The sequence below is a fragment of the Sceloporus occidentalis genome, unplaced genomic scaffold (genome assembly GCF_023333645.1).
Source record: "Sceloporus occidentalis isolate IW3139 unplaced genomic scaffold, rSceOcc1.0.p SCAF_57, whole genome shotgun sequence".
NCBI lineage: Eukaryota > Metazoa > Chordata > Lepidosauria > Squamata > Phrynosomatidae > Sceloporus > Sceloporus occidentalis.
Window position 1 is genome coordinate 615122 of NW_028317037.1, and position 71672 is coordinate 686793.

The 71672-nt window shown below is 42.6% G+C and overlaps 2 protein-coding genes and 1 long non-coding RNA gene across 4 annotated transcripts; 1 reads left to right on the forward strand and 2 right to left on the reverse strand.

Annotated features, from left to right (window-relative positions):
• Positions 1–22592: 22592 nt before the first annotated feature.
• Positions 22593–33661, reverse strand: LOC149287654 (uncharacterized). Of its 2 annotated transcripts, XM_089492494.1 has the most exons (5): positions 33469–33661; positions 32828–32989; positions 30688–30863; positions 29553–29673; positions 22593–24168 (listed from the first exon to the last, which is right to left on the reverse strand). In XM_089492494.1, the coding sequence occupies exons 1-5, from the start codon at positions 33656–33658 to the stop codon at positions 23099–23101; spliced, it is 1719 nt and encodes a 572-aa protein (XP_089348620.1). In that variant the 5' UTR covers positions 33659–33661; the 3' UTR covers positions 22593–23098. The 2 variants fall into 2 exon arrangements, with proteins under 2 accessions (XP_089348620.1, XP_089348621.1); XM_089492495.1 differs by lacking the exon at positions 32828–32989.
• A 493-nt stretch (positions 33662–34154) lies between these two features.
• LOC149287655 (uncharacterized) lies at positions 34155–52763 on the reverse strand. Its single transcript, XM_089492535.1, has 3 exons — positions 52665–52763; positions 44571–45772; positions 34155–34183 (listed from the first exon to the last, which is right to left on the reverse strand). The coding sequence occupies exons 2-3, from the start codon at positions 45637–45639 to the stop codon at positions 34155–34157; spliced, it is 1098 nt and encodes a 365-aa protein (XP_089348661.1). The 5' UTR covers positions 45640–45772; positions 52665–52763.
• Positions 52764–63971: 11208 nt separating this feature from the next.
• Positions 63972–66969, forward strand: LOC149287656 (uncharacterized). The gene is made up of 3 exons (XR_016277444.1): positions 63972–64288; positions 66205–66268; positions 66884–66969. It is a non-coding gene; the product is annotated as an uncharacterized LOC149287656 (long non-coding RNA).
• Positions 66970–71672: the final 4703 nt, after the last annotated feature.

The following is a 71672-nucleotide window of genomic DNA, read 5'->3' on the forward strand; positions in this document are numbered from 1 at the left end:
AACTGGAAAAGGAGATTCAACAGAGGGAAAAAGACCAAAGATTGTGATGAACTATCTAGAGAACGGGATGATTTTGATAAGGGACACTTTACGGTCTACAGAAGAAGATGTAAAGATTGCTCAGCGCACTCAAGGAATGTGGTCCAGTGAAACAGGAGGAAGCAAAGACTTTTTACTAGATGAGGTGTTAAGTCCACAGCCGGTAAAAAGAAACACGCGGTCAGTTACAAGGAGTGATCCAGAGAAGACTCCTAAAAAGGACAAGGATATAATTGAGTTGATAGACTGGAAAACAAATATATTGTAGTTTGCCATTAGTATAATGGAAGATGAAGTGTTTTCAAAACCATACTGGGAACGGGGCAAAGTAGTTGGAGATGATGCTCCATCAATAAGAAAAAAGGGTTAAAAGATTAAATATGTTTGATAACAACATTTAAATGGAACATATAAAGCTGTAAAGTTGGGGAAAAGGTTATTTAAGTGTTATTAAAATATCAAAACCCAACAAGTGATAAGGGATATGGTTATAATATGCTAAACTTACAAGAAAATGATGGTAAGTTGTTATAACAGGTAGAACTGATATTAGACATATGTTTAAAAGGGGAACATACAGGAAAATACCAAAGATATTTAAGTTGGAAATGGTTATTGATAAAACAAGTATATGAAATATATCACAAGTGTAACCTGATGTGTGTATAATGTTATATATGATGGGTAAGTATAATTGATAGCTGGGAGTTCCTTGGACCATAGAACCGTTTGGTTCTGTGTCTCAATGAACCTATTAAAGGGGGGAGGCGTGTGACGGACTGACTTACAAACCAGCCAATCAGAAGCCAGAGACTCTAAGCCAATCAGGTGCTGGCTGAGGAGTTTGAAGATTCCGCTTGGCAGTTGGGTGGCGTCAGTTAGGGTTTGCAATCCTGAGGGATGAAGCGGGAGTTCAGTGGGAGATAGTGATAGAGAGGATGGGAACAGCAGAGTCCAAGAGAGGACTGGGTTCCCATAGTTCCTGAGGGATGGTTACTTAAGGAACTGCTTTGTCCAGAGAGGGACAGGATTAGTTCTGGAGAGTCTGGAGAAGAGAGACTCAGTGGAACCAGAATCAGGAACAGGGCTTTGGCTTACATCATTTCTTGAGTGACAGTATAGCCTGCGTGGCGGAGTTGTTGTTGTTGTTATTATTATTATTATTATTATTATTATTATTATTATTATTATTGAGTTAAAACCAGACCTATATATATGTAAGAAAAGAAGACATAGTAACAACTCCATCTCAAAGATACCTTTGCCTATTCTGTTTTAAAAATAAACTTATATTCTTGTTTAATCAGCCGCTTGGTCTGTGTTTTAAAATCCATTCACACGACTGTCCTTCAAACACCCAAAGAAGCGTCGGGTCAAAATAGAAGAGAGGATTGTGAATCGTTACATCATCTATTAGAGATTTAAATCTGCTTCTAGGTCTTTTCCTGCCCAGATGGATTTTTGCAGGTCCTTCTGCCGTTCTAAAAATGGTTTGTCATTAAGAAGGATAGGTATAGTCTGAAATGAAAATAGTAATTTAGGCAGTACGTTTGTTTTAACTGCCGTGATCCTTCCCAAGAGGGACAGGTTGAGTTCAGTCCATCTATTGAGATCTTGGTTGATATCACCTCATATTTTCTTGTGGTTGTCTTTAAAGAGCTCTCGGTTTTTAGAGGTGAACTCAACACCTAGATATTTGACCCTTTTTCCTACTTTAAAGCCAGCCACCTCTTGTAGATTTTCCTGATCGTTCTTTTGTTAAATTCATTGGTAAAATGTTTGTCTTATCCATTTTAATCTGGAAACCTGAATGCTGTCCCTATTCCTTTCATTTATAAAGCAGGGGATTAACACTTTCTATTGGGTCAGATAAGTATATCACCACGTCGTTTGCGTACAGTTTAAGTTTGTACTCTTCCTGCTTCATTTCCAGGCCTCTGGTCTTCTTATCTTCTTTAATGCTAGGACTCAGTGTCTCTAAAGTGGCCATAAATAACAAAGGTGAGAGAGGTATCTCTCATTACAGGTAACGCCTTCGCTTTCCCCCCATTAATAATAAGTCTTGCTGTTTGTTTTCTATACATTGCATCTATCCAGCTGATAAAGTTATCTCCTAGAACCATTTTTCTTAAGGTTTCCAGCATGAAGGTCCAATTAACTTCATCGAACGCCTTTTCGGCCTCAAGAAAAATCAAAGCTGCTTTTTTATCTATTTTCTTCTCATAGAAGTCTATAATATCTAGTAAATTCCTCGTGTTGTTTCTAAGGTGCTTTTTTGGGAGGAAGCCCCTTTGGTCTCCGTTTATGATATTTTGTGGGGTTTTAAAAAAACCTTTCTGCTAAGACCATTGCAAAGATTTTATAATCGTTGTTAAGGAGAGAAATCGGTCTGAAATGTTTCACCTCCAGCAGCTCCTTACTTTCTTTAGGAATCAGTACAATATCATCTATCTTCCAAGAGTCAGGCGTTCTTATTTGTGAGAGTCTATTCATGATTTCTACTAGGGGTTTAATTAGCTCTTTCTGTAAGCTCTTGTAATAGATTGCTCTTAGGCCATCTGTCCCTGGCGCTTTGGATGTCTTGGTTTTACTGATTGATTCTAGCACCTCAGGAGCCGTTATTGGTTTATTAAGTTCGATTCTCTGTTCTTCATCAATCTTTACTACGTCTTTTCTGTCCAAAGATTCTTGTATCCTCTCATGGGAAATATATTCTTCTTTGTATAGATTTGTGAAATATTTATATAAACATTCTTTCATATGTTTTTGGTTGGAATGAATCTTGTTCCCTTCTTTAACACTTGAAAAGATCCGTTTCTCCTTTTCCTTTTTTCAGTTTCCATGCTAACCATTTGCAAGGTTTATTGTCATTCTCAAAGTGTTTCTGTTTGATGTGTCTTAATTTTTTCTCCTGGTCTTCTATTAGTCATGTGGATATTTCCTTTTGAATCTTCTTAATCTGTTGTTGAATCATTTTGTTTTGGGGGTTTTCTTGAAGTAATTGTTCCTTATCCTTTAATTTTTCCTATAGTTCTTTCCAATTCTTTTCTCTATTTGTTTTCCTTTCGTAAGATGGTTTCAAAGAGAAACCCCTCATTACCGCTTTGCTTGTGTCCCAGACGATCTCTGGGCTGACTTCTCCATTCAGATTTTATTCAAAGAAGGATTTAAGTGGGTTTGTTTTTTCTTTATCTAGACTTTTTCCATCTTTTAACAAAGTCTCATCTAGTCTCCATATCAGTTCCTTAGGTTTATTCTTCAAAGACAATAAAATAGGATTGTGACCCAATAGGATTTTTGGTAGGGTTTCTCCTACTTCCACCATTGTGCTAATAGTCAGGGAAGTCAAGAACATATCTATTCTCAGCCAGGATTGATGAGTGTTTGAAAAGAACGTAAATCCTTAGACAGACCATACTTGATTCTCCAGTATCTTCTAATGCAAAGGCTTCTTTTAATTCAAAGAAAGATTTCAGTAATTTCCCTTGCTTTAAGTATATTTAGTTGTCTGCCTTTCTATCTATCTGGGGGTCTATCACCCCATTTCAATCTCCCATTGTTAAGGTCCTATCGCACATATGGTCTGGCATTTGTTTTTTTCAATTTTCCAAAAAACAGGCCATTATTTCCTAAGGGTACATAAACTCCCACCATTAGGATCTTTTGGTCTTGTAAAGTAACTTCTACACCAACCAAGTATCCATTGGGGTCTGAGAATACCTCTTTCGATTCTCATTTATCCTTTACATAAATCACTACACCTTTTCCCCTCTTTTTTGAGGCTGCTATGTATTCTTTCCCCAATTTGGCGTTTTTTAACAATCTTATATCCTCTTTCTTTATATGGGTTTCCTGAAGGCAAATTACATCAAGTCTCTGTTTCCCTTAATAATGGAAAAGTTTACCTCATTTTTGGGGTCTGTTAATTCCTTTAACATTCGATGACAGGATGTCTGCCTTTTCCCGTTTCATCCTCATATTCTCCATCTATATCTTCCTCTCTTGTGTTTGGATCTGGTTTCCTAAGCAATTCTCCTTCTTCTGTTTCTTCTTCTAAGCTCTCTTCCTCTCTTCTTTCTGACTGTCCCCTTTATTAAGTTCTTTTTCATTCTCATGTAGAAAATGTCTTGCTTTTTGTACGGAGTTGATTTGGTATCTTTTTGGCTTGAATTAAAATATAGGCCCTGAGTTAGTTCCCATTTGTAGTAGAGTCCATTGCTGCGCAAAACCTTAGTCAGTGGTCCATATTCCTTCCTCTTCTTTAACAGTTTCCCAGAGATATCTTTAAACAATAAAATTTCATTTTCTTCAATTCTGAATCTTGTATGAAAGTGTTGTTGGAGAATTGCTTCTTTCATTTGAGTCCTAACAAAATAAATGACGATATCTCTGGGCAGTCTCTTCTGTTTTGCGACCCAGGAGCTTACTCTAAACATCTTGTCCACCTCAAGGAGAAAGGTTTCATTATCTAGGTCCATAAATTCAGCCAAGGCCGGTATTATCTTTTTATATAGATCTTCTTCTATTTGGGAAGACCTCTTATTCTAAGACATCTCTCCCTAAATCTTTGCTCTAATTTAATTCTTTCTGCTGTATCTTCAGTATGTTCTTCTGTTAATCTCTCTATCTCTTTTCCCAATTTTTAATATTCTTCCTCCAGGAATGTCACTCTTTCCCTGGTTTGTGTTAATTCTGATGTTATCTTTTCCAGAGAGTATTTATGTTAAGCAACGGGGTGGACATTAAACCAACAGAATCCCAGACTTTCCCTAGTCTTTAAGCTGAGGCAAATACATTCGATGTGGTCCATCTTATGGATAGGTATCCTGGCCAAAGCAAGATTGTCTTCATGGACCAAAGGGACGTCCCCTTACCTGCTCACTGACGGAGAACCAGACTGGTAAGGCCTGAGCCCAGGAGGCTGAGCTATCATCACCCAGCCAGGTCTCTGTGAAACAAGACAGGTCAGCCTCTTCGTCCAGTAGGCGATCTTGGACTATTTGCATTGTATTTTTGACTGACATGGCATTACACAAGAGCAGGGAAAGGGTCTGTGGCTGGTTTGGTATGCTCTCCAGCCCTTTTGGGACAGCAGGGTGAATGGAAGGGGAGAGAGATATCTGTCAGGGTCCTAATTGCAGCCCCTCTTGCAACACAAAAGGCAGTACTTTGAAAAAGGAACAGCTTGTAATGAAGAAGATACATGCAACAGAAGTGACTTTTATGTCAGGAATGAAAGAGAGTATAAACTTATCACTTTTATATCCATATCAATTAACTCCACTCCATTAACCAATAAAGCTGATTAATTGGATAGCCCTTTCGCGCACAGCGTTCTCCCACCATTTTCTGCTCAGTGTCCTCCCATCTGGGATTCTGGCAGCTTTTCTAAAAACAATTAAGCTCTCATGTGCCTTATCTCAACCACTGCATCTGTGGCCTTGGACCACAGAACTCAGCCACACAACAGTTTTAATTAACATTATGGCTTAACGATGTGTGTGTGTGTGTGTGTGTGTGTATAATGGAATCTCATCCATCCCAATCTAATATGATACCATATGAAAATATAATAAGCATAAATCCATAACAACATAATACAATATAAAAATACCAATAATTCTCTATGTTCCCCCTCCTTTTACAGAGACCAGTCTTTTAAACTCAAGCCTCTGTTGGGATGATTCCCACACATTCCAATCCTAGCAAACAATCACATTCTTTAGTCATGATCTCCTTACCTCTTTCTAGTATCTTTTATTAAAGCACATATTAAGTCAGATTATTTTAACCCACCATAAATCCTATCTATCTTGACTCTAATTTAAACCTAAACCTATAACACTTATGGCATGAATCCCTAAATGCATGAATGAAGGGATTCATGACATATTGTGACTTCAGGCTGGTGCTCCATACCTGAATGGGACTGGCCCATTGTGATCTCAGACCAATGCTCCTTGTCTGCTGCCATGAGATGGAACCATTGTGAATTTAGGCTAATGCTGATTACCTGAAGGATTGAGATGTGACCATTTTGACTTCAGTCTGATGCTCCTTGGATGAAGGATTGAGACAGTACTATTGTGACTTCAGGGTGGTGCTGTATACCTGAAGGATTGAGACTGGCCCTTTGCAACCTCAGGCTCATGCTTCTTGCCTGAAAGATTGAGATGGGAGAATTGTCACTTCAGACTGGTGCTGTATACCTGAAGGATTGGGACTGGCCCATTGCATGTCAGAAACAGGGTATAAGGGTTCTGTCATAAAGAGTAAAAATATTAGGGTTTGGCTATTAGAGTTAAAGTAGGAGTTATAGTTGTAGTTCATAGTAGGTAACGTAGAGTGATGGGTCATAGAAAGCATGTAGTGGGAAATGTTACAAAGACAGATGGAGTGGCTTTTAGATGAAGGAGGGCGTTTGGAGAGGGGCTGGGGCTGCAGTTGGAGAATGGTTATCAAGGAGGAGTGAAGCTGGCTTGGGAACACTGCTCTTCAAGGTAAGGCTGTCTGGGAGAAGGGAAGGGAAGTAAGACAACCTTGGTATCTATGTAACCTCCCCTTGTGTTGCTTTAGCTTGGGAACTGGGGGCTGGCTTAGGGAAGGGTTGAGCAAGTTTCTTTGGACCCCAGACTTGTCTTGGGAACACTGCTCTTCAAGGTGAGGCTGTCTGGGAGAAGGAAGGAATCTCAGGAAGAGTTAAAAGTTGAAGGAATTGGTTTCAATTGTTTTGAATATTGACAAATTTAAGAGAGAACATGATGTGATTTAAAAGAATGGGGACGGATTAAAAAAATCTGAATGAGAAGAAATATTAGAAATTAGAGAAAACAAAAAGGTATGATGGGCAAAATTTATAAAGTATTATTATTGTGGGACACGAGGCAAGAAACAGTGAAAGAAGTAATGCTCAGTTGGGCAAAGGACACAGGAGACGCGATTGATTACGATAAATGGGAAAGCATATGGAAGAAAGATATCAAATTTACATTGGCACAAAGCTTGAGAGAAAACTGGTTGAAAATGTACTTGAGATGGAATCTAACCCCAATAAAATAGCCAAAATGTATAAGAAAAGGAAGAATTTATGTTGGAAATGTGAAAAAACATCAGGCTCCTATTTTCATTGTTGGTGGAAATGCGGAAAAGTGAAAGAATACTGGAGGCAGAGAATAGACGCATTAAATACGATACTAGAAATTACACCAGAAGAAACCCCAGGATGAATGTTATTAAGGATGTTGGAGGAGAATACAGATAAGAAGCATGGGAGGATATGGATGTCTATGTGAGCTAGCGCCAGGGTTTATACGTGAGGAAATGGGAGACAAAAGGAATACCAGAAACAGAAGGATGGATTAACTATCTCTATGATTTATTGCAGATGGACAAACTATCACTCATATTGAGAGAAAATTCGGGAGAAAGTATATCAGAAGAGTGGGGGAAAGTATTAGGTTTCATTAGGAAGAAATGGGGAAATGATTTGATTATCTATTGACGATCCTTCTTGTTGCACTTTAATTTACTAACTATGTTATTCTACTGTGTATTTTTAATTTCATGATATAGGAAAATAATGTGTATTTTTGTTAGAGGGAGAAAGAGATAAACTAAGGAAGCAGTATAGAAACAAACAATCAAATAACAAAAAAGCGATATAGCTTATTATAGAATCTCGACGATGACTAATATAGCGAAAGAAAAAGAAGACTGGAAAACCTAGTGGTTATTATCTGTGTCAAAGATATCCGTATCAGATACAATATAGTAGTTGGAACATTTGGAAAGTATAGTATTGTTAAGACATTGAAGGAGGAGGGTATAAGCGATTTCAAGTCACAAATAAAGTAAAATATTTAGGAGTCTGGTTATCCAATAACAACATGAATCTTTTTGATAATAATTATAAAACAATGTGGAATAAGATATGTAAAGAATTGTATAGATGGTCAAACCTAAATTTATCTTTCCTTGGCAGAATAAATGCAATAGAAATGGCCACACTCCCTAAGTTTCTATTCCTTTTTATGAATTTACCAATTAGTATAACCCCAAGAATCATAGATCAATGGAATAAAGAACTTAAACAAATTATTTGGAAAGGGGGTAAAGCAAGAATTAAGTGGAACAATTTAAAAGAGAAGAAAGAGGATGTGCCATGCCAGATATAAACATCTATAGATGGGCATGTAAGATGATATGGCTACAGGAGTGGATTACATTAAATGATAAAACAACATTAAATGTGGAAGGACCAGACATACGATTTGGGTGGCACGCGTTCCTATGGTAAAATAAAGCTTTGGTGAATAAAGACTTCAATAACAACCCAATTCGAAGAGCACTGTTGGAAACATGGAAATTGGTAAAAGCAAAATTTTATTACAAAATACCGGGTTGGGGATCAACACCGGAGGCTTTCGCTATTAGATGGGACTCAAAAAAAGATCGGTTAAGATATAATGATATAATAAAAATAAATGAAAAACAAGAAATTTGTATGAAATCTAGGGAGGAATTGATTCTGGGGAAAAAGAAATAAATTGGTATAGTTACTATCAAATGAAATATAGATTTAATGAGGACATGAAGACGGTGGGAATTGAGATACAACAGAATTTGATGAATTAATAATAAAAGAAGAAGATAAAAAATAGCTAAATATTATAAATTATTCAGAGATAGAGAGTGAGAAAAAGAAGCAATAAAGCAATACATGATAGACTGGGCAAAGGATATTGGACATGAAATCCCATTAGAAGCATGGGAGAAAGCTTGGGGGAAAACAAACTCTTTCACCAAATGTCAGGATTTAAGGGAAACATTTTAATAATCAGCAATAGGTGGTATTATACTTCAGGTAGAATGAAAAAGACGTTTAAAATAGAAACAGATAGGTGCTGGAACTGCCAAAAAAGAAAAAGGAATGATTATCCACATCTGGTGGAAATGTGAAAAGGTAAAAGGGTTTTGGGATGATAGACACAGAATAATAAAGCAAATTTATGGTATAAAATACAAGAAAAGACCGGAATTGTACCTTCTGAATATGACACATTTCATGAAGGGAGAGGATGAGAACAAGCGATGGCGAATTATACTATACATGATAACACTGGCCAGGATATTGATAGCAAAATACTGGAAATCAAAGGAGAAGTTACAGGTAGATGAGTGGCTGTTAAAACTTAATGAGATTAGAGAGTTGGATAGACTTTCATGTACTCTGGAGGATAAGAAGAGAGACAGAATAGAAAAGGATTAGATGCAGATAGTGAGGTATTGGGAGAAAAGATGGGCTGAGGATAAAAGCCTGATCTGATATTATGCATAAATATGAGCAAAATTAAATATGTGAAGAGAACCGGAGAATAAATATTTTTCAAGGAAATCAAAATTATAGGGATTATTAGATAAAATTAGGAGAATACGTTTGGATATACAACCCATTGTATATTAAAAAAAAAAAGGAAATGTGATAATTCAGTGAGAGGATTGTATAACTTCATTGCAAGAAACAAAAAGAAGTGTGATAGGCAACACAGATAAGCTCTTTTAAAGCAGGAAGTGAAGAAAAAGAAGAGAAAAAATGTCTTGTGTGTTATTGAAGTTTGCATTTATGTGACTTGCATTGATGAAGATATTATTGAAAAAATTAATAAAGATATAATGTCAAAAAAACAACAAAACCCAGCCCTTTCTGAAAGGAAGTTCCTCCTAATGTTGAGCTGGAATCTCTTTTCCTGGAGCTTGCATCCATTGGTCCGGGTTCAAGTCTCTGGAGAAGAAGAAAACAAACTTGCTCCCTCCTTAATATGACACCCCTCAAAGTATTTAAACAGGGCTATCATATCACCTCTTAATCTTCTCTTCTCCAGGCTAAACATCCCTAGTTCCATAAGTCTTACCTCATAGCACATGGTTTGAAGACCCTTCACTATTTTAGTCGCCCTCCTTTGGACACACTCCAGTTTCTCCACATCCTTTTTTAATTATGGTGCCCAGAACTGGACACAGTATTCCAGGTGAGGCCTGACCAAAGCAGAATAGAGTGGCACTATTACTTCCCTTGATCTAGACACCATACTTCTATTAATGCAGCCTAAAATCGCATTGACCTTTTTAGCTGCCGCATCACACTGTTGAGCCATGTTCAATTTGTGGTCTACTTGGACTCCTAAATCCCTTTCACATGTAGTTTCATTCAGCCAGGTGTCCCCCATAATCCTATACACAGGTTGTCATCTCGTCTCTTCTGCCAGTTGAAGGGCATGGTCCAGGAAGGGAGAGGAAAATAGCAGATGTGAACAACTGGCTTCGCAGATGGTGCCGCCGAGAAGGATTTGGATTCTTCGATCATGGGCTGCGGTTCCATGAGGAGGGACTTCTTGCAACAGACGGGTTACATCTCACGCCAGTTGGAAGAAATGTTTTTGCCAACAGTTTCAAGAACTTGATCAGAAGAGCTTTAAACTGAGTTCCGAGGGGAAGGGAGACAATATTAAGGAAGGCGAAAGGGATGGCGAAAATAGTCAAAGTGACACAGAGGAAACAAGGCAAACAGTGCAAGGACCCAACAGTGGGAGGCAAAAAAACTTGCACAGGCAGCAAGTAAAAGGGAACCATGGTCTGCGATGTCTCTACACTAATGCACAGAGCATGGGAAATAAGCAAGATGAACTCGAACTCCTAGTACAACAAAGCAAATATGATATAATAGGCATCACTGAAACCTGGTGGGATGAGTCTCATGATTGGAATGTGGAAATAGAGGGGTATAACCTTTTTAAGAGAAATAGGCCAAACAGGAAAGGAGGAGGAATAGCACTATATGTCAGAGATATTTACACCAGTGAAGAGATCCTGGACATCAATCATGGAAGCCAGGTGGAGAGCATCTGGAGAAGAATCAATGGGGAGGGAAACAACAAGGATGTTACAGTGGGAGTCTACTACAGACCCCCAAGTCAGACTGAGGAATTGGATGATGCCTTTCTAAAACAGATGACCACACACTCAGAAAGGAGAGATGTAGTAGTGATGGGCGACTTCAACTACCCTGATATTTGCTGGAAGTCAAACTCAGCAAAATCCTCAAGGTCTAGCAAATTCCTCACTTGCCTGGAAGACAATTTCATGGTCCAAAAGGTGGAAGAGGCAACAAGGGGGTCAGCTATTTTAGATCTGATCCTAACCAACAAGGATGACTTGGTTAATGGGGTGCAAGTGGTGGGATCCTTAGGTGGAAGCGACCATGTTCTCCTGGAGTTTGTTATACAATGGAGAGGAGAAGCCAGGCAGAGTCAGACACGCATCCTAGACTTTAGGAGAGCGGATTTCAGTAAACTTAGAGAAGTATTGAGGGCGATTCCATGGTCAGAAATACTAAAAGATAAAGGAGTTCAGGATGGATGGGAGTTTCTCAAAAGAGAGATACTGAAGGCACAATTTCAAACAGTTCCAGTGAGAAAGAAAAACGGGAGGTGTCTCAAGAAACCAGGATGGATGACTAAGGAACTTTCAACTGAGCTAAGTTTGAAACGGAACATGTATAAGAAATGGAAAAAGGGGGAAATCACAAAAAAGGAATTCAAAGAAATAGCAGGCATGTGTAGGGATAAAGTCAGAAAAGCTAAAGCGCAGAATGAACTCAGGCTTGCTAGAGAGGTTAAGAACAATAAAAAGGGCTTTTTTGGATATGTCCGCAGCAAGAGGAAGAAGAAGGAAACGGTAGGGCCACTGCGTGGAGAAGATGGCAAAATGCTAACAGGAGATAGAGAAAAGGCAGAATTACTCAACACCTTCTTTGCCTCAGTCTTCTCAGAAAAGGCAAAGGGTGCTCAACCTGAGGATAATGGAGCAGAGGACAGAATAGGGGAATTTCAGCACAGAATAAGTAAAGAGATAGTAGAGGAACACCTTGTTAATCTAAATGAATTTAAGTCTCCGGGACCAGAAGAACTCCATCCAAGGGTATTAAAAGAACTGGCAAATGTAATATCGGAGCCATTGGCAATAATAGTCTTTGAGGACTTCTGGAGAACAGGAGAAGTCCCAGCAGACTGGAGGAGGGCAAACGTTGTCCCCATCTTCAAAAAGGGGAAAAAAGAGGATCCCAACAATTATCGTCCAGTTAGTCTGACATCAGTTCTAGGAAAGATTCTGGAGCAGATCATTAAAGAGAGTCTGTGAACATCTAGAAGGCAATGCCATAATCACAAAAAGTCAACATGGGTTTCAGAGAAACAAGTCATGCCAGACAAACCTAATCTCTTTCTTTGATAAAATTACCAGCTTGGTAGATGAAGGGAATGCTGTGGATATAGTATATCTTGATTTCAGTAAGGCCTTTGACAAGGTTTCCCATGACATTCTTGCAAACAAGCTTGTAAAATGTGGGCTAGACAAAGTAACTGTTAAATGGATTTGTAACTGGTTGACCGGCCGAACCCAAAGGGTGCTCAACAATGGCTCCTTTTCATCCTGGAGAGAAGTGACCAGTGGGGTCCCACAGGGCTCTGTCCTGGGCCCAGTGCTATTCAACATCTTTATCAATGACCTGGATGACAGAATTGGGAGCATACTTATCAAATTTGCAGATGACACCAAATTAGGGGGAATAGCTAATACCCCAGAGGACAGGATCAAGATTCAAAATGACCTGAATAGACTAGAAAGCTGGGCCAAAGCTAACAAAATGAAATTCAACACAGAGAAATGTAAGGTATTGCACTTAGGGCGGAAAAATAAAATGCACAGATATAGGATGGGTGACACCTGGCTGAATGAAACTACGTGTGAAAGGGATCTAGGAGTCCAAGTAGACCACAAATTGAACATGAGTGAACAGTGTGATGCGGCAGCTAAAAAGGCCAATGCTATTTTAGGCTGCATCAATAGAAGTATAGTGTCTAGATCAAGAGAAGTAATAGTGCCACTGTATTCTGCTTTGGTCAGGCCCCACCTAGAATATTGTGTCCAGTTCTGGGCGCCACAATTCAGAAAGGACATTGAGAAACTGGAGCGTGTCCAAAGGAGGGCGACAAAAATGGTGAAGGGTCTGGAAACCATGCCCTATGAGGAACGACTTAGGGAGCTGGGGATGTTTAGCCTGGAGAAAAGAAGGCTAAGAGGTAATATGATAGCCCTGTTTAAATATTTGAAAGGATGTCATATTGAGGAGGGAGCAAGCTTGTTTTCTGCTGCTCCAGAGAACAGGACCCGGAACAATGGATGCAAGCTACAGGAAAAGAGATTCCACCTGAACATTAGGAGGAACTTCCTGACAGTAAGGGCTGTTCGACAGTGGAATGCACTTCCTCGGAGTGTAGTGGAGTCTCCTTCCTTGGAGGTCTTTAAACAGAGGCTGGATGGCCATCTGTCAGGGATGCTTTGATTTGGATTTCCTGCATGGCAGAATGGGGTTGGACTGGATGGCCCTAGTGGTCTCTTCCAACTCTACAATTCTATGATTCTATGATTCTATGAAAAGGTCTGATGGGTAAAATATAAAAGTTGTTGCTAAGCTGGGACTCAGAGCAAGAAATAATCAAGGAATCAAGGATAAAATGGGCCAAAGACTGTGGTCACACTATCAATTTAAATCAATGGGGAAAAGCATGGAATCAAAGCATTAAATTGAGAGCGGCCCAAAACCTTAGGGAACATTGGTACAAGATGTATTTCAGATGGCATCTAGCACCAGAAAAATTGGCTAAAATACATAAAAATACAAATAATACATGCTGGAAATGTAACAAAGCTATAGGTTCCTACTTCCATTAACCCCTGAAGCTATGTTATTAGGAATGTTTGAAGGTAATCTGGATAGGAAACATGAGAAAACCTTAATGTATATGGTTTCTATCGCCAGGATCCTGTATGCAAAGAAATGGAGATCGAAAGAGCTGCCCAGTCTTGAAGGATAACTATTTCCACCAAATGCAGAATTATAGTAAAGGGTAAACCGTTCCAACAACAAAGTAAACCAATAGATTTCTTCCAGCATGCTTTCAGAGAGAGAAAAGTAATGATCTCTTTAACCTCTAATATAGTATCTCAAGATCGAGCTGATAATGGCATATAATTATATCACCCCATTTCTTCTTAATGTGTTCTAAGACTTTGCACCAGTCCTTAGAAACAGTCTCCCAGGAGTCTTCTTTAATCTTAAAGGAGACTTTATCCATTTGCATCATTTCATATAAGTAAACAGACCATCTTCTAGAACTTATACTTCAAATGGACAACTGAACCAACAGAAGAGAAGTGGATTGCAAGAGAGGACTAAGCTTTATAAATCAATGGTGGCAGAAGTCTTTTAGTGTGGAAGATGAGAACATTAGAAGTAGTTGATAGATTAACAAGGTGTGTAGAAGATGTATATTCAGAGGCAGATTCGTAAAGAGAAGAGATAAGATTAAGTAAGTGAAGAAGGTTAGAGTATGTATGAACGAGGAGGAAGAGACACGGGAAAGTGGGATTAGTTGGATGAATGAGGTAAGAAAGATAAAAGGAGTAGGGAGCTGATCTGAAGAAGGTATGAGATGGGAGAAGCCAAAGAACTGACTGTTGAACCTCTGAGGATAAAAGGCTACATACAAATATTGATACCTCATATACCTTGTCAATGTAACTGTCGGTGGTTTTTTAGAAAGATGTATGTATGTATGTTTTATTTTAAACTCAATAAACTTTATTTAAAAAGAAGAAGAAAGGAATCGCCTGTGATAACACAAAACGTTGTCGCCTGAATTCGCATTGTTGGACCCACAGTTGCTACAGATCTGAGCTGCAAAGAGCTGCAAAAACCTCCGTGTGATAAATACAGTCTTTGAGATTTCACAAGGCTCTGTGGTTTTGGGAACAAGAAACTAATCATCATAATTGTTCTTAATAATAATAATAATAATAATAATAATAATAATAATCCCATTCATAAAGGGACACAACTGAAATTACAAGTTTAAAAAAACAAACTCTCTTTCCCTGGAGTTTGCACCCATTGCTCCGTCTCCCGGTCTCCTCCGCTGGGAGGAGGGAGAGCGTGGAATTCTGGGAAAGGCTGGAGGTTGGCTTGGATTGAGCCTGAATAGGGTTCTAGAAGGCTGGTGGCTTTGACCGTTGGCTGCTTAGGAAGAAGAAGGGCTCCTGGGTTTCGTTGGCAGGAAAGGGAAGGTGGGGGCCTCGAGATGGCGATGGGGGACCCCCAAATTTGGTTCCTCTGTGAGAAGGATGGCTGGGAGGGAAGAGCCCCCAATTTGGAGCCAAGGATGGGGGTCTGGAGGGTCTTCTGTAGGGAGGCAGCTTTGGGGGCCGGAAGCAAGCAAGCCCCCCTCCTCCCCCCCTCTTCTCCGGCTGCCAGGCCTCCTCTCCTCTCTTGGGAGTCTCTGTGGGGCCATGAGATTTTGGAGAGGGATCCAAGAAAATCAAAGGGAGGCTGGGACCAAGGAACCTCAGAATATGATCAAGATTGCAAGGTTCTTTCTGAGGAAGGAGAGGCAAACTAGGAGAGGCTGCAGCTGTTTGCTTTTGCCTGAGCCTCTGGGAAGGGCCCCTCTTCTCCTTTCTCCTTGGCTGTCTTCATGGAGGGCAGACTCCTTTTGCCCTTTGGACTCAGTTTGCAGCAATGGCAGTGAGCTCAAGAGAAGGGGAGAAATGGCAGCAGGAGGAGGAAACTGTGGCCTTTGAAGAGCAGCTGAAAAGGTGGGAGGGCAGAGAATGAACCAGGGGAGGGTCCCTGCCAAACTGGAAGAGTTTGAGGGTATGCAGAATGAGCTGGGCCTGGAAATGGAGGAGGAGAAGGGGGGCTTGCAAAATGACCTCCATGGATGAGGAAGCTGGGTCAAGTCCATGACATACAATGGCCCAGTGAAACGATGTCCATGATATAGGAGCCAGTGTGGCCTAGTGGTTTGAGCATAGTGGAACTAGGACTCTGGAGATCAGGGTTTGAATCCCAGCTCCAACATAGAAACTCTCTGGGTGACTGGGCAAGTCACACTCACTCAGCCTTAGGGGAAGGCAATGGGAACATTAAATATAGACATTTAAATATTGCAGTTGCTATGGTTGTTGTTATTGGGTTGTTGTTGTTGTTGTTATTGTCTATCATTATCATTTTATGTAGATTATTGCAAGAAAAAAATAGACCCATTAAAATCAATCAGACACATGATTCCCACCCAGCCCTCCTTCTATTGACATCTTTGGGAGTCATGAAGGCTGGGGCCAACCCTAGGACTCCAATCCTAGACCCATTTTCTAGAAATTAAGGGGATGTACAGGCCACCCCTTTTAGCGCCAGATCAAGGCCATGGCAAACACGCTGCTTTTTGCAGCTCTTTTTTGAACTATGATAAGGTACAGTGTGGCCCTGATGTGGCCTTTCCATGGTGCAAAAAGGAGCTCCTTTCTGCACTGGGGAAAAAGTGCCATATCCGCCAACGGTGCTTCTTTTCTGCACTCCTTTGGCAATGCGTCATCTGGATGTAGCACCAGAGGAACGCCGTGACATCACCTGCGATGTGGTGCAATGTGCAGCATCACACCGGCATGCGGGAAGAGTCAGGGAGTGCGCTGTGCAGACGCCATCTTCGCCCTCATGCTGGCTAACGATTCTGGTCTCTACGCCCCGAAAGGCCCAGTGAACTGTCTTAGTCTTCCAGCATTCACAAGATCCTCTCTCTGAGGGTTTGGAGGTGAGACTAATAATAGTAATAATAATAATATCATCACTAATTAATATCCTGCTTTCCAATGGATTTATTTTGAAGTTTAGGGAAGGTTCAGGTTTGATTTGCCCTTAGCGCTATTGAATTGTATTTTCGGTGGTCCATGAAAGATTGCATAAATGTGTGCACATAAAAACACTTTGTATTTTCTGCAGGTGTGAAAAGAACCAAGATGCTTCCAAAGGAAGGGAGAGAAGAGAAAGGACCCTCAATTCCTCCTTTGTGAAAGAAACTGGAGGAAAGAAGACCTCCAGACAGGTTAGTGTCCAGACCTCCTTTTTTGTGGTGGAGCCATTGGGAATTTGACTGACTAGGATGCAATGGGGTGTTATTTACAATCCTCTGTCTTTCAGCGAAGGCTATTTTCTATTGCAGATTACCTTTTGAGATGTGGCAGTGTTCTTCTCAGAGGAGGAAGGACCACTCTTGAGTCCAAAGCAGAAATTTCTGTACAACGAGGTGATGATGGAAACCTATGAAAATGTGTCCTCTGTGGGTAAGGACCCATTGCCCTTCCTATAGAACAGGGGCAAGTGCTCTAGAAAGCTACATTGCATGCAACACTGGTTCCAGTTTAATTTTTATAGCAACATCCTGTGAAATCATGGAATTTGTAGTTTGTAGTTTCTAGAACTGCCCACATTACACCGGTTCCTAAATCCCTCCACTGGCTGCCCATTAGTGTCTGGGCAAGATACAAGGTGTTGGTTGTAACCTTTAAAGCCCTACATGGCTTAGGTCCAGACTACTTTCAGGAGTGCCTTCTTCCACACAATCCTCCCTGCACTGGAAAAAGTCTCCTAAAGCCTAAGACTAGATTGGCTACAACAACCCAGAGGACCTTTTCTTCTGCCATTCCTAGGCTTTGGAATGACCTTCCGGAAGAGATCCATCACATCACCACCTTGGAAGCCTTTTAAAAGGCTGTTAAGACGGATCTCTTTTGTCAGGCCTTTCCAGATTAGGGCTTTTCATTGTCACTGACACTGTTATTGATACCGATACCTTGGCTAACTTGCATAGATATAAGTTCTCCCATCAGCCTCTCCACCCTAATTTTAACCCCTTTTTTCTTTTTCTTATCTGTATTGTAATTTATCTTACTTAGAGCCCATACAGACAGGCCAAAATAAAGCTGCTTCGGGTCACTTTGGAGGTATGCTATTTAAATGATGCATGTGTCCTAAGAGCCAAGAAGCCATGCCAAAGCCATGCTACAGTCCTAAGGACTGGAGTGCAGCTTTGGTGCAGCTTCTGGCCTCTTAAGACGCATGTGTCTCTGATCATACCTCCAAAGTGACCCGATGCAGCTTTATTTTGGCATGTCTGTTCAGACCCATCATTTACTTTTATAACTGGGACTGGGGTGTGGGAGGGAGGGTTAGGGTTTGGCTATTATTTTAAATGTATATTTTACACATATTGTATTTTATTACTCTTTCTTGTAACCCGCCTTGATTCCTTCAGGAAAAGGCGGGATCCAAATAAATTATTATTATTATTATTATTATTATTATTATTATTTATAAATTCACCCAGAGTTAGAGGGCATAAGAGTGGAGTGGAGTCTTCACTGTTGTATATAATGATGCAGAAATGCATCAGTCAGCAGCCTTCAAAGGAGATAGAAGGAGATGACATTGTAGATTCTTTTCTGTGTTTGAACTGAACTTTGGATAGAGTAGAAGAATGTAAATTGAGTAACAGCATAGAAGTGTAATAGTAAAGTAAATATGAAATAGAGAAAGAAAGGAAAGTTATGATACATAGTAAAGTATAGACTAAATTAGAAGTGAGGAAGCTGAAATAAGATCTTCCTTCCTATTCTTCTAGAAGTGAGAAAGAAAGGGAGAAAGAAGATAGAGGTGGTAAAAAGAGAGTTATGTATGTAGTTGGAGGTATGTGTAACTGTAGAAGGTAGAAGTTGCAGTTGGGTAGAGTGGAATGATGAGTAAGAGAGTGGCACAGTTGTGAAGGAGATAGAGAGAAAGGAGGAGAGAGGTGAAAAGAATGAAAAAGAAGGTAGAAAGGTAGGATGACATGCAGTTTAAAGAATAGAGGAGGTAGGAAGGAGAAAGATGGTAATAATAAGAAAATAAGAAGAAGTGTGATGTATGTTTGAATTGTAATTTTATTGATTGTATGGTTGTTTATTCTGAAAATAAAAGGAATTTGAACATTATTTATAGTTTGACCTCAGTATCTGCTGAGGTTTGGTTTCAGGACCCCACTTAGTAACCAAAATCTGTGGATGTTCAAGTCCTATTACAAACAATGGGGTTGTAGTATGATGTGCCTTACATAAAATGGCAAAATCAGGGTTGGCTTTTGGGGGATATATTGAGATGCAGAATCTGTGGATCCTGAGAGCTGACTGTGAAAGGTTAAAAAGCAGTTGAAATCATCCTGTTAAGAGAAATGCAACCCATGTAATTGGACTCATGGAGAAGTGGTCAGATGGAACCAAGGAGAATGTGTTTCTTTGGTTGGTTTCCCTGGAAAGAACTGGGAATCTTGGCCAAGGTGGGAGTTGAGTCAGTTGAGGCTGAGAGAAGGAGGAGAGACCTCAGGACAAGAGCATTTCTCTGGGTTAGTTTCCCTGTTTCCTATTTGATATTAGTGTTTTGAGTACTGTCTTTCTTACAGTGGAACCTACTCCTGCTTTGTGAAGGCATCACAAGTTGGACTGGTTGATCTCACCTGAAAGCATCCTTCTTATTCATCCATTCCTATTGTACATTCTTTGAACTGTATGGTTGTGTTATTTATTACATTTCATCCCACCTTTCTCCCATGGGTGGCTCTCAAGGTGGCTTAGAATTCAAAATGTAGAATCAAGAAAAGCATCTTTGGGTGTCCATTAGACAAAAATGACTTGGAGACACACCAGCACCACCACCAGCAGCACCACAACAAGGCAATGTCACACCCTGTCACCCTCCTTTCTTTCATTGGTCAGATCCCTGATTTTGTCACATCCCTAATTTTGCTTTAGGACTAATCTGCCCAGTTTTCTTCTCTCACAGGCCGAAGAGAGTGAGGCCAAAGTTGGAGATAAAGGGATTCCACCACAGGGCCCTTTCTACGTCTCAGCTGGGAGTGAGCCCATAGCTATTGTGGAACAGGAGGAAGAAGAGGAGGAAGAGCAACTGGACCTGGAAACATTTGACATTGGCGCGTTACAGACCGCCCCTTTTGGGCAGCCTGTAGGTGCTCCTTTCCTCACCGGATCAGGGCCTCAGCTGCCAGAGAAACAGCCTCCAAGGCCCCGATCCGCCGCTTCCCCACGGCCTGGAAAGGAGTGTCCTTGGGGCTGTTTTCTTTCTTTCTTTCTTTTTTGCCCGAAGTGCAGTACCTTACATTTCTCCATGCTGAAGTTCATTTTGTTAGCTTTGACCCAGCTTTCTAGTCTATTCAGGTCATTTTCAATTTTAATCCTGTCCTATGGAGTATTAAGTGCTCTTCCTAATTTGGTGTCATCTGCAAATTTGATAAGTATGCCCCCATTTCTGTCATCCAAGTCATTGATAAAGATGTTGAATACAACTGGACCCAGGACAGATCCCTGTGGGAACCCAGAGCACCCAAGGGAGGGGACCTCAGTTGCTGGGATTTGTAGCACCCCAGGGACTTTGGGAAAAGGGAGAGAGAGGAAAGCAGACTCACTCCGGTTCCTGGATCTGCAACAATTCGGAGTCACTCAGATCGGAGAAGCCCCAGGCTGCTTCTGGCTCTTCAGGATCAGGATCCAGCCCAGCCATGCTGCCTTTGCAAGCCTTGAGTTTCCTGGGAGATCCGCCTCTTCCCAGGAAGAGTTTCCTTGCTGCCTCCCCTTCCTTGCTTAATAAGCAGACCCTTGGAAGGAAGGAGGGACCTGGGTTCGAGTCATGGCTTGGGCAAGAGATCTGGGACTGACTTGGCCAGATTCACAACTTCCAAGATGAAAAATAAAATAAAATATATAAATATATATATTTGCAAATGTGAATCTGCAATGCCTTCCAAGCGCAGGTTTTTATTTTATTTTATTTTATTTTTCATTTTGAGAGCTGTGAATCTGGCCAACTCAGATATCTTGCTCAAGCCAGGACTCGAACCTAGATCCATATATATATATATATAATTTGCAAAATGCCTTGCCAAACTAGACATCCCAAATACGTAGAGAGCTTGCAGCCCCTTTGAGACTCACTGAAAGAGAGAGGTTGACAGAAGGAGCCTTCCTAGACTTAGGTCTACTTCCTCAGATGCATTTATTATTATTATGTATAGAGATCTTGTAGCACCTTTGGGACTAACTAAAAGAAAGAAGTTGGCAAATGCATCTCAGGAAATAGACTTAAATCTAGGAAAGCTCTTGCTTGCTGCCAATTTCTTTCTTTCAGTGAGTCTCAAAGGTGCTACAAGATCTCTGTACATACTGATTCTACTGACTTACATGGCTATGTCTTTGAAGAATCATAGAGTTGGAAGAGACCACAAGGGCCATCCAGTCCAACTCCCTGACATGCAGGAACTCTCAATCAAAGCATCCCCGACAGATGGCCATCCAGCCTGTGTTTAAAGACCTCCAAGGAAGGAGACTCCACCACTCTCCGAGGAAGGAGTGTCTTTCACAGTCAAACAGCCCTTATTCTTAGGAAGTTCCTCCTAATGTTGAGGTGGAATCTCTTTTCCTTGAGCTTGCATCCATTATTCCAGGTCCTAGTCTCTGGAGAAGCAGAAAACAAGCTTGTTCCCTCAATATGACATCCCTTCAAGTATTGAAACAGGGCTGTCATATCGCCTCTTAAACTTCTCTTCTCCAGGCTAAACATCCCCAGCTCCCTAAGTCGTTCCTCATAGGACATGGTTGCCAGACCCTTCACCTCCTTTGGACACGCTCCAGTTTCTCAACATCCTTTTTGAATTGTGGTGCAAAGAACTGGACACAGTAGTCCAGGTGCGGACTGATTAGAGCAGAATAGAGCGGCACTATGACTTCCCTTGATCTAGACACTATGCTTCAATTGATGCAGTCTTTCCTGTGCCCTACTTTCCAGGAGGGAGAAGGCTCCTCAAAGCCCCTATTACATTTGGACCCTGATCCCCTCCATGGATATGCCTCCCTCCAAGGGTCCCACTGCCCTCTTTTCTCATAATAACCCCCGAAGTACTGGGGCCCTAAGGAATCCCCTGAGGAGGAGACAGGGAAGGAAAGAGGGAGAGAAGGCCTGGAAGGCGCCCTGCCTTTCTTTGGGGGGAGAATAGGCCTTCCTTCCTACTTATGACCCCTCAAGTGTCCCCCAGAAGACCCTCCAGCCATTCCTCCATAGGAAAGAGGGATCTCCCCACTTCCCTACCTCCCTGAGAACAGCAGCAATGGCTTCAGGTCCGAGACTGCGCATGCGCACATACATCCAAAGGCCCCTTCTGATCATGTGCAGGGATCACCAGGGTCTTACTGCTGCTGCTGTTTGTTCCACTGGCGGCCTTTGAGGGAAGGGAAGGAGTGCACTGGGGGTTCAGCAGCCTCCCCTTCCTTCCTTCCTTCCTTCCTTCCTTCCTTCTTTTGAGGAGATTTTGAAGAGGCCCCAATAGAACCCAGGAAAAGCAGGAAAGGAAGGCTCTGCTTTGGAAACAGTCTCCCTGTGTATACTATATGTATATAGATAGATATAGATATAGATATAGATATAGATAGATGTAGTGTGTTTGCCTCCTCTGTTCTTATGGCTTGGAATGTCGCTGAGAACTGAGGAGGGAAGAAAGTGTCAGTGTTGTGCAAATTCACAACTTCTGTGTATCAAAGAGTCCAGTGAGTTGAAATAGCAAAGAACTTTATTGAAAACACATAGTCAGGAATTCAATGTTTAAGCCAGAACTGCCCTCCCCAAGCCAAAGAATATATTGAAACCCTAAAACCTAAAACTCCACCTTCTACCAAACCTAGCCCCACCTGCAATTCCCACCATCTACCCCCCACTATTAACCAGCCCCTCTTTGCCATCCTTCTCACAGGCACAATCTCTCCCTGCCCCAGACATTCAAAGAAGCTAGCTCCCTTTCTGTTACTACCGGTCCCCAACTTTCTTCAGCCAACATCCCTGCTCCCCAGCTACCTAACCTATATTATGACCCACAATCCCCAGCCAAATTTATAACCGAAAGCAATTGTCTATATTAGTAGCTATTAAAACCTAAACTTAACAAATCATAACTTTAAAACATAGACAGACATACAGACAGAAAAACCGTACAAATAAAATCATAAGGGCCTTTTCTTAGCGCCGATTAATTGAAAAAATATTTTTGCATTCCTTCTTTACAAAAATAATGTTTGTTCACTGCTTGGATTTGTGTGGCGTCTCTCCTGTGTGGCCTCTATGGTGATTGAATAGGCATGACCTCCAAGAAAAGCATTTTCCACACTGCTGGCATTTGTATGGCTTCTCTCCTGTGTGGACTCTCTGATGTGTCACTAGGTTTGATTTCAATGAAAAACATTTCCCACAATGCTGGCATTTGTATGGCTTCTCTCCTGTGTGGACTCTCTGGTGTGTCACTAGGTGTGACTTCAAGGAAAAACATTTCCCACAATGCTGGCATTTGTATGGCTTCTCTCCCGTGTGGACTCTCTGATGTTTCACTAGGTTTGATTTCAATGAAAAACATTTCCCACAATGCTGGCATTTGTATGGCTTCTCTCCTGTGTGGCCTCTCTGATGTTTCACTAGGTATGATTTCAAAGAAAAATATTTCCCACAGTGCTGACATTTGTATGGCTTCTCTCCTGTGTGAATTATCTGATGTCTCACTAAGAATGCCTTCCAAGAAAAACCTTTCCCACAATGCTGGCATTTGTATGGCTTCTCTCCTGTGTGGACTCTCTGATGTTTCACTAGGTCTGACTTTGAAGTAAAACATTTCCTACAATGCTGGCATTTGTATGGCTTCTCTCCTGTGTGGACTCTCTGATGTGTCACTAGGTTTGACTTCCGAGAAAAACCTTTCCCACAATGCTGGCATTTGTATGGCTTCTCTCCTGTGTGGACTCTCTGATGTCTCACTAAGTGTCCCTTCCAAGAAAAACCTTTCCCACAATGCTGGCATTTGTATGGCTTCTCTCCTGTGTGGACTCTCTGATGTATCACTAGGTGCGCCTTCAAAGAAAAACATTTCTCACAATGCTGGCATTTGTATGGCTTCTCTCCGGTGTGGACTCTCTGATGTATCACTAGGTGCGCCTTCAAAGAAAAACATTTCTCACAATGCTGGCATTTGTATGGCTTCTCTCCGGTGTGGACTCTCTGATGCATGACAAGGATTGACTTGTACGCAAAATGTTTCCCACAATTCTGGCAGTTGTATGGCTTCTCTCCTGTGTGGACTCTCTCATGACTGACAAGTTTTTCTGTAAAGAAGGATAATGACAGACAATACTGAATATCCGAGTTAAGAGAGAAAGGTGTTAGCCCAAGATTTATCCCTAAATTCACACCTCCCTATTTGATATAAAGTTGGACTGGGAGACCTAAGCATGACCCTGTTGCAGATGCCCCAAATCCATGAAACGATTATATCCTTACTCACAGTAGCTGGCAAAGAAGAGATTGTGGGGGAACTATCTTGAGGTAATCAGTACAAGCAGATAGTCATACAGACTGTTGAAAAAAGATTCTTTTAAACATGTGTAAACATATTTTGATTGAAAAGTGGCCTCATATCCTGTGAGACGGCCAGAGAGGGTTGAGTCAGAGCACATGGCATGATGCAAGCTAGCTGCAGAGGACACTTCATGGGAGTTAGAATATGTTGTGGCACCAGGAGATGACTCACAACCAATACAGTACACGGGTCACATGTGGATTGCTGTGGATAGGATTGGATTGGAGTTGTGTATACAAGAGATGGTGAGCATGATGGAAGTCAGAGAGGAATGCTTGCAAATGTTTTTATTATTTTCCAACTCAAGATAGAGAACCTCCAAAGATTCGAATGAAATCAGCTGTTTCTGTGACTTACTTTTAAGTGTGAAAAGTGGTCAGTGTATTGCCAATACCTGTATCTGGAAATTTGTTTCCATACTGTGCTAATATTGTTGAGCTGCATCTGGGAGCATTGTGTTCATATTGCGCTGTACATGGGCTTGTGAACAGGACTGGAATTCAGAGCCAACAAGGACCTGAGGACTGGTGTGCCAAACCCTTATGTCTGAGGTATTTGCACCAGGGCCGGCTCTTCCATATAGGCCACATAGGCAGCCGCCCAGGACGCAACAAGTTCAAGGGCCCCATTTGCGCTCCTCTTGGAGCACGCACGTGTGCGCGCATGCTCAGCTCCAGCCCCAGGCAAGCACCAGGGCAGCAAAAGTGCTCCTCCTGGCTTTGCTGGGCTGTGCGCCGCCCGGAGGAGATGAAAGGGCACTTGCTGGAGCGCGCACACGTGCATACACACAGCCCCAAACAAGCACCAGGGCGCCATTTGCGCTCCTGTAGGCTTCAGGAGGAGCGCAAGTGGCACCCTTGCGCTTGTTTGAGGCTGCGCACAGGCACTCCAGCAAGCGCCCTTTCCTTTTCTCCTGGCCCTGACTCCTTTCTGCAAAGCCAGTAAAAAACCCTGAAGGAGAGGCAGAGAGGGACAAGAGGCTGCATCAGGCTGCATCCACACTGAAGAATTAACCCGGTTTGGCAGCGCTTTAACTCATTTCTGGCTCAAGGCTATGGATTCTGGGAGTGTGAGCATGTTGTGGGGCCCAGATATCAAGGCTTAACTCTTTTCTGGCTCATGGCTATGGGATTCTGGGAATTAGAGCATGTTGTGGGGTCCAGATATCAAGGCTTAACTCTTTTCTGGCTCATGGCTATGGAATTCTGGGAGTTAGAGTATGTTGTGGAGCCCAGATATCAAGGCTTGACTCTTTTCTTGCTCAAGGCTATGGAATTCTGGGAGTCAGAGTATGTTCTGGGGTCCAGATATCAAGGCTTAACTCTTTTCTGGCTCATGGCTATGGAATTCTGGGAGTTGGAGTATGTTGTGGGGCCCAGATATCAAGGCTTGACTCTTCTGGCCTCTTTTTGTAGGACACGTCTTCCATTTTTGGTTGGATGACCACACGTCCTCCTTTATCCAGGATACGGCACATATTTGAGCCCTGCCCAGGAGCAATGTCAAAACATCCTCCATTTTACCAGGGTGACCAGACGTCATCCTTTATCCAGGGCACATCCTACATTTCTGCCCAGGAGGAATTTCAAAACATCCTGGTTTGTTCAGAGAGTTTGCCTTTGCCAGTCTTTCCTTGAGGATGAGAGTGTGTGACTTACTTGCCTAGTGGGTTTTCTTGGTTTGTTCAGAGAGTTTGCTTTTGGTGACTTGGGGGTGTGCGAGTGAATGGGTGTGTGCCTTCAAGAGGTTTTCTTGGGAGGTTTGTCAGAGAGGGTTTGTCTCTGCCATCCTCTGAGGCTGAGAGAGTGTGACTTGCCCAATGGTTTTCTTGGAAGATTTGTTCAGAGGGGATTTGCCTTCACCTTACCTTAAGGCTGAGAGAGTGTGACAAGCACTGTGATGTCCCTGGTGGGCCACACCATTTGGACACGGCGCATGAGCCACGTCATCGACACGTGCCCCATGTAAGATATTTAGCCTTCTCTGTTGGAGAGAATCAGATTTTCATTGAAGCCTGGTATCCAGAGTCATAGAATCATAGAATCATAGAGTTGGAAGAGACCCCAAGGGCCATCCAGTCCAACCCCATTCTGCCATGCAGGAACTCTCAATCAAAGCATCCCCAACAGATGGCCATCCAGCCTCTGCTTAAAGGCCTCCAAAGAAGGAGACTCCGCCACTCTCCAAGGGAGCGTCTTCCACTGTTGAACAGCCCTTACTGCCAGGAAGTTCCTCCTAGTCCAACACACAAAGCTATATCCCAACCTCCTACCAAGGAAGAATGTCAAAATGTTCTCCATTTTGAGCATGACTGTGAAACATGAATTTATATTGTTTTTTTATTAATGTTTTTGGCTTTTAGTTGGTTGTGTTCTCCATTTTTGAACGTCCTACAATTTGTCCTACATTTTGTCGTACATAATGTCCTACATTTTCCCTACATTTTGAGGGCTTACCGGAGGGGGACCAAAATATTTCTCGCCTAGGGTGGCCAAATGTCTAGAGCCAGCCCTGATTTGCACCAAGCACCCATTGCATTCAATTTGATTTTGGACCATATTTTCCCCACCCAGGAAACATTCTAAAGCGATTTAAAGCTTATAGAAAACTCAGGTTCTGCCCACTAGCAACAATTTCAGTATAAATATACCACCTGGCTGTTCTTCAGCACCAGTCCAATTGCAGATAAACACTCTGTTGGTTTACATTACTAAACCCCTCACTACACTCGCCAGCTCCACTTGCCATGGGAGTTACTGACTTCTTTCCCATTCTGGACCCTCAGCAATTGGAATCAAGTTTCGTCTAGGTTATGTATTACCATTAGCAAAGCCTAACATCTGTTCATCACTCCCACCTTTGGTACCTAGTTCTTGTGTGTGTGCGTGAACACCTATATGTGTGTGCATGCGTGTACAGTGCACTTGCGTCATACGCGGGCATGCCTTATGCGGATTGCAGCATACATTAAAAGCTACACTGAGAAAAGGGGTGGTGTGCACCATAAGGGTTAATAGCGAGTGTGCCTGTCAGGAGCGTGTCCGCTCCACTGCATGGAGCCCCATTCATTTAAAGAGGGCTTGAGAATACACTGAATTCTCCTAATGCCAGGGGGGCGGAACAGGATGACTACCGAGGTCACTGTTGCCCCACTCTCTTCTGTGAGCTAAGTATGAAATTTCCCTAAAAGCATAGCACTTGGGAGTATCCTCTCCAGACTCCAGCATTTCGGTTAACAAAGGGCTTCTGAAATCAACCATGGAGCTAAGCAAGCTCAAGTTGGAAAAGAAACATTAGAGAAAAAGGAATTTTGGTGTCGTCCTTTCTTCGCTTCATAGACATTGCTTATAATTTCTAAATGGAACCCCTTAATATGTTTCAAAACAAGGATCTGAGCTGGTTCTCACCATTTCAGGTCTTAAAATCTGTCAGGTCCATGGCTGCCTCCCAATCCCCAAGGCGCCTCTCCTGGCCCTTCCCAGATTCCCTTCCTCTCTGCAAAGAGCTAGGCAATCCTGGCTTTGCTCCTGCTTTCCCCTCCTGGCTCCCATCTGCCTGAGCCCCTTCCCTTTTTCCATCCGCTCTACAACAGGGACGTAGCCAGGATTTTAGGAAGGGGGTCCAGACCAAATGCCACCATTATATTGGGGCTTGGGTGCGGCAGACCCCCCTTGGCTACGTCCCTGTCTACAATCTTCCCTCTTGCCTATCTGCACTGCTTCAGCATCTCATTTTCAGCATCTCTTCCCTGCCTTTAAATATTTCACTTTCCCTCCGTCTCTCTATTACAGACACATACCCACAGAGTGTGATGCATAAAAGGGATTGGTTGAGGTCCATTTGTTGAGAAAGGCAGGATAATCAATATACAAATAACTCATTGGCAAAGGCAGAGCAAGGGGGCTGGGCCCGGACTCCAATTTTTGTGAGGGTTAAGGGCCAGGGAGGAGCCATAAAACATCTATAAGACAGGCAAGGACTACTGAGGGGGCCACCCCACATTGTATTGCTGGGGGGGGGGGGGGGGATGAAATAATATTTTGCCCCTCAACGTCCCACAGCATCCCTTTGGGGAAGTGGAGGCCATTTTGACACTGTTGGGCCCTCCCTGAGCCACTGCAGGCCCAAGAGAGGTCTTTCCACCAAGAAGACTCTTCAGAGCTTAAAAAGGATGGAAGAGGGGCCAAAAAAGGTAGGAAACTTGCTCAGGGATGTACTGAGGAACATTTGGGTGTGAAAAGCATTAATCTCCATGGCTTCTTTCCACAAAATCCTAGAATTGGCAGTTTAGGATGGAGTATTTACAATCCTTAGAAACTGTAGAGCAATAGTGCCTCACTGAACTAAAGATTCAAATATTCTACAGGATGTTGCTATCACAATTAAACTACGCTTTAAAGGGCTCTAGGACTCCTAGTAGACCGCAAGTTGAACAAGGGCCAAAAGTGCGATGCGGCAGCTAAAAAGGCCAATGTGATTCTAGGCTGCATCAATACGAGTATAGTTTCTAGATCAAAGGAATTAATGGTGCCACTCTATTCTGCTTTGGTCAGGCCTCACTTGGAATAATCCTGTGTCCAGTTCTGGGCCCCACAATTCAAAAATGATCTTGACAAATATTCAAAGGAGGGCAACCAAAGTGGTGAAGGCTCTGGAAACCATCAAGCTCTATGAGGAGCAGCTTAGAGAGCTGGGTATGTTTATCCTGGAGAAAAGGAGATAAAAAGTGGATATGATATCCATGTTTAAATAGTTGAAAGGGTGTCATATTGCGCAAGGAGCAGGCTTGCTTTTTGCTGCTACAGAGAAAAGGAGACACCACAATGGATGCAAGACACAGGGAAAGAGGTTCCACCTAAACATTAAGAGCTCTTTGACAGTGAATATACTCCCTCAGAGTTTGGTGGAGTCCTCTTCTTTGGAGGTCTGTAAGAGAGGCTGGATGGCCATCTCTTGGGGGTGATTTGAATGTGTATTCCTGCATGGCAGAAGGAGGTTCAACTGGATGGCCCTTGTGGTCTATTCCAACTCTACGATTCTATAATTCTAGTGGAACCAAAGCGACATGATAATATAGTATGAAAGGGCCCTCAGTCTTTAGAGAAAGAGCAATTGATTCAGGTTCCTTACCTACAGAAGCCACATTCTCATAATTGTCTATCATTACATAATTGTACAAAAGTTTCTGTTCCTTCGTCAACAGATTCCATTCTTCTTCAGAGAAATATACTGCCACATCTGCAAAGGTCACCTGAAATAGAAAATAGCCCTCATCCAGAGAGTGACTAAGCAAAAGGGGAGGAAAGCACATGGTGCATATTCAAATATTAGTATTTCATCACTTCAGAATTCAGTACAGGATATAAACTTTAAATTCTGTTAGCAAGAAAAAAGCTACTGCCTTTGAGATCCACTTTGTCTCGAATCCTTTCAATATAATATAATAAACAATATACAGTGGACCCTTGTTATACGCTGAGGTTCCAAGATCCCCCGTGTATAACAAAATCCGTGTATGTTCAAGTCCCATTAAACATAATGACATAGCAAAATGGTGTCCCTTATAAAAAATGGAAAATCAAGGTAAATTTATACTTTTTTGGAACATTTTCAAACCGTGTATGCTTGAATCCGTGTATAAAAAATCCGTGTATAAGAAGGGCCGACTGTAATTTAGGCCATGGCTGGGCTATTGAGGATGAATTAGGATACTGACTATCCCAAAATATATAGTACAAGAAATGTCATTTTTAAAAAAGAGTTCTGGGGAGCACTCTGGACTTGAGGGCCACTGGGCCCACCCCCAATTTAGATCCAGAGAGGATCTCCCATATCCCCATCATTTCACAGACAGGAAAAGCAAGGCACATGTGTGCAAGCAACACCAGAAGATGGTGAGGATGGCCAAAGTTTTTATGAGAAAGTTCACACAAGCTAGGAAAGGCACAGCAGTTTGCTTTGCCTCAGCTTCCTGGCAAGGGAAGACCCTAGCAACTTATCTCCTCTCCTCGCTCCCTTTTTGAATTGATGGGGTGCAAACTCCTTGGAAGTCATTTTGCAGCAAGCCAAGACAGCTGAGGAGAAGAGGCAAAGTGGGAGAAGGAGAGAGAAACCAGGACATCTTTCAAAGCCCCTGAAAAAGTGGGGTGACAGAGGATTAACCAGGACTTTCTCTGCCAAACTGGGACAATATGTTCTCCACTTGCTTTCATGAGCTACCTCAGCACTGACACAAATGAAATTAATAGTCAGGATGGCGACTCACCAAAGAGTTGTTGTACTTCGCCAGCCTCTTTCTCTTGGAGCCCAACTCCCTCTGCTTGGCCTCTGTGTTGGCCATTAGGTGGGCAAGGGGGGGGGGTTTCCTGGTGGCCCTGCACTTGGGTCTCTTCCAGCAAAATATGCCCCAAAGCTGTGTACAAGGAGACCGAGATGAAGTTCCTGAGAAAAGAGACTAGGATTAGGCTTGCTTTGTCACGAAACCCTGCATCACTCAAAGATACAGAGAACAGCATGCTGCTAGTGAGATGCCAATGCAGAGGTGAGCATCCCCTTCCTCCCTCTTCACCAAACAAAGCCCTCTGGACCTAGCATAGATTCACTGCAGCTCCCCCTACATAATAGATTCTACATGTTAAAACGCTTTTGAGGTTGGTATGTTGCGCAACACATGAGGCAACACGCTAACATATGGCACCAGATTCTCCACCTTGACTGCAGTCAGTAGCTTGTGAGCTGAAGAAACACCTGTCGCTTTCTCAATGAGCAAAGAGACACTGTAATCTTCTCTCAGATGAGGCTTTTATTCCTATAAGAAGTTCCACTGTGTACAACACTATATGCATCGACACCCTCCACCATCCACACCAGTAACAACCCACTCTGAGGCACACACTGTCTGACTCTTCCTCAGTGACAGTTGAGAATGACAGTTGACAGTTGCATCAACATTCCAGTGATGCACTGTTTAAATGCTGACACATCTAACTGCCACTAGAGCTGTCAATGGCTTCCACAACAGCTCCACCTAGTGGCCACATGCCTGTCATTTCCTCAGACCTGTTCACCATGGTCCTGACACTCCATGCCTTGTGAGAGTGGAGGGGGGTCAGGGGATGGGGAATTGGAGAGGACCCTGGCTATGTCCCTGTAGCCAGATGTGAAAGGAGTGCATCATCTGCTGAAACCTGCTGACCTCCCCAGTGCCTTCCTTTTGCTTCTGGCTAGAGAAACACAGCTGGATGCTTCTCCAATGCCTCGCACCCAACACTCTCATCAGGCATGGAATGACCATGCAGGAGGGCTTCCACAACTCTATGGTAGTACTTGGGTCAGTGAATGACCAGTTGTAGCCTGACTCCACCCAGAAAAACACTGGAGCATGGAGGGTTTTGCTGGGTGAGGCTGTCTGGCCTGGTGGCCCCTCATTCTCCCAGTGCCCAAACCAGTTGCCGTCCATCCCCCATTGAGGCCTCAGGTCAGGCAGGCAAGGAAAGGAGCTCTCTCTTTTCAGGTTGCTTCCCTTCCATGGTATCCAGCCCTCCTCCCAGGATCAAGGGACACCAAAGGATTGAGCTGACAGTAAGGGAGCACCCAATTTCTGTGGAAGCCTTCTGCATGTAGAGGAGTCACAATTCGGAGAGTGTCTCTGCCCATGTGGAGAGTGCCATGTGGAGACATGACAATTGTTCATTCTCTGACATAACCCATTCTCTAATCCAAACTAAACAACAAGCAGCATAATAAAGTTTTAAGTTTGGTAAACCCAGCCCTCCTCTACTTTTGTCATCACAAAGTATTTTCGTTTTTATCCTGGCTCTTTTTTAATTCCAAATTAATTTTGAGATTTCCTTTTGTCATAGATTCAATGGTTTTTCATTCTGGATGATGGGTATCGCTTGAAACAGAAACAGCATTTCAGGAAGGAAACTCATTTGGATCAGTGATATTTTTCCTAATAGCGATAAGTGTAATTTCCCCCATTTTTCTAGGTCTTTTCTGATTTACTTCCATGTGTCTCATAGTTATTGTGAAATAGATCTGAGTTTTTATGTGTTAAATTTATTTCTTGTTATTTAACTTCCTTTCCCACTTTAAATCCACTAATTTCTTCCTGCATTTGTTCTTCTTTTCCCCCATATTTTGTGTTATTAATGGTGTTTTGTCTCTGTTTACTTTTAGTCCTGAAACATATTCCAATTCCACTATTACATCCATCAATTCTCTTGTGCTCTTTTCTGGGTTCTCCAGGGAATATATATGTCTTCTGAGAAGACTCTCATTTTAAACTCAATGTATGTTAATTTTTATTCCATTAATCTTATTTTCTAATCTTATCCTATTATTCAGTGCTTCAAGGATCACAATGAACAAAAGGGGTGAAAGTGGGAAAGCTTGCCATTTACCTTTAGAAGTCTTAAATTCCTCTGTTTTTTTATAGTTAACAATTAGTTTGGCTCTTTGATCTTTATACAATGCATTTATCCATCTTAAATAAGAAGCTCCTGTTTCGATTTTTTCAGGTGTCGCAAATAACATATCCCATCCTATGTTATCGAAGGCTTTTTCTAAATTAACAAAGATAAGTGCAAGTTTTCTTCATTGTGCCTTTCAAAATATTCAATTATATTTAAGATGTTTAGGATGTTATCACTTTCCTTTAGATATTTAAGTTTAATCTGTATTTCCATTGCTTCTTCTGTATAGGTTTATGAGGGACGATTGCATCCTGGATTATGTTCATTATTGGGATGTGAAGACCTATGTAAATTCATTTTATAAACCCAGTGAAACAAATATCTCACAAAGCTCTAGTAAACAACATGTACACACAGTGCTCACACAAAGGACTCACTGACGCACTGTGTGTCTGAGGTCTGGAAATCTCACTTCCACCTTCTGGGAAGACAAGGCTGCCAGACACTCAATTTGGGGCTTTATGCCTGAAAAGCATGGGTTCACTCTCTCAGCTGAAACCTTTCCATAAATTCCTGGACTGAAATATTTAAATAAAAGTCCTCATTCAGCTCCAGGAATAAAGACTTACCTTCAGTACAAGGACACTGACTTCTGCGGTCCCAGAAAGGCCTCTCCTGCAGTCCTTTATGGCTGGAGCTTCCAGGGTCAGAGGCCGTCTCCTCAGCCGTAGAGAAGGATTGCTCTGAGTGCGAAGGAGGAGGAGGTCCACAGGGCTGAGGGAGGGAAGGCAATGGGGAAAGGTCAGTGCCAGTGGCCATGGAGGGCAGAAGGTGACAATGCCTAGGAAACTCCTCTGAGTCCCAGGCCTAGGAATGAGAGGCAGGAGTGAGTCCAGGGGGCTGAGGTGGAGTCTCCTTTCCCAAAGGGGGAGGCAAGGACCGGTGGCCCCTCCCCAGCTAGGGCCCAAAGGAAGGGTCTCTTTCCCCATCTCTCTCTCCCAGCCCCCAAAGCCCAGCTTCCCCACTGGCCCTGAGTCCCTGCCTCCCCTTCCTGAGACCCCCACCAGCCCCTCCCTCCCTCCCTCCCTCCACCCCAAAATGGAGGGCCAGAGGTACAAAGAGAGACACTTCCTTCCTTTTGGCCCAAGGAGCCTGGCTTCCTTCTCTCTCTGGAGCCTCAGGAGAGAAAGAGAAGCCTTTGTTCAACTGAGGCTCAGAGAAGGTTACGGAACATTATTCCCCACAGTCACAACCAGCACAAAATGGCTGCCGGAACACAAGACAGTTACCAGAATACAAAATGGCTGCCTCTTCCTCAGCGCTTGGCTGTTGTCAGTTTCAGGCCTTCAGGGGAGAAAGAGACTGAGGGGAAGGTGGAAGGAGGTCCTGGAGGGAGGGGGCCTTGGGAGATAGAGAGCCTTCCTGAGATATTCAGGGTTTTTTGGCCTCAGAAAGGATTTCAGGCAAAGAGAGGTTCCAAAGTAATCAAAAAACACCTGGGATAGGTATCAAGAAATCTGAGCTAGAAGACATGCTATGGTCAAAGAAAGGTGTCATAATATCTGCACTTTATAAACGTATATTAAAGTATTACACTGAAGTTGGAATTGTAAAGGTTAACATGGGCACAAGGTTTCGGTAGATCATGCGATTTAAAACAATGGGAAGATATGTGGTCCCAAAAAATAAATTATACCTTGTGTCAAGAAATAAAGGAAAAATACTATAAAATGTGTTACCGCTAGTATTTGACACTGGAAAAAAATTGTAAAATATATGGGAACACCAGTAATAAACGCTGGAAGTGTCCCAGGAAGAGGGGAACCTTATACCATTTGTGGTGGAAGTGCAGGAAAGCAGCAAAATATTAGTCCAAAATCCATAGAATAATTAAGAAGACATTAGAGATTGAATTGGAAAATAAGCCTGAGATATTTTTTTTAACATGATAGATGACGATTTGGAAAGAAAATATGGATGTGTGTTATTTTATATGATTTCAACAGCCAGAATTGCATATGTGAAGTCTTGGAACAATAAGAAAGTCCCGGACACTGAGGAGTGGTTGAGAAAGCTGTTTGAGGTACTGGCGCTACACAAATTAACAAGGAAGTTAGAGATGGAAAGTCGTACAAATTTTTGGAGGTATGGGAAAAAGTAATAGTTAATTGGAAAGGAAATGGGGTCAACTGACCACTGAATTACTCATGGTTTGAAAGGTATGTAGCTTATTATAACGAAAGAAAGGGGACCCAGAAAATAGAGTTAGTTTTTGCTTAGAAAATATATTGTGCTTTTATGAAGGAAAAAAAATTACAGTGTTGGTTTAAATAATAATAATACAGTTTATTATTTGGAATAGTTGGAATAGACCACATGGCAAATGGCAATGGAGGGCAGAAGGTGACAATGCCTAGGAAACTCCTCTGAGTCACAGCCATAGTAACTCCTGGTAGTAAATAGTCCAGGGGCTGAAGGATTCTCCTTTCCCAAAGTGAGGTAGTAAGGACCATTTCCCATGGGACTGTGGGCCCCATGACCTCTTAGCAAATCTATGGGAGACGCTGCCTCAAAGTGCATTGGAGGAGTCTCTGGCTGGATGGCCATGTCTTTGGAGGACTTGGAGGGCAGAATGGGGCTGACTGTTTGGCCCTTGGGGCTCCCTTCCAGCCCTAGGAGCCTATGAAGCCTACCTACAAGGCTGTTGTGGGAGTTAATCACAAGACAATTACTACACAAGAATGGCCACCTTTTAGCAGTTTACAATAAAAGAATATCCATACAATACAATAAAAACTTGTTTCATGATCTCCCAAACCCTAATGTCCCTAACCCTCCCATCCAAAATAAAATACCATTAAATTATTGGACAGTTATTGAAAGTTTTTAAAAACAGGGATAGTAGCCAAAGCCTGATGTTTGTGAATAATAATAAGAATAAGGCTTGTATTAAAACTATCCTCCCCATTTCTGATCCCTTTTAAAACTCATGTTCCCCAGAAGGAGCAGAGCTGTGTAAGAAAACCCTCTCAGAAAAGAGACACAAAAGACACACAAAGGGACACACTTCCTTCCTTTTGGGCCAAAGAGCCTGGCCTCCTTCTCTCTCTAAAGCCTCAGGAGAGAAAGAGAAGCCTCTCTTCAACTGAGGCCTCAGAGAAGGTTCTGGAACAATATTCCCCACAGTCACAAGCAGCACAAAATGGCCTCCGGAGCACTAAATGGCTGCCTCTGCCTCAGCGCTTGGCAGTTCTGGCCTTCTGGGAACCCAAAATGGAGGACGAAAGGGCCCCAAGGTCGGAAGGGACCCCAAACAGGATTTCCAAACCTTAACACCACCTAAAATGCCAAACCAAAAAACATTCCCAGAGTTCCATAGCACTGTGCCATGGCCATGACAGTGGGGCAGAACAAGAATGCCCAGCGATGGTGGCATTAATGATGATTAAGGCGGCAGCTCCATCCCTCCCCCAGACCTGATATCATCATCATCATCATCATCATCATCATCATCATCATCATCATCATCATCATCATCATCATCTTTGCCACAGCATCAGGGCCACCATTAAAAGCATTGGAATCCCCTTTGGGGAGTCCCACTCTCCCACCTTCAGAGAGAGTGGGCCATGCCTAGAAGGGATGCTGGGCCTTCTTCCTCCCCTCCTTAATGGCAGTGGCCAAAGGAAAGCACCAGCAGCAGTAGACCAAGCCAGGCCCAGCCAGACCTCAGGGCAGCAGTGAAGCCTAGTAGTTCCAGGCCTTGTCTCTCTGCTGTTGCTTCACTCCTTCCCTCTCTCTCTCTCTCCTTCCTGTCTGTCTGTCTATCTATCTCCTTCTCCCTCTAAAACTCTGCTGCTCTCTCTTCCGTGCGCAGAGCTAAATAGATAAGCAGAAGCCCCGCCTCTTTTTGAGGCTGGCCAATGGGGGCAGAGCAGCTGGAAGACCCCGCTCCCTGCCATAGACTCATATTTTGTTCTGGCAGCCATTTTGTGTTCTGGAGGCCATTTTGTGCTGGTTGTGACTGTGGGAAATAATGTTCCAGAACCTTCTCTGAGCCTCAGTTGAACAGAGGCTTCTCTTTCTCTCCTGAGGCTCCAGAGAGAGAAGGAGGCCAGGCTCCTTGGGCCAAAAGGAAGGAAGTGTGTCTTTTGTGTGTCTTTTGTGTCTCTTTTCTTCTTCTTTTTTTAATATAAATTTTATTAAACATTCTAAAAGAAAAAAGTACAATACAGTCTTATTCACATTAATTAAAATACATTCCACTACATCCTATAAGATATTTTTCTTCAGTTCTTAATAAAGTTGTTTACTTCCTAGATTACTGACTTATCTCGTTCGTTCTTTATTATCTTAATTATTTCAACTGGAGTCTACAAAAACCCTTTTCCCCTATTAAATCCTATATAAAAAAGAAATATCTTATTCAAACATCCTAATACATTAGTGTTTTCTACTTTCCCCTGTTATTATTAGCTTATCCATCCTTAAATATTTCCACTCTTAGTTATGACTTGCACCCCTTTTTCAAAAAAGTTCCTATACGTTCTAAAAGTCAATAGTATTGCTTTTACATTTCCACTGCTATTAATTCTTTTTCTTATGTTTCTATTCTAGTAGACATTTTATCCTCTTTCACACGAATCAGATATGACTTCCAAATATCCCATTCATCATTAAATTCTTCCATATTTTGTCATTAACCAAATGTGTCAGTTTATCCATCTCAAACAAATCTAACATTTTCCATCTCCATTCTTCTACTCCAGGACTTTCCTCTTTCTTCCAATTCTTCGCAGATATAGTTCTAGCTGTGGCCAAAGCGTACAATAATACTTTTTCGTGTATTTCTTTACCGTATTCCTTGATGTCAAATATATTTAAGAGGTAAAATTTAACAGTCGGTCTTCCCTTTAATCCAAATTATTTTTCATTTCGATATGTATCTTTTTCCAAAATTGTTTCGCTGTCGGACAATTCCACCAAATATGTAAATAGCTACCTGTCTCTTTGTTACATTTCCAACACAATTTTTTATTTTTTTAAACATTTTTGCCAATCTAAGTGGGGTTAGGTACCACCGATACATGGACTTAGATATGTTTTCTTTTACGTCAACACTTATCATATTTTTGATTTTTCCCCTCCAAAGATTTTCCCATTCATCCAATTGTATTGTTTCATTTATATCTTTGGCCCATTTAATCATGAATTCTTTTACTGTTTCAGATTCTAATTCATATTCCAATATTAATTTATATATATATTTGAATTTGTTTTTTGGGTTCTTTTATAATCTTTTCGGTTCTTTTATAATCTTTTCTAGATTTAGATCACCCTCCCCAATTCCTTCCTCTTTTGTATCCACTAGAAAGCTTTCCCGGATTTGTCTGTAGGCAAACCAGTTACTAATAATATCCTCATCTTGTAATTCCTCCGGTGTTTTCATAATCCTATTTCCCTCAACCATTTTAGTAATATCATTGTAAGTCACTCAATCATCCTTTTTATATTGCTCCCTTCCAAACATAGCCTCGTTTATTGATGCCCATAAGGGGATTTAGGACACCGCTTTCTCTTAAAGTTTTGCCAGATCCGTAATAAAGATTTTCTGATTATACAATTATTAAAATTTTTATCTAATTTTATTTCGTCATAGATTAAGTATCCATGTAAGCCAAATTTTAATTCGAATTTTTCTAAATTTAAATTTCTTTTATTTTCTAACCTTATCCAATCCAGAATCCAATCTAAAGAGCATGCTTGGAAGTACCATTTTAAACTTGGAAGTGCCATTCCCCCCTATTCACCGAATCATACAATATTTTCATTTAATTCTGGGCTTTTTCCCATTCCAAATAAATTTAGATAGATCTCTCTCCCATTGTTTGAATGGGACATCACTAATTATAATAGGTAAGCTTTGAAAGAGGAAAATCATTTTGGGGAGTACATTCATCTTAAAGAAGATCCTAATGATCAGGGCTGTGATCTTTCATGGTTCTTTTACAGACAATTAAGAGAGCTCTTCCTAATGGATAAAAAACAATACAGATTGGCAAATCAGACTCTAATCTGGAACAGGAAATAATGTTGAATAAAGATGCCTTATTAGCAAGACTTTATAATTGTATTGTTGAAATCTGTACATAAGAGAATGTTATTAAAGAAACTATGATCAGATGGTCTCAAAACATTGGTTTTGCAATTGAATTAGACCATTGGGAATACACTTGGAAAAAAAGATTGAACTATACTTTTTTGGGGGGACAAGCCTCCTCTTAGAAGCCAAAGCCCAATGTTTCTGAAGAATAAAAATAAGGCTTGTATTAAAACTCTCCTCCCCATTTCTGATCCCTTTTAAAACCCTTGTTCCCCAGAAGGAGCAGAGCTTTGTAATAAGAAAACCCTCTCAGAAAAGAGACACAAAAGACACACAAAGGGACACTCTTCCTTCCTTTTGGCCCAAGGAGCCTGGCCTCCTTCTCACTCTGGAGCCTCAGGAGAGAAAGAGAAGCCTCTGTTCAACTGAGGCTCAGAGAAGGTTCCAGAACATTATTCCCCACAATCACAAGCAGCACAAAATGGCTGACAGACAACAAGGAGGCTGGGACTGGGGCTCTAGCCAATCAGGGCCAGGGATGGTGGGAAGGACTAGGATTCCAGCCAATCAGGGCCAGGGGTGGTGGGAGGGACTGGGATTCCAGCCAATCAGGGCCAGGGATGGTGGGAGGGACTGGGATTCCAGCCAATCAGAGCCAGGGATGGTGGGAGGTACAGGGATTCCAGCCAATCAGGGCCACGGATGGTGGGAGGGACTGGGATTCCAGCCAGTGGCAACCTTCAGAGTGTCCTCAGGAGGCATTCATGTGTAAAATACATATCATAATAACATCACAAAGTACTGTATAAACATTCCAATTACAGCAATTGCAGGGCAGTTATGCTGTTATGACCGGAAGTAAACATATACACAGTTAGAATTATATATACAGGCTGAGGTTGACCAGAATGTGAGATGTGTATACATGCGCAGGTGCATCCATGTCCATTCATAGATACCCACATATTTCTCTATGCATTTGCTTAGGTTTAAATTGTACGCAAGTAGAAGAGTACATATAAATGTGTGTGTGTGTCTGTGTGTCTGTGTGTCTGTGTGTGTGTGTGTATATATATATATATATGATCCAACATATATGTGTACATGTGCTTGCATCTCTGTCTCTGTCTCTGTCTCTGTGTCTCTCTCTCTCTCTCTCTATATATATATATATATATATAATACATGTGTATAGACATGCAGACATTCAGATAGATATCTATGGGTATGTATAGATGTATCTATGGGTGTTGTATGCAACATCTATAGACTTGAAACATTCTATCTATCTATCTATCTATCTATCTATCTATCTATCTATCTATCTGTAGGCCCATAAACGTATAAGTCTGAGTGCACTTAGATAGAGATGCCTCCTCATAAATACATCTATGTATATGCACAAACACACATGCACACATCCATCTGTTGTTCTCCATTGTTCTGGTTCCTTGTTCCAGGTGATGCTGGAGAAGAGGCCCTGCCTCCAGCGGAACCAGAGGCTGCAGGCAATGAGGAGAGGGACTCCTTGCCCAATGCATCGCTCACCCGGAGGCCCAGCACCAGGAAGGTGAGTTCCCCCACCTTCACAAAGGCCCCATTCCCACTCCCTCATTTGCCCTGGACAGAACTGGGCAGATCCGGGTGCCCCATATCGAATCTCCCTGGAAACAAGTTCCTACTACCCTTTACCTCAATTGGGGTAATTACCCCCTGAACTTGATCCGATCATGACCGGGGCTGAGTTCATATTTGCCGGCCGCAGGGAAGAGCCGGTTGTTTCCAAAAAGAAAGGGTCAATAGTCCGCTTTCAAAAAACCACGCTAAGGGGGATTTGCCCTAGATCTCTTGCGCAAGCCCCTGATCGAGTTGTGTTAAAATTGGGGCAAGTGTGAACTTCCAACTTTTAAACCGGTTTGGGAAGTGGGGTAAAACATAGTCTGAATTGCCCTTACATGTAAGGGTGAAGGGAGCAAGAAACAACAAGCAAAGTCTAAACACTTCCTTTGACCATTGCAGCGTTGGAGCGTGTCGCCACCCTCGAACTGTCAATGGCTCACCTGCAGCAAGGCCAGGAGCAGCACAGAACGTGGCTAAACAACTTGGTGTGTGGCGTGCCCCACAACAATGATGTGGGTCTTCCTTTTTTATTTTCAAAAATGTTTATTACACTGAGATATCCCCATGATAGTATTTAAATTACCAAATATTGACCAAATATTAACTATTAATTTAATGGAATGTTATCGCCCTTTTCTTCAAATGTTTTAAGACAACTCCATTCCATTTCCAAATATTATTTTGATTTCCCTCTTAGTAAGGCAGATACTATATCCATATTTCTAGCTTCATATATCTTAATCAACCAATCTTCGATAGAAGGATTCATTGTAGATTTCCAAACATGAGCAAATAAGATCCTTGCACATGAGACCATATATAAAACAATTCTGTTGTATTTTACTGACTTTATGTTGTGTGTCATGTTTAGTAAAAATAAATGTGGTTCAAAGGGAATATTTATATCAAGAATGTTTTGGATGGTTCCATGAATCCTTTGCCAGAATCCTTGAGCTTTAATGCATGTCCACCAATATGAAAGAAGCTTCCCTCGGGTTCCCCGCATTTCCAGCACTTAGTATTGCCAGTTTTGTATATCTGGGGGATTTTTTTGGGGGGTTAGATACCACCTGAATAACATTTTGATGTAATTTTCTTTATAGTTTTGGCACAGAGTGAATTTATTTGTTCCTTTCCATGATTTTCCCCATTCCTCTATCGTTATAGTTTTATTTATATCACCTGCCCATCTTACCATGCTGTGTTTAATAATTTCATCTTCTAGGTCTCTTTCTTTTGATAGTTTATAATATTTAGATATGTGTTTACCTTTTTTGTCCATCATAATTTTATCTATTTCATTGTTATCCATCATTAACCCAGGAGCTTTATTGTCTGCCTTAAAACGATTGTTTAATTGGTTGTATAAAAACCAATCCTTCATGTTTCCTTTTTCATTAAGTTCTTCCATAGATTTCGTATTGTATTTTCCTTCTGGTGTTTTCTTTATTAAATCTCCATATCTTAGCCATGAAGTATCTTTGTCGTTTGTTCTATTGTAATAGGCTTCTTGCAATGACACCCAAAATTGATGTCTCATTTTATACCATGCTTTAAGCAATGATCTTCTTATAACATGATGGTTAAAAGCATTATTATATTTTGGTTTTGTATACCACATATATGCATGTATACCAAGATTCAGGTTAGCTTTTTCTATATTCAGTAAATTCTTGTTTTCTAATTTGAACCATTCTTCTAACCATTTGAAACAAGCTGCATAATAATACAGCTTAAAGTTTGGTAAGTTACATCCCCCCCTTGAAGCAAAGATCATTTACTAAGTCAACCATAACAGTTTCGACTCCGTATCCCATCCTGAGGCCAGTTTGAAATGGGTCCAAATAATCTGTTTCATGTAAGACCCCTTGGAGATGAAGAGCAACTGCCCTCAAAATTATGTTGGTTAGAAATGGAAGATGGGAGACCGGTCTCTAATTGTTCATGTCCAAGGGATCTAGGGAGGGCTTTTCCATAAACGGCCGTAACACTGCTTCTTTTAAGCATGATGGAAAATAGCCCTAACTAAGAGATGCATCTATGATATATCTCAGGTGATATAAAAAGGGCAAGGGTTGGGAGGGCAAGTTCTCCTCTTCACACTTACAAGGAGCTTGTCCACTTCCTCAGTACTCAGGTTCAAATTGATCCAGTATGATCTTACTCATGGACACCTCACTTATAGCCGCCGCAATAATGCTGACGTCCAATTTGGCTCTTATCTGAGAGACATTATCTGTGAAATAGTCATTTAAAGCATCATAGTTAGCTGTGGAAGGCTCTAATAATGGGTTCCAGGAGGAAGGTGCCTGAAACAGGTCTCAAATTCCCCCCCCCCCCCGACTTCAGCAGTCCCTTTATGCTTCTCTTCCCTTGGCACTTTCATTCCTTTCAGATGCCCCAAAGACCCCTTCTCAGCATGCGCAGGGATCGTAAGGCCTTTGCTGCTGCTGCTGTTTATTCCATTGTTGGCCTTTGGAAGAAGGGAAGGACTACGGCCTTTTTTTCTTCCTTCTGGAATGGAGCCCAAGCTGCGGAGCTGGACTCAGGAGGGAAAGGCTGGGAAGGCTCTGCTTTGTACATATAGCTCTGTCTCTCTGAGTATATATGTGTGTTTGCCTCTGTTTTTATGTCTGGGAATGGAGCTGAGGGCTGAGGAGAGAAGAAAGGGTACATTTTGTGCAAATGCAGAATTTCTGTACACCAATGAGTCCAGTGTGTTGAAACAACAAAAACTTTATTTCAAACACATAATCAGAAATTCAGTGTTTAAGTCAGAGCTGCCCTCCCCAAACCAACATTAAAACCCCAAAACCTAAAACATCACACTCGTCCAAACCTGCCCCCCCTCCAATTCCCACAGTCTATGTCCCACAGATAACAAGGCCCCCTTTGCCATTCCCACAAACTAGCCCTTTCTGTTAATACCTGTCCCCAACTTTCTTCAGCCAACATTGAACAAATTCCAAATGCTATCATTCCCATAACTATTCTAACCAGCTGCAGCCAATCCCACCCCTCTGTTTAACTAACCTATTCCACCACCATGATCCCCACTCAAATTTATAAACGAAAGCAATAAGCTATAATAAAGGCAAATAAAACCTCAAAATAACAAAATATAATTGAAAAACATAAACAGGCATATGGACACACAAACCTAACACAGGAAATCACAAGGGCTTTTTCTTATCACCACAAGATTTAAAATATATTCTTTGTTTTGCTTCTTGATAAATATAATGTTAGTTCATTTCTGGAATTTGTGTGGCTTCTTTCCTGTGTGGACTCTCTGATGTTTCACTAGGTTTGACTTCAAAGAAAAACATTTCCCACAATGCTTGCATTTGTGTGGCTTCTCTCCTGTGTGGACTCTCTGATGTCTCACTAGCTTTGACTTTGAAGAAAAACATTTCCCACAATGCTGGCATTTGTTTGGGTTCTCTCCTGTGTGGACTGTCTGATGTACCAATAGGTATGACTTTGAAGAAAAACATTTCCCACAATGCTGGCATTTGTTTGGGTTCTCTCCTGTGTGGACTCTCTGATGTACCAATAGGTATGACTTGGAAGAAAAACATTTCCCACAATCCTGGCATTTGTTTGGGTTCTCTCCTGTGTGGACTCTCTGATGTACCAATAGGTATGACTTGGAAGAAAAACATTTCCCACAATGCTGGCATTTGTTTGGGTTCTCTCCTGTGTGGACTCTCTGATGTGCCAATAGGTATGACTTGGAAGAAAAACATTTCCCACAATCCTGGCATTTGTTTGGGTTCTCTCCTGTGTGGACTCTCTGATGTACCAATAGGTATGACTTGGAAGAAAAACATTTCCCACAATCCTGGCATTTGTTTGGGTTCTCTCCTGTGTGGACTCTCTGATGTGTAAATAGGTATGACTTTGAAGAAAAACATTTCCCACAATGCTGGCATTTGTGTGGTTTCTCTCCTGTGTGGACTCTCTGATGTACCAATAGGTATGAATTTGAAGAAAAACATTTCCCACAATGCTGGCATTTGTTTGGGTTCTCTCCTGTGTGGACTCTCTGATGTACCAATAGGCATGACTTTGAAGAGAAACCTTTCCCACAATGCTGGCATTTGTATGGCTTCTCTCCTGTGTGGACTCTCTGATGTCTCACTAGGTGTGACTTCGAAGAAAAACATTTCCCACAATGCTGGCATTTGTGTGGCTTCTCTCCTGTGTGGACTCTCTGATGTCTCACTAGGTATGACTTTGAAGAAAAACATTTCCCACAATCTTGGCATTTGTATGGCTTCTCTCCTGTGTGGACTCTTCGATGCATGACAAGGACTGACTTGTAGGCAAAACATTTCCCACAATGCTGGCATTTGTATCGCTTCTCTCCTGTGTGTGCTCTCTGATGTGCCAATAGGCGTGACTTCTGAGAAAAACATTTCCCACAATGCTGGCATTTGTATGGCTTCTCTCCTGTGTGGACTCTTCGATGCATGACAAGGACTGACTTGTAGGCAAAACATTTCCCACAATGCTGGCATTTGTATGGCTTCTCTCCTGTGTGTGCTCTCTGATGTGCCAATAGGCGTGACTTCTGAGAAAAACATTTCCCACAATGCTGGCATTTGTATGGCTTCTCTCCTGTGTGTGCTCTCTGATGTGCCAATAGGTGTGACTTCCGAGAAAAACATTTCCCACAATGCTGGCATTTGTATGGCTTCTCTCCTGTGTGGACTCTTCGATGCATGACAAGGACTGACTTGTAGGCAAAACATTTCCCACAATGCTGGCATTTGTATGGCTTCTCTCCTGTGTGTGCTCTCTGATGTGCCAATAGGCGTGACTTCTGAGAAAAACATTTCCCACAATGCTGGCATTTGTATGGCTTCTCTCCTGTGAGGACTCTCTGATGTGTCACTAGGTGTGCCTTTGAAGAAAAACATTTCCCACAATGCTGGCATTTATGTGGCTTCTCTCCTGTGTGGACTCTCTCGTGACTGACAAATTCTTCTGTAAAGGGGGACAATGACAGACAAGACTGAATCTCAGTGTTAAGAGAGGAAAGGGTTACCCCAAGACTTAGCCCCACGTTCATTCCTCCCTACTTGAGATTAAATTAATAATGTTGGTGTGAGTGACCTGAGCATGACCCTGTTCTGGATGCCCCAAATCCACATAATGACTGTATCCTTACTCAGAGCTACGCCGAAGAAGAAATTGAAGGGGAACTGTCATGAAGAAATCAGTAGAAGCAGATAGTCAGGCATTTGAAAAATATTCCAATATTTTCAATGCTTCAATACACTACTCAAACCTTCCTCTCCCCCTGTCTTCTCATCATTTTCCCCCACTGACTTCGCCAACTACTTCATCACAAAAGTCACTACTATTCGATCTGAAATAGTTCCTCCCGACTTGCCCCCTAACACTAACCTCCAGGTACCTTCTACTAATAAACTCTCTGTGTTTCTGGGTGAACTCTCTAAGCTGCTAAATTCTTCCAAACCTACTACCTGTTCTCTTGATCCTATTCCCTCCCGTCTCCTAATCTCTATAGCCCCTTCTCTTCTGCCCTCGCTCCTCTATATCTTTAATCTCTCTCTCTCTATGGGTTCCTTCCCTTCTGACTTCAGACATGCTCTCGTTTCCCCAATTCTGAAGAAACCCTCTCTCGACCCCTCTTCTTTGTCTAGCTATCGTCCAATTTCTCTTCTTCCTTTTCTTTCTAAGGTCCTAGAACGGGTTGTTTATTCTCGCTGTATTAAGTTTCTTGAAGCCAACTCCATCCTGGACCCTTTCCAATCTGGCTTCCGCCCACGGCACTCTACAGAGACAGCCCTCACCAAGAGCTCAAACGATCTCTTGCGGGCCAAGGCAAACGGCCTCTACTCTATTCTCATTCTTCTTGATTTGTCTGCAGCCTTTGACACTGTGGATCACTGTCTCCTGGTTGATTTATTTTCTGACCTTGGGTTCGCCGACTCTGCTCTCGACTGGTTTAAATCTTACTTGTCAGATAGATCTTTTGCAGTGGTCACGGGTGGTCAGACTTCATCCTCTGTTTCGCTATCTGTTGGAGTTCCCCAGGGCTCTGTCTTGGGTCCCCTTCTGTTCTCTCTATACACACTGTCTCTAGGTAAACTCATCAGTTCTTTTGGTTTCTCCTATCATCTGTACGCCGACGACACTCAGCTGTATCGCTCCACCCCTGACCTTTCGACGGGGCTTAAACAGCAAGTTTCTTCTTGTCTAACTGCCAACTCTCAGTGGATGTGGCTTCGGCGCTTGAAGCTCAACATGTCTAAGACTGAGCTTCTCGTCTTTCCACTTAAACCCATCCTTCATTATTCCTTTTCTGTTTCTGTCGACGACACTTCTATTCAACCGGTTGATCAAGCCTGCAGTCTTGGCTTCATTTTTGACTCTTCTCTGTCATTTATTCCCCAGATCCAGGCCACCACCAAGGCCTGTAGATTCTTTCTCCACAACATTGCCAAGATCCGTCCATTCCTCTCAATCTCTACTGCCAAGACTCTGGACAATGTCCTAGTGGTTTCGTGACTAGATTATTGTAACCTCCTTCTAACAGGGCTTCCTCTTTCACACCTCCATGCTTTAATCTCTGTCCAGTATTCAGCTGCCCGTATTGTCACATCTGCTCGCCGCTTTGACCACGTTTCTCCTCTTTTCTCCTCCCTTCATTGGCTCCCCTTCCCCTTCCGCATCCAGTACAAGCTTTTGTTACTGACTTTCAAAGCCCTCCATGGGTTGGCCCCTCCTTACTTATCTGACCTTCTTTCTCCTTACATTCCTACTCGCACCCTCCGCTCTGGTAGTCAGGGTCTCCTGTCACAGTGTAGGACTACCACTGCCCCCTCTCGAATTTGTCCCTTCTTGCTTGTTGCCCCTTACTCCTGGAACCTTCTTCCCCCCACATGCACACCTCATCACTTCTCTACCCAGTTTCAAAACTGAATTAAAGACTATATTGTTTAGAGAAGCATTCCCAGAGGTAAGCCCCTCTCTGACCCAGGAATCCTCCTTCTAACCATCTATCAAGAAGCCAAGCCCTTCCTCCAGTCCATCTGCCTTGGTCCAGGCCTCGGAGGTGGAGAAGATCTGCTGGACCTGATCCTATTCCCCACCACCACTCCCTTCTCCTTTTGTGTCGTGTCTTTTAGATTGTAAGCCTGAGGGCAGGGAACCATCTGACTAAAAAAATTATGTACATAAATTTACAACGCTTTATAAATAAAGGTTAATAATAATAATAATAAATCTATGTAAAAATACTTTGATTGAAAAGTGGCATCATTTCCTGTGAGACTGCCATAGAGTGTTGAGTCAGAGCACATGACATGATGCAAGCTAACTGCATAGGATGCTTCATGCTGTGTGGCACCAGGAGATGACTCACAATCAATACAGTATACAGCGCACATGTGGATTGATGTGGGTTGGAGTTGGGTGTACAAGAGATTGTGAAGTTGATGAAAGTCAGAGAGTAGAGCTGGTACATATTTGTTTTCTATTGCAACTCAAGCTAAAGAACCTCCAAGGACTTGGAGGAAATCAACTGGGTCCATGAGTTATTTTTAAGTGTGGAGAGTGGTTAAAGCATTGCCAATGCCTATATCTGGAGATTTGCTACTGTACTCTGCTATGTTATTATTGAACTCTGGGAGTGTCGCCTTCAGACTGTGCTTTACATTGAATGGGACCAGAATTCAGAGCCAAGAAGGAGCTGAGAGCCGGTGTGATAATCCTTTTTGGCTGAAGTATTTCCACCAAGCACCCATTTCATTTAATTCAGTTTCAGACAATTCTTTCCCCACCCAGGAAACATCCTAAAGCAATTTAAACCTTTTCGAATGTTCGGTTTCTGCCCGCAAGCAACAATTTCAGTATAAATATCAGCCCCAACTGGCTGTTCTTCAGCATCAGTCCAGTTGCAGACAGACCCTCCATTGATTTACATTGCTAAACACCTCACTACACTCACCAGCCCCACTTGCTATAGCAATTACTGACTTCTCTCCCCATTCTGGACCCACAGCAATTGGAATCAAGATCCATCGAGGTGACGTATTACCATTAGCAAAGCCTTACACTATTCACCACTCCCACCTTTGTTACCTAGTTCTTGCATGTGGTGCGTGAACACCTATATGTGTATATGTGTGTGTGCGTGCATGTATTTTGCTTTTCCCCTAAATAAAACACAAAAACCTATCTGAAATGCCTCTGGAGTTGTGTGTGCTTCTGGGCCTGGCATAGTTGGGATGAATCCCGAGGTCACTGTTGCCTCAATCTCTCCTTTGAGCTAAGTATGAAATTCCCCTAAAAGCATAGCACTTGTGTGTGTCCTCCCCAGACTCCAGCATTTCGAGTGACAAAGGGCCTCTGGAATCAACCACAGAGCTAAGAAAGCTCAGGTTGGAAAAGAAACATGAGAGGAAAAGGAATTTTTGTGATGCTCTTCATAGACATTGCTCATAATTGCTAAATTTAACCCTTAATATGTATGAAAACAAGGGCCTGATTTCAAGTTCAGTTCTTAAGCCAGACAAATGCTCTACCTTTGTACCATGTTCGGAAGCTTTAGTTAGTTGAAAACGCGGCAGCCAGATTGGTCACCAGAACATCTAGGTCAGACCATATAACACCAGTATCCCTACATTGGCTGCCAATTAGCTTCCGGGCGCAATACCAAGCGTTGCTTATTACCTTTAAAGCCCTACATGGCTTGGGCCTGAGCTACTTGAGGGAAGGCCTCTCCCTACACCATCCGCCCCACACTCTCAGAACATCTGGGAAGAATCTATTAGATTACCCAAAGGTCAGGCTAAGAACAACTTCTCACAGAGCATACACAGCCATGGCCCCCAAGTTATGGAACAACTTGCCGGAGGAGATCCATCTTGACACCACCTTGGATGCTTTCAAGAAAGGACTTAAGACAGATCCCTTCTGGCAGGCTTACCCAGCTGACCTCTTGTAAAGAACTTAAGGAAAAATTCCACTTCTGATTACAACTGTGCATTTTAAATGATGTTTTTATTTGTCCCAAATTGAGTTTTAAGTGTTTTGTTGTTTTACTGTGTGTAAACTGGATGCTATTGTTGTTTTGTGGCTATTTTACGGTTGTAATACCGCCTCGCTCCATTGAGAGAGGCAGGTAAATACAAATAAAACTTATTATTATTATTATCAGTATAATCTGTGAGGTTGGTGGCTGCCTCCCAATCGCCTAGGCCCCTCTCCTGGCCCTTCCCAGAGGTCCCTTTCTCTCCGCACAGAGCTAGGCAATCCTGGCTTTGCTCCTGCCTTCCCCTCCTGGCTCCCAGAGGCCTAGAATCATAGAGTTGGAAGCGACCGCAAGGGCCATCCAGTCCAACCCCATTCTGCCATGTAGGAATCAAAGCATCCCTGACAGATGGCCATCCAGCCTCTGTTTGAAGATCTCTAAGAAAGGAGACTCCACCAAAATCTCAGAGGGAGTTTGTTCCATTGTCGAACAGACCTTAGGAGCCTTGGTGGCGCAGTGGTTAAATGCCTGTACTGCAGCCATTCACTCAAAACCACAAGGTTGTGAGTTCAAGACCAGCAAAAGGGCCCAAGCTCAACTCAGGCTTGCATCCTTCCGAGGTCGCTAAAATGAGTACCCAGACTGTTGGGGGCAAATTAGCTTACTTGCTGTTCACCACTATGATCTTTGGAATAGCGGTATATAAATAAAACAAATTATTATTATTATTATTATTATTGTCAGGAAGTTCCTTCTAATGTTGAAGTGGAATCTCTTTTACTGCAGTTTGCATCCATTGTTTCGTGTTCTAGTCTCTGGAGCAGCAGAAAACAAGCTTGACATTCCTTCAAATATTTAAACAGGGCTATCATATCACCCCTTAACCTTCTCTTCTCCAGCCTAAACATCCCTAGTTACCCAAGTCGTTCCTCATAGTTTCCAAATCCTGCACCATTTTAGTCGCCTTCCTTTGGACATGCTCCAGTTTCTCCACATCCTTTTTGAAATGTGGTGCCCAGAACTGGGCACAATATTCCAGGTGAGGCCTGACCAAAGCAGAATACCATGGTACTATTACTTCCCTTGATCCTCACACTATACTTCTATTGATGCAACCTAAAATCGCATTGGCCTTGTTAGCTGCTGCATCACACTGTTGACTCATGTTCAACTTGTGGTTTACTTGGACTACTAGATCCCTTTCACACGTAGTTTCATTCAGCCAGGTGTCCCCCATCCTATATCTGTGCATTTCATCTCCCTCTTAAGCCTGATCTCCTTCCCTTTCTCCCTCCACTCTCCAACCTTCCTTCTCACCCATCTGCGCTTCTTCAGTATTTCACCTTCACCATCTCTTTCCTGCCTTTCTGTTTTTCATATTCGCTCCTTCTCTCTATCACAGACACACACCCATTTAGGTGATGCATAAAAGGGACACTTTGAGGTTCATTTGTTGAGAAAGGCAGGATAATCCATATACAAATTACTCATTGGGAAAGGCAAAGCAAGGGGGCTGGGACCTGGACTTCTGTTTTGGTGAGGATCAAGTACCAGGGAGCAGTATTAAGACATCTCTAAGACAGGGATGGGCTACTGTTGGGGATTGGGGGCGTCACATTGCCCCCCTGGGGATCTCAGGGGCAACTGCACATTGTATTGCTTTAAAATAGGAATAAAGTTTTGTGCCTCAGTATCCCATTGCATCCCTTTGGGGAAGTGAAGCAGAACCTCAAAAGGCTGGAAGAGGGCCAAAAAAGGAAACATACTCAGAGATGTGCTACCATTTCAATGAGAAATGCATTACTGGTAATCTCCATGCTGTCTTCCTACAAAATCCTAGCATTGGTGAGATATCTGGGGGCGGAATTTAGTTTCAGAATTAAAAAGTCCTTTACTTCCACCAAAAGGTTTATTGAGAAACTCAGGCAGAAGGGTCCATTAATAAGTCTAAGCTATCTCTGAAGCGTCTAAACCTTTTCCCTCCGTCATTAACTACCTTCACACTCCTTCCTTTTCCTCCCCTTCAGCCCCTAACCAGCCCGGCTGCCAAGGTACCTATGGCCTTCTTCTTCTACCGTTCACATGCACCTCTCCCCCCAGGGGCATGTCTGCCACCCAGAGTTCACAGACCAGGCAGTTAATAGCCTCCACAACTGCTTCCCTTCCCCGAAGCCACTCTAGGCCCCAATATCCTTACCAACTACTTAAAACTATAAGCATTTAAACTACTAACATTCTCCCCTAAACCCCAATACTATTCGGATGAACCACAGAACCTGCTTCTGACAATTGGCAGTTTACAATGCAGTATTTGGAATCCTTATAAAGTGGAGAGCAATAGTGCCTCACTAAACTACAAATTCAAATATTCTACAGGATGTTGCTATCACAATTAAACTACGCTTCAAAGGGATCTAGGACTCTTAGTAGACTACAAGTTGAACTTGGACCAACAGTGTGATGCGCCAGCTAAAAAGGCCAATGTGATTCTAGGCTGCATCAATACGAGTATAGTTTCTAGATCAAGGGAAGTAATAATGCCGCTCTATTCAGCTTTGGTCAGGCCTTACTTGGAATAATCCTGTGTCCAGTTCTGGCCTCCGAAATTCAAAAAGGATGTTGACAGGTTGGAACATGCCCAGAGGAGGGCAACCAAAATGGTGAAGGATCTGGAAATCATCAAGCCCTATGAGGAGCGGCTTAGAGAGCTGTGTATGTTTACCCTGGAGAAAAAAAAATTAACAGCGGATATGATATCCATGTTTAAATATTGGAAAGGGTCGTATTGAAGATGGAGCAATCTTGCTTTCTGCTGCTACAGAGAAAAAGAGACACCACAATGGATGCAAACGACAGAGAAAGAGGTTCCACCTAAACATTAGGAGGAACTTTGGGACAGTAAGAGCTCTTCGACAGTGGAATATGCTCCCTTACAGTTTGGTGGAGTTTTCTTCTCTGGAGGTCTTTACACCGAGGCTGGATGGTGCTTGGAATGTGTATTCCTGCATGGCAGAAGTGGGTTGAACTGGATGGCCCTTGTGGACTATTCCAACTCTATGATTCTATTATTCTAGTGGATTCCGGTTCCTTACCCACAGAGGCCACGTTCTCATAATTCTCCATCATTACAGAACTGTACATAAGTCTCTGCTTCTTCGTCAACAGTTTCCATTCGTCCTCAGTGAAATATACTGCCACATCCGCAAAGGTCACCTGGAAGAGAAAATAGTCCTCATCCATAGAGTGACTAAGCAAAAGGGGAGGAAAGCACATGGTTCATCCAAATATTATTTGACCACTTTAGAATTCAGTCCAGGAAATAAACTTTACATTCTGTCAGCAAGAAAAAAGCTACTGCCTTTGAGATCCAGTTTGTCTCGAATCTTTTCAATACAATACATAATATAATTTAGGCCATGCCTGGGATATTGAGGATGGATTAGGATACTGACTATCCCAACACTTACAGTACATTTAATCACCAAAGAATTATGGTGCATTTAGACATTTCTTGCCACATTTCTGAGGCAAACGTCATTTTTAATAACGCTTCTGGGGAGCACTCTGGGCTTGAGGGCCACTGGGCCCACCCCATATTTAGATCCAGAGATGTTCTCCCGTATCCCCCAACATTTCACAGATGGGAAAAGGAAGACACATGTGGACAAGCAACACCAAAAAGTGGTCAAGATGGCCAAAGTTGTTTATGAGGAAGATCACACAAGCTAGGAAGTACACAACAGTTTGCTTTTACTTCAGCCTCCTGGGAAGGGCAATATCCTGCCTCTTTCTTTCCTCTCCTCTCCCCAGTTTTTAGTTGATGGGGTGCGAACTGAATGGCACTCAGAAACTGAAGTAAGCTGAGAAGGGGGAAAGTGGGAGGAGGAGAGAGCAACCGGGACATTTTTAAAAGCCCCTGAAAAAGTGGGTTGACAGAGGATTAACCAGGACTGTCTTTGCAAAACTCAGACAGTATATGATTTGCTTCCTTTCATAAATTGGCCCAGCAGTGACACAGATGAAGCTAATAGGATAGTGACTTACCGAAGGACTGTCTCTGGTAAATTGGGAGAGTATGTTGTCTGCTTGCTTTCATGAACTGGCCCATCACTGACACAGATGACACTAATAGTCAAGAACCTCAACTCACCAAAGAGTTCTTGTATCTCTGCATCCTCTTTCTCTTGGGGCCCAACTCCCTGCGCTTGGCCTCTGTGTTGGCCATCAGGTGGGCAGGGGTCCTGGTGGTCTTGCACTTGGGTCACTTCCAGCAAAAGGTGCCCCAAAGATGTGTCCAAGGGGGCCGAGATGAAGTTCCTGAGAAAGGAGACCAGAGATTAAAAAAAGGACGCAAATTGGATCTCCTATAAAGAATCAATACAAATAGATAGAACTGGTTATAGAATAAAGACACGAGAAGATCCTAATGATCAGGGTTATGATCTTTCATGGTTCTTTTACAGACAATTAGAGAGCTCTTCCTAATGGATAAAAAACAATCTGGTATTTGCAAATCAGACTCTGATCTAGAACAGGAAAAAATGTTGAATAAAGATGCCTTATTAGCAAGACTTTATAATTGTATTCTTAAAAAATCTGTACAGAAGAGGAAGTTATTAAATAAAATATGGTTAGATGGTCTCAAAACTTTGGTTTTGCAATTGAATTAGACCCTTGGGAGTACACTTGGAAACAAAGATTGAACTATACTTGCAGCCAAAACATCAAAGAGAGTTATTATAAAACATTTTTGGTGGTATTTAACACCAGAGAGAATAAGCAAGATGTATAAGAATTGCAGTAATTTGATACAGTTAAATACCTGGGGGTTTGGCTCTCCACTAAAAATTCGGAACTGTATAAGAATAAATACTGTAAAATTTGGCTTAAAATTAAAGCAGATTTATCCCGTTGGAATAAAATCGGCTTATCCTGGTTGGGTAAAGTGGCTGCTATTAAAATGTTAGTTTTACCTAGAATGATTTTCTTGTTTCAAACTATCCCAATCTTAACTAATGAAGCACCATTTGTAACGTGGAATCGAGATATTAGCAAGTTTTTGTGGGGAGGCAAGAAACCTAGAGTCCACTTTCGGATAATGCAGGATGATGTAAAAACGGGGGCTTGGGACTTCCTGATGTAAAGACATTGTATAGCAATCAGAGAAAATTATTACAAGATGCAGAATAGGTGGCATCTAACTCCTTTAAAGCTCTCCAAAATTTACAAAAACCAAAATTTGGACTCTGGAAGTGTGGTAACTCCCCAGGATCCCTGGTACATATGTGGTGGCAATGTCAGCATGCCAAGAAATACTGGAAAGTGATTCATCAGAAGATGCAAATGATTCTTAATTATAAATCCCCGTTTGACCCGAGAATGTTTTTGTTGAATATGGTTATGGATGTTAAACTTGAGAATATGCATGGAAAATTACTGTTTTATATGATTTCAGCGGCCAGATTGGTGTATGCTTCTTGTTGGAAAGGGTCAGGGCAGCCCTTGTGGAAGGACTGGACTATGAAACTATTGGATTATATGGAATTGGAGAAACTCACTTGCTACATGGAAAACCTTGACTGGGAAATAACAAAGAAAGTAAGGCATCCTTTTATGTTGTTTATTAAGAAGGAAGGCCTATCCCCTAATTTTATATGGTAGCTATGATTTTTGATTTATCTTATCGGGAAGGATATGAGATTAGGCACAGAAGCAAAAACATAAGTATAATATATGATATATGACTTTTTTTTACTATATTTAAATTGTGCATGGATTAATTCTATTTGTTTAGATCTGATTGCATTAAGGGCTATAATTTGTCATAATTGTGTCCCCTCTTTCTCTTGGAAGTCTTACTTAATCTTGCTTTATTTTTAGATTAGAATACTGTATATTGTGTATAGTTTATAACTAATACAGTTATTTAAGATGTAATGCTGTATATGTCGTTCATCTTATATATTGTCATGTGTATTTTTATGTGTTTTTAATGCCTAATAAAGATTATACTAAAAAAAAAAAGAATTGCAGTAATTTGTATTGGAAATGTGAAAAGGAGAAGGGCTCAATCTATTATTTGTGGTGGACTTGTGGGAAAGCAATACAATATTGGAAGTTGATTTATTTTGAAATTAAGAAAGTTGTAACTATCTTTTAAATTCGTGCCTGAATTTTTTTGCTTAATATAATAGAACAATCCATAGGAAAAAACATATGGTAAAATATGATTTTATATGTTGTCATCTGCAAGAATAGTGTATGCTCAAGAGATGGAAAACTAAAGAAATACCTTCAAAAGAAGATTGGATATTTAAGCTTCTGGACATGATGGAAATGGACAAACTCTCAAGAGGAATTAGAAATTAACCGTCAAATTTATATAAAGGAGACTGGAATAATATAACTGAATATCTCCAGAAGCATGGAGGGAAAATGTTACTTTAGAGACAAGACTAATTTAATTTGAAGTGTTTTAATTTATTCAAAGAAATATAACATCGGTAAAACAGAAGTATGTTGGGAGGTTAAAAGCCCAATGATGTTGAGTTTAATCTAATGAGAGCGATTTTGTATCAACTGTTTTACAATTTAAATGAGGCCTGAAAGAGAAAATAAATGAATTGTAAGGATAAGGATAAGTAGAACAATATATATTTACTTTTTACTTATTAACAGATAATTAAAAACGAATGAGATAGAAATAAAAGTTAGTGTGGTAGTTTGGAAGCAGCGGATGGTAAATGTAATAGGTTTGTCTTTAACCCTCAGTGCTATGGAATCCTGGGATTTTACCTTTGGACACTTAGCCTTCTCTGCCAGAGAGCTCTGGTGCCACAACGAACTACAAATCCCAGGATTCCACAGGATGGAGCCAGGAGAGTTAAAGCAGTTTTGAACTGGATTATTTCTGCAGTGGAGATACAGCCTGAGTCGGTTGTAAAAGGGCAGAAGACCCAAGTCTTGCTTTTACCTTCCTAATAATGGATTTCATTTAAAAAAAAAAGAAGCAGTTTGTTTTTCTGTCTAATTCTTATTTTTGTTGTTATTGTTTGTTTCTATGTTTATTTGGTCATAATATGAGATTGTCTGGTCTGCCTCCTTCCTTCTTCCCTTAAAGTCTCTTAATAAGGAAACTTGGGAGACTTTTAAAACCTCCCAAAGCAGCCACTTTTGGCCTTTTTTGGGGGATAAGCCTCCTCTTAGAAGCCAAAGCCCAGTGTTTGTGAAGAAGAAGAATAAGGCTTGTATTACAAGTATCCTCCCCATTTCTGATCCCTTTTAAAACCCATGTTCCTCAGAAGGAGCAGAGCTGTGTAATAAGAAAACCCTCTCAGAAAACAGACACAAAAGACACACAAAGAGACACACTTCCTTCCTTTTGGCCCAAGGAGCCTGGCCTCCTTCTGACTCTGGAGCCTCAGGAGAGAAAGAGAAGCCTTTGTTCAACTGAGGCCTCAGAGAAGGTTCCAGAACATTATTCCCAACAGTCACAAGCAGCACAAAATGGCTGCCACAACACAAAATTGCTACTGGAACACAAAATGGCTGCTTGAAAACAAAATGGCTGCCGGAACACAAACTGGATGCCTCTGCCTTATGATTATTAAGGTCTGGCGGCAGCTCCATCCTCTCCCCCGCAGGCCTGATAATATCATCATCATCACCACAAGCACCATTGCTACAGCATGAGAGCCACCATTAAAAGCATTGAAATCCCTTTGGGGAGTCCCACTCTCCCACCTTCAGAGAGAGTGGGCCATGCCTAGAAGGACTGCTGGGCCTCCTTCCTCCCCTCCTTAATGGCAGTGGCCAAAGGAAAGCAGCAGAAGTAGTAGAACCAAGCCAGGCCCAGCCAGACTTCAGTGCAGCAGTGAAGCCTAGTGGTTCCAGGCCTTGTCTCTCTGCTCTCACTCCACTCCTTCCTCTCTGTCTGTTCTCCCTCTAAAACTCTGCTCCTTTCTCCTCACTCTCTCTCTTCCACGCGCAGAGCTATATAGAGAAGCAGAAGCTCCGCCTCTTTTTGAGGCTGGCCAATGGGGGCAGAGCAGCTGGAAGACCCCGCCCCCTGCCCCAGACTCATATTTTGTGTTCCGGCGTCCATTCTGTGTTCTGGCAGCCATTTTGTTTTCTGGTAGCCATTTTGTGTGCTGCTTGTGACTGTGGGGAATAATGTTCCAGAACCTTTTCTGAGGCCTCAGTTGAACAGACCATTGGCTTCTCTTTCTCTCCCTGAGGCTTTAGAGTGAGAAGGAGGCCCAGCTCCTTGGGCCAAAAGGAAGGAAGTGTGTTTCTTTGTGTGACTTTTGTGTGTCTTTTCAGATTTCAATCCTATATATACATATTATCAGACATAACTCCAGAGAGTGTTAGCCTTTTGGATGCCAGAAGGTTCCTCTCATTCTTCAGAGCAAGAAGCAACACCTCAGCTGCCTTCTAGAAGATAAAGCAAAAAGGCTTCCAAAAGGACTGAAGCCTTGGACTAGTCACACTCTCTCAGCCTCAGAGGATGGCCATGGGAAACCCACTCTGAAGAAACCTGCCAAGAAAACCCCTTCAGACATTCCCATCAGGTCACCATAAGACCTGGAAACAACTGGAAGGCACACACACACCAGTCACAATAATGGGAAATAGGTGCAAGTCTTGCCCTGTGCAAGTCACACTCTCTCAGCCTCAGAGCACAGTAGTGACAGGAATCGCTCAGCCAAGGGTGCCCCCAGTCTTTCACACTGCAGCAGCCATGGAGCACTTGATGGTGGAAAGGTCAACAGTGCCCCAGCCACCAGCCACTGCCTTCTTGATGGAGGCAACTGTTGGGCAGAGGCTCAAGCCCATGGCGGCCCCCTTGATCCCAGCCATTAAGCCCTGAAGCTGACAGGAAGGTTAGGATTCATTTCTTCCCTGGAGAAGTCACACTCTCTCAGCCTCAGAAGAGGGCAGGGACAGACCTCCTCCCCAGCCTAAATCTTGGAATTTAAGAATTGATCCAAGGACAGGATGGGCAAGTGACATCTGCCCCTTTTCTGGAGGGACTATTTTGGATCTAGGATCCATTTTAAGGCCAACAGGCTAAACGTAAACACTGATCTCAGTCAGAGTCCTTGGTGAGGAGATAGGTTTGATCCTGCTATAAATCTGTGGATATAAGGATTCAATAGTACCAGCGGATCCACATATGCACACGTTCAGAACAAGACTGCATCTGTCTATTCACAAGCAAGACTCACTGAGGTCAGGACAAGCATGTTGTTGTTGTTGTTGCTGTTATTGCAGTGTGCCTTGGCAGGAATTCTTCAGAGTGGTTTTGCCATCATATCCATCCACTGACGGCTGAGAGAGTGTGGCTTATTGCCCCAGTTCATCCAGTGGGTTTATACAGCCAAGCCTGTACTCGAACCCTGGGCTCCAGAGTCACCCAGGACATGATTTGGTTTCCTGGAAATACAGTGTTCAGAGGAAGCCTTTTGGTGCTGGACTAAGACTCTGGAGACCAGAGTTCAGATCTCGTTTGCTTAGCTTCAGAGGGTGGCAAAGGCAAAAAACCAAGGAGTCTTTAAAACGTGATTTCCAGAACTATATCTCTCAATCCTCCCTCCTTCTAAGGATCTCTTTTCACTGCCCTCCCTGCCAGGATCTCCCCCCAACTCTAGGATTCTGTGTATTCCTGCATGGCAGAAGGGGGATGGACTGGATGGCCCTTGGAGGTCTGGGATTCTGTGTATTCCTGCATGGAAGAAGGAGGCTGGACTGGATGGCCCTTGGAGGTCTGGGATTCTGTGTATTCCTGAATGGCAGAAGGAGGCTGGACTGGATGGCCCTTGGGGGTCTGGGATTCTGTGTATTCCTGCATGGCAGAAGGGGGCTGGACTGCATGGCTCTTCGTGGTCTAGGATTTTGGGTATTCCTGCATAGCACAAGGGGATGGACTGGATGGCCCTTGGGGGTCTAGGATTCTGTGTATTCCTGCATGGCAGAAGGAGGCTGGACTGGATGGCCCTTGGGGGTCTAGGAGTCTGTGTATTCCTGCATGGCAGAAGGAGGCTGGACTGGATGGCCCTTGGGGGTCTAGGAGTCTGTGTATTCCTGCATGGCAGAAGGGGGCTGGACTGGATGGCCCTTGGGGGATCATTTCCAATTCTAGGGCTCTCAGATTTTCTTCTCTTCCCATTTTATAGAGGACAAATGACTTTGCTTCAAACTCAGTTGGCACTAATTAAAGCAGTGTGTCCTAACCCCATTTGGGACTTTCGGCCCTTGCCTTCCCCACTTCAGCCTCTCTAGACCAAAAGAATTCTGCAGAACTTAAAAGCCTCCATCTTATTCTAGGCTCAGAAGTGGTTAAGAAGGGAGGTCCTTTGCAGTCCAGGCCTCTGGCCACCCTCTTTGGGGTCCCTTCTGACTTTGCGTCCCTTTCATCTTGCATTAGGGATTCCCTAAAGGCCTCCACCTGCCAAGTGCCAAGTGCTGAGGCAGAGGCAGCCATTTTGTGTTACGGCGGCCATTTTCTGCTGTTTGTGACTGTGGGGAATAATATTCCAGAACCTCTGAAGCCTCAGTTGAATAGAGCCTCCTCTTTCTCTCCTGAGGCTCCAGAGAGAGAAGGAGGCCAGGCCCCTTGGGCCAAAAGGGAGTCAGTGTGTTTCTTGGTGTGTCTTTTGTGTCTCTTTCCAGAGAGGGGTTTCTTATACAGAAATGGGGAGGATGGTTTTAATAGAAGCCTTGTTATTCTTCACAAATATTGGGCTTTGGCTTCTATGAGGAGGCCAAAAAGAGCTCCTTTGGGAGATTTTAAAAATCTCCTCCCTTTTCTTATTAAGAGATTTGCAGGCAAGAAGGAAGGAGGCAGACCAGACCATCTCATATTACCAAGAATGAAACAAACAAACAAAACAAGAAGAACAAAAATAAGGATTAGACAGAAAAACAAACTGCTTATCTTTTAAAAAGTAGAACCATTTTTAAGGGTAAAAATCAGCCTTTGGTGCTTCTACACTGTTACAACTGACTCAGGCCGTATCTGCACTAAAGAAATAATTCAGATCGAAACCGCTTTAACTCTCCTGGCTCCATCCTGTGGAATCTTGGGATTTATAGTTTGTTGCGGTATCAGAGATCCAGAGCCACCCAAGGCAAGGCTCTCCAGGGCTCTCTTGGCTCTCCTTTGCTTGCGAATTCAGTGGGCCCCTGGAGCGTATACCAAAATCCGCGTATGCTCAAGTCCATGCGTGCAGACATTTGGGACAAAAGTCCCTCTCCTCCCCTCCCCTCCCCAACTTTTTCCCTCCCCGCCGCCATGGTCGGGGGAAAGGTCGCGTGGGGGCCTCCAGCCCACCATCTGGTCCTTCCGCAGAGGTGGCAGTGATTGTGGCGGTGGCAGCGAAGAGGAGGCGGAGGAGCAGCGCCAGAGGCCTCCTCTCCATCTCGGCCTGCATGCCCCCGATGCTGCCACCGCAGAAGGCCCGGGTGGTGACTTGGAGGCCTCTTGGCCTCCAATAGCTCCACATGGCCCTTGCACAGAGACAGAGGTGGCGGCAAAGAGGAGGCCTCTGGCATTCTCCTTGGCCTCCTCTCCACTGCCACCATCACCAACACAGGAGGTGCCGGCGGCGACGGCGGAGAGGAGTCTGAGGCTTGGCCTCCTTGCAGCCGCAGCTCCACTGCCGCCCCCAATGCGAAAGGGCCAGATGCAGCCTGGAGGCCTCTTGTCCAGCTTGTTTCATGTTTTTGTTTTATATACAGTACTGTTTAATTTGGTTAAATGCTATTAAGGGACATATCTATGAGATTCTATGATATGGGGTGCACTATAAACCTTTTAATAAATGAACAGGGATTGCAATCCTATATATATATATATATATATATATATATATATATATATATATTATCAGACATAACTCCAGAGAATGTTAGTCTTTTGGATGCCACAAGGTTCCTCTCATTCTTCAATGCAAGAAGCAACACTTCAGCTACCTTCTAGAAGATAAAGCAAAAAGGCTTCCAAAAGAACTGAAGCCTTGGGCAAGTCACACTCTCTCAGCCTCAGAGGATGGCCATGGGAAACCCACTCTGAAGGGACCTGCCAAGAAAACCCTTTCAGAGACTCCCATAAGGTCACCATAAGACCTGGAAACAACTGGAAGGCAGACCCCAAGAACAATATTGGTAAATAGGTGCAAGCCTTGCCTTGGGCAAGTGCAATGACTGGGCTCCAGTCAATGGAAGTCTTTTTCAGGCAGTAAAGGGAGGTTTATGCAAATGCAGAGTGACATCACTGCTACAGAAGGCTCTCTTGACCAATCAGAGAGCAAGATAAAGGTTCTTCTGGAAGCTTCCGTGAGAAGGAGATATAAGGCCTGAGAGACCAAGAGACAGTTGGGGGAATTGTGTCGGTTGGAGATCGAGAGAGAGAGAGTTGATCTTGGAAGTTAGTCTCAGAATTGGATGTTTAGGTTTATTTATTATTATAATAGCTTGTAGGAATTGAATATTATATACTTACAAATATTGTACCTGCAAGACTCTTAATATCTTGTATGACTTATATTTTAGTTATGTTTTGTTATTTATAGTAAATATCTCCTTGGAGTATCTACTACTCAACACTCCTTTTACACATGATTTGGCTCGGTTGATGCTTGGGAAGATGAGTAAAAAAGTAGAAATAAGTCTCCTTAACTGGTCCCAGTGTAGGTTAAGGGAAATCCTTTTATATTTCACTGGGAGGTGGAGAGAGAGAGAGAGTGTGTGTGTGTTTTGGAAAGGATTAAAGTGGAGAGATAAAGGTTAGAGTAAGAGCTGAGGCAAGAGAAAAGTGACCCCTCTTTAGAATATTTTTGTTAGTATAAATAAAGGATGAAAGATGAATATGTAAAATAGAAATGCATAAGTAGGTATGTGTGTGTGTGTATATATATATATGTATGTGTGTGTTTGTATATGAAGATTGCTATATGTGTGTTTGTATATATGTTTTAATAATAAAATATTTTTAAAAATTAAAAAAATAAATCACTGGGAGGTGGCAGCGTGATTTAAGGAATTTAACAATTTGTAAGCCACTTTGATAGCCTTTTGGCTGAAGAAAGAGCGGTATAAAAGTATTATTATTATTATTATTATTATTATTATTATTATTACAGGGCTGCAGTTTGGCTGCTTGGACCACCGGAGATCATCACAGTGAGTCAGTTGGAAAAGCCCATCTCAGTCCAGAAAATAAAGGTACTTGAGGAGTTTGCACTCTACATCTTTCTGTAATAATAGCTACAAAACTGAAAATAGCATTTGGGACATTTAGTCTTTTAAAAACAAATATGGCAGATTTAAATGCTGCTTTGAAACCTCTTTCCATCTGCCAGCTTTGTGCTGGTTTTGGGGGGAAATGAGAAAGTGTTGGGAGGGAGGGACTGCCAACAGAATTAGGAGATGCATTGCAGGCTATGGACAGTTTGCGGCCAAGAAAGGTCCAAAACACACGGCAGCAATAGTCCAGTTTGAGTGTGCTTTAACTGCCCTGGGCCAGTGCTAGGGAATCCTGGGAAATGGAGTTTATTGTGGCACCAGAGGTCTCTGAAAGAGAAGGCTCAATGTTTCACAAAACTACATTTCCCAGAATTCCCTAGCACTGAGCCAGGGCAGCTAAAATGGTCCCAGTCCTGCAGCTGGACTGGCCTCCCTGAGCGGTCAAGACCTGAGCTGGGTTGTGGATGATGGGCTCTCTTGATATTAATATCAATATCTTTCACTATTGATTGTAATTAAGGAGGGGATCAGGTTCCTCCTTTCAATAGCATCAGGAAAATATTTAGCTGTTGTTAACGTTCAGAAATCCTGTTTGGGGACTTTTTGTGTTCTCACAGCCATTGGGTGCGATCAGGAAAACCTTTCTGTGTTGTTTAGGTTCAGAAATCCTGTTTGGGGTCCCTTCCGACTTTGTGGCCCTTTCATCCTCCATTTTGGGTTCCCTGAAGGCCTCAAACTGCCATCTGCCACGCACTGACGCAGAAGCAACCGTTTTGGATTCTGGCAGCCATTTTGTGCTGCTTGTGACTATGGGGTATAATGTTCCGGAACCTTCTCTGAGGCCTCCTCAGTTGAACCAAGAGGCTCCTCTTTCCCTCCCTGAGGCTCCAGAGTGAGAAGGAGGCGAGGCTCCTTGGGCCAAAAGGAAGGCAGTGCGTCTCTTTCTGCCTCTGGCCCTCCATTTTGGGGAGAAGGAAGGAAAGAAGGAAGGAAGGATGGAAGGAAGGAAGGAAGGAAGGAAGGAAGGAAGGAAGGAAGGAAGGAAGGGGTCTGAGGAGGGGGAGGCAGGGGACCCAGGGCCAGTGCGGAGGCTGGGCTTTGGGGGCTGGGAGAAAGAGGTAGAGCAAGAGACCCTCGCTTTGGACCCTAGCTGGGGAGGGTCCACCGGTCCTTGCCCCCCCCTTTGGGAAAGGAGACCCCCTCAGCCCCCTGGACTCACTCCTGCCACTCATTCCTAGAATGGCTGGGACTCAGAGGAGTTTCCTAGGCATTGTCACCTTCTGCCCTCCATGGCCATTGGCACTGACCTTTTCCCCATTGCCTTCCCTCCCTCAGCCCTTGGACCTCCTCCTCCTTCGCATTCAGAGCAACCCTTCTCTACGGCTGAGGAGACGGCCTCTGACCCAGGGAAGCTCCGGCCTTAAAGGACTGCAGAAGAGCCCTTTCTGGGGCTGTCTTTGTACTGAAGGTAGGTCTTTATTCCTGGAGCTGGAAGAGGTCCTTTGTTTAAATGCTTCAGTCCAGGATTGTGTGGAAGGGCTGCAGCTGAGACAGTGAGCCCATGCTTTGCAGGCATAAAGTCCCAAATTCAGCTTCTGGCAGCATTGTCTTCCCAGAATGTGGAAGTGAGATTCCAGACCCCAAAGACACAGTGCGTCAGTGAGTCCTTTTTATGGGGACTGTGTGTATGTGTTGTTTACTAGAACTTTGTGAGGTATTTTTTCCTCTGGGTTTATAAAATGAATTTACATAGGTCTTCACTTCCCAAAAATGAGCATAATCCAGGATGCAATCTTCACTCATAAACCTATACATTTATAGATTTTTGTTGTATAAGTGCAACATATTCAGCAGTGTGCATCTTTTTAAAAAATATACAAGGAAAAGTGAAGAAATTGTGATTTTGACAATAGATCCTTTCAGAAACACTGCACACAAATGTACATGCCTCAATTTCTGTGTGGCTTTAGCAAACAGAGGGAGGAGGTACATACCTCATGCTCCTGCTATGACTGACACACACAAACACACAAATCTTGTAATTGCACATTTGTAAACTGCTTTGATCTTTTTGGAAAGGTGGTATACACATTATTATTATTATTATTATTATTATTAACACAGCAGTTAAACTCAGAGATTTTTCTCATTTGCAAAAATGAAATGATTATTTTCACCAGTGTCTAAATGGGGAAGGGGGCATGATAAGGGGAGGCCATCGATCAGATCATTGAAAAAATACAGGTCTTATCCAGGCCAGGGGCCAGTGTTTCTCCACCGGGAATATAAATAATAGAATCAAAGAATCATAGAGTTGAGAGAGACCTCAAGGGCCATCGAGTCCAACCCCATTTTGCCATGCAGGAACTCTCAATCAAAGCATCCCTGACAGATGGCCCCCCAGCCTCTGCTTAAAGACCTCAAAGGAAGGAGACTCCACTGCACTTCAAGGAAGAAGTGTGTTCCACTCTCGAACAGCCCTTACTATCAGGAAGTTCCTCCTAATGTTGAGCTGGAATTTCTTTCCTGTAGCTTGCATCCATTGTTCTGGGTCCTGTTCTCTGGAGCAGCAGAAAACAAGCTTGCTCCCTCCTCAATATGACATCCCTTCAAAAATTTAAACAGAGCTATCATATCACCTGTTAACTTTATCTTCTCCAGGCTAAACATCCCCAGCTCCCTAAGTCATTCCTCATAGGTCATGGTTTCCAAATCTTGCACCACTTTAGTTGCCCTCCTTTAGACACACTCCAGTTTCTCAACATCCTTTTTGAATTGTGGTGCCCAGAACCGGACAAAATGTTCCAGGTGGGACCTGACCAGAGCCGAATAGAGTGGCACTATTACTTCCCTTGATCTAGACATTATGCTTCTATTGATGCAGCCCAAAATCTCTTCTTTGCAAGAATGACATGGGGAACCTTACTGAAATCAAGATATACTATATCCATAGCATTCCCTTCATCTACCAAGGCCTTACTGAAATCAAGATATACTATATTCATAGCATTATCTTCATCTACCAGGATCATCTACCGAGATTAGATTTGTCAGGCATGACTTCTTTCTCTGAAACTGATATTGACTTTTTGTGATTATGGCATTGCTTTCTAGATGTTCACAGACTCTCTGTTTAATGATCTGCTCTTTAATCTTTCCATAAAGAAGGTGGTCCTCCTCCTCTTCCTCTTCCTCTGCATGAAAGAGAAATCAAATTCTCATCAGTGATGATGACGCAGAATGGAAAAATTAACATTCTTGCCTTTAAAGTCTTTTTTAAAAATAATTTTTATTGAAACTAAGGTACATACAATGAATTTTATACAATGCATATGTATGTATATATATTTTCTACATTCTATTGCAACTTATCGGAATTTAAAGTCTGAGGAGGCCTGAATCCTGTTGGTTAAACCTAGCGTAGACCGACTCAACCCGTAATTGACTGGTGAGTCAATCTATAGGTAAATCCAAGAGACTGAGTGATTCTACTCTGATCAGGACTAAGTATAGGATTGGATACAGGCTAAGATTTAGTCCTACTTGTGGCTAGAACAGGACATTCCCAAGCCAAGATGGCCAGGCAATAGTGTGGAAAATAGGCACTTTCCACATGGGCAGAGTCACTCTCAGAATTGTGACTTCTCTGCATGCAGAAGGGTGCCATGGGAATTGGTTGTTCCCTTCACATCAGCTCAATCCTCTGGTGCCCCCCCCCCCCCCGATCCTGGGAGGAGGGCTGGATCCTATGGAAGGGGGGCAACTAGAGAGCTCCTTTCCTGCCCTGCTTGACCGGGGAACTCCCTGGGGGATGGAGGGCAACTGCTTTGGCCAATGGGAGAATGGGAGGCCACTAGGCCAGAAAGCCTGACCCAGCAGAACCCTCTATGCTCCTGTGTTGCTCCCTGTGGAATCAGGCTAGGAAGCAAATGCCCACCTCTGCATTGGCCCAACGGAGGTATATGTCATCTGCATGTGTCACCAGCAGGATGCTGTTCTCTGTGTCTTTGAGTGCTGCAGGGTTTCTTGCCAAACCAATCCTAACTCTGGGCCCTTTTCTCAGGACCTTCATCTCGGCCTCCTTGTACACGGCTTTGGGGCCTCTCTTTCTGGAAGTGACCCAAGTGCAGGACCACCAGGACCCCTGCCCACCTGATGGCCAACACAGAGGCCAATCAAAGGGAGTTGGGCTCCAAGAGAAGGAGGCTGCCGAGGTACAACAACTCTTTGGTGAGTCACTATTCTATTAGCTTCATCTGGGTCACTGCTGGGCCAATTTATGAAAGGAAGCAAATAAAGTACTGTCTGAGTTTGGCAGAGACAGTCCTGGTTAATCATCTGTCATCCCAATATTTCGAGGGCTTTTAAAATGTCCTGGTTTCTCTCTTCTTCTCCCACTTTCCCAATTCTTCAGCTCATTTCAATTTCTGCATAATGATTGCCAAGGAGTTTGCAGCCCATCAACTCAAAAGTGGGGGTTGGAGAAGAAAGAAGGGGGCAGGGACTTGCCCTTGCTAGGAGTCTGAGGCAAAAACAAAGTGTTGTGCCCTTTCCCACTTGTGTGATCTTCTTCATAAACAACTTTGTCCATCTTCACCACTTTCTGCTGTTGCTTTTTAAAAATGACATTCGCCTCTGAAATTTGGCAACAAATGGCTAAATGCACTATAATCTTTGGAGGCTAAATGTACGATACATTTTGGTATAGTCAGTATCCTAATCCATCTTCAATATCCCAGCCATGGCTTAAATTATATTTTGTATTATATTGTATATTGTATTGGAAGAATTTGAGACAAACTGGATCTCAAAGGCAGTAGCTTTTTTCTTGCTAACAGCAATTAAAGTTTATTTCCTGGACTAAATTCTGAGGTGATCAAATAATTTTTGGGATACATCATGTGCTTCTCCCTCTCCTTTTATTAGTCATTCTCTGGATGAGGGCTATTTTCTATTGCAGGTGACCTTTGCGGATGTGGCGGTATATTTCACTGAGGATGAATGGAAACTGCTGACGAAGAAGCAGAGACTTATGTACAAGGATGTGATGATGGAGAATTACGAGAATGTGGCCTCTGTGGGTAAGGAAGCTGAATTCATTGCCCTTACTATGAAGACTGAGGGCCCTTTCATTCTACATTATCATGGCACTATGATTCCACTTTAGAATTATAGAATCAAAGACCTTAAACAGATAACAAGGACCATCTAATTCAACCCCTTGCCATGCAGGAAACACATTGTAAGCATCACCAGCAGATGGCCACCTAGCCTTTGTTTAAAGACCTTCAAAGACCTTCAAAGAAGGAGCACTTTAGAAATTAATAATAATAATAATAATAACAACAACAACAATAATGAGATGCCACCATGCTCTGAGGGAGTATATTCCACTGTTGAATAGCTCTTACTGTCAGGAAGTTCTTCCTAATGTTTTGGTGGAACCTCTTTTCCTTTGCCTTGCTTCCATTGTTCTATGTCCTTTGCTCTAGAGCAGCAGAAAGCAAGCTTGCTCCATCCTCAGTATCTCTTCAAATATTTGAACAGGGCTATCCACTCTTAACATTCTCTTCTCCAGGCTAAACATTCCCAGATCCCTAAACCACTCCTCATAGGGCTTGATGGTTTCCAAACCCTTCACCATTTTTATTGCCCTCCTTTGGATAAACTCCAGCTTCTCAACATCCTTTTTGAATTGTGGTGACCAGAAATGGACACAGTATTCCAAGTGAGGGCCTGACCAAAGTAGAACAGAATTGCACTATTACTTCCCTTAATCTATAACACAGAATCAAAGAGTTGAAAGAAACTAGAAAGGCCATCCAGTCCAACCCCCTGCCATAACACTATACCCATATTTATGCAGCCTTGAATCACATTGGCCTTTTTAGCTGCTGCATCAAACTGTTGACCCAGGTTTAAGTTGTGGTCTACCAGGACTCATAGATCCCTTTCACACATAGTTTGTCGTAGCAGCTTTCTGTGAAATCTTGGAATTTGTAGTTTAGTGAGTCATTATTGCTCTCCACTTTCTAAGGATTCTAAATATCCTATCCGAAACTGTCAATTATAGGATTTTGTGGGAAGGAACCATGGAGATAAATGCTTTTTGATTCCAAATGCTCCTCAGCCCATCCCTGACCAAGATTCCTGGCTTTTTTGGCCCCTCTTCAAGCCTTTTGAGACTCTGGAGAGTCTTCTTGGGTAAAATCCCTCTGTTGGCCCTGCAATGGTTTAGACAACAATGGCAATGTTCTCTAATGTTTATTTTCCTACCGGAGCTTGCTTAGTTCCATGGTTGATTCAAGAGGCCCTTTGTTACCCAGAATGCTGTAGTCTGGGGAGGACACCCGCAAGTGCTATGCTTTTGGGGGAATTAGGTACTTAGTTGAAAGGAGAGATAAAGTTTGGTTGGGGCAAGAGCGACCGTGGGATTCAGCTTAACTATACCAGGCCTGGAAGCACCCAGAACTCCAAAGGCATTTGAAATAGGGTTTTTTTTGTGTTTTGTTTTATTGAGCGGAAAAGCATAATACACACACACACGTAAGTGTTCACACACACGCACAAGAACTAGATAACAGGTCGGAGTGGTCAAGAGATGTAAGACTTTCTTAATGGTAATACTTTACCTAGGCGGATCTTGATTCCAATTGCTGAGGGTTCGAAATGGGAAGAGAAGTCAGGAGCTCATGCGACAAGTGGGGTTGGCGGCTTCATTGAGGTGCTTAGCCAAGTAAACCCACAGACTGTCTGTCTGTAATTGGACTGAAGTCAAAGAACAGCCACCCAGGGCAGATATTTAGACGGTAATTGTTGCTTGGGGGCAGAAACCGAGTGTTCAAAAGGGTTTAAATCGCTTTAGGATATGTCCTGGGGGGAAGAATGGTCTGAAACCAAATTGAATGCAATGGGTGCTTGGAGCAAATAAATCAGACAAAAAGGATTAGCACACTGGCTCTTGGTCCTTCTTGGCTCTGAATTCCTATCGTGTTCACAAGCCAATATACACCACAATCTGAGGGTGACACTCCCAGATGCAGCTCAACAATAACATAGCAGAGTACGGAAGCAAATATCCAGATATAGATATTTGCAATGCACTGACCACTTTTTACACTAAAAATCTATCTTGAGTTACAAAATAATAGAAATATTTGCAAGCTCTCCTCTCCGAGTTCCTTCAACTTCACCATCTCTTGTACACACAACTCCAATCCAATCCACACCAATCTGCATGTGAGCTGTATACTGTATTGGTTGTGAGTCAAATCCTGGTGCCAAACAGCATGAAGTGACCTCTGCTGTTAGCTTGCATCATGCCTTGGGCTCTGACTCAGCACTCTATGGCACTCTCACAGAATATGATGCCACCTGTCAATCAAAGTATTTTGGCACATGTTTCATGGAATATTGTTTCAAGAGGCCTTTGACTATCTGCTTCCACGGATTCCCTCAAGGCAGTCCCCATACAGGCTCTTCCTTGGTAGCTCCTATGAGTAAGGATACAATCGTTCCATGGATTTAGGGGCATAAGCAGAAGGGTCATGGTTGGGTTACTCACAGCAAATTTATTAATTTAATCTCAAAGGAGGGGTTAATGAGGGCTAAATCATGGGGTAACACCCTCCTCTCTTAACTCTGATTTTCAGTCTTATCTGTCATTGTCCTTCTTTACAGAAGAACATTTGAGTCATCAGAGAGTCCACACAGCAAAGAAGTCACATAAATGCCACCATTGTGGGAAATGTTTTGCTTACAAGTCAATCCTTGTCATACATCAGAGAATCCACACAGGAGCAAAGCCATACAAATGCAAACATTGTGGGAAATGTTTTTCATCGAAATCTTACCTAGTGATACATCAGAGAGGCCACACAGGAGAGAATCCGTACAAATGCCAGCACTGTGGGAAATGTTTTTCTCAGAGGTCAAGCCTAGTGACACATCAGAGAGTCCACACAGGAGAGAAGCCATACAAATGCCAGCATTGTGGAAAATGTTTTTCTTTGAAGTCACACCTAGTGAAACATCAGAGAGTCCACACAGGAGAGAAGCCATACAAATGCCAGCACTGTGGGAAATGTTTTTCTCAGAGGTCAAGCCTAGTGACACATCAGAGAGTCCACACAGGAGCGAAGCCACACAAATCTCAGCAGTAAACTAACATTATTTTTGTCAGTAAGGAATATAAAATATTTTCAATCCAACGGTGCTAAGAAAAGGCCCTTGTGATTTTGTTTGTAAGGTTTCTCTGTCCATATGTCTGTTTGTTTTAAAGTTGTATTTTGTTAAGTTTAGGTTTTATTTGCCAATAGTATAGATAGTTGCTATGGGTTGTCTATTTGGCTGGGGATTGTGGGTCATGGTATAGGTTAGCTAGATGAGGGGCTGGGATTTGTTGCAGCTGTCTAGAATATTTATGGGAATGATAGCTTTTGCATTGTGTGGGATGTTGGCTGAAGAAAGTCGGAGGCTGGTATTAACAGAAAGGGCTAGTTTCTAGGGATGGCAAAGGGGGGCTTGTTACCTGTGGGGCATAGACTGTAGGAATTGGAGGGGGGAGCTAGGCTTGGAAGAGGGAGCAGTTTTAGGTGTTTGGGGTTTTAATGTATTGTTTGCTTGGAATGGGCAGTTCTGGCTTAACCACTGAATTTTTGACTCTGTGTTCTCAATAAAGTTCTTTACTATTTCAACACACTGGACTCTTAAATGCAGAGAAGTTGTGAATTTGTGCTAAACTGACCCTTTATTCCCTCCTCAGTTTTCTGTTCCATTCCCAGCCATAAGAACAGCAGAGGCAAACACACACAAACACAAACATAGAAGATACACAGAGAGAGCTTTATTTC

What these genes read in the sequence shown, in the direction of transcription:
- LOC149287654 (XM_089492494.1), bottom strand. Translation starts at nt 33,658, where the DNA reads ATGGCCACTGGCACTGACCTTTCCCCATTGCCTTCCCTCCCTCAGCCC. An exon ending in TCAGTGTCCTTGTACTGAAG is followed by an intron (nt 32,990 to 33,468) that starts GTAAGTCTTTAT and finishes TTGTTAATTTAG; the next exon opens with AAAAAGCCTTCGATAACATA. An exon ending in TGAGAATGTGGCTTCTGTAG is followed by an intron (nt 24,169 to 29,552) that starts GTAAGGAACCTG and finishes CCTTCTTTACAG; the next exon opens with AAAAACTTGTCAGTCATGAG.
- LOC149287655 (XM_089492535.1), bottom strand. Translation starts at nt 45,639, where the DNA reads ATGAACGTGGGGCTAAGTCTTGGGGTAACCCTTTCCTCTCTTAACACT. An exon ending in CCCAAACAAATGCCAGCATT is followed by an intron (nt 34,184 to 44,570) that starts GTGGGAAATGTT and finishes TCTCCCCTGAAG; the next exon opens with GCCTGAAACTGACAACAGCC.